We start from the raw sequence: 72,089 nt of genomic DNA on the forward strand, positions 1-72,089 counted from the left end.
GAGGCAGCGACGATGGCTTGATCTGCTGAAAGATTTTGATTGCGAGATCAAGTACCATCCAGGAAAGTCGAATGCAGCGGCAGACGCCTTGAGTCGAAAGGTATGTGCTCTTTCCTTGTCGACTATAGGTGTATCGAGTTTAGTAGAAGATTGTTGCTTGTCTAGATTGACATTTGATACAGAGAGTAGACCGCTGCGACTTGCTACGATTCAGATTGAGCCAGATCTGATTTCGAGGATCAAAGAAGCACAAAGAACTGATCCGAGCGTGCAGAGATCGATTGATATGGTCAGAGCTGGTCATATATCAGAATATCAGGTCAGAGATTCTGTTCTGTATGTGAATAACCGCTTAGTAGTGCCAGAGATTTCAGATTTGAGACGACAGATCATGTCGGAGGCACACTGTAGTCGGTTCAGCATTCATCCTGGTGGCAGAAAGATGTACAATGACTTGAAGACACAATTCTGGTGGAAGCAGATGAAGACAGACATTGCAGAATTTGTGTCTAAATGCCTGAATTGCCAGCAGGTGAAGGCAGAAAGAAAGAAGCCCGGTGGTTTACTTCAGAGTTTGTCTGTTCCTGAATGGAAATGGGACCACATTTCCATGGATTTTGTGACGAAATTACCTCGATCTTCGCGGGGCTGTGACGCGATTTGGGTTGTGATAGACAGACTGACCAAATCAGCGTGTTTTATTCCGTACAGAATGACATATCGACACGATCAAATGGCCGAGTTGTATGTCAGAGAGGTCGTCAGATTGCATGGTGTGCCGAAGTCGATCGTATCAGATCGTGATCCACGATTCACTTCTCACTTTTGGCACAGTTTGCAGCAAGCTTTGGGTACGACTTTACACCTGAGCACTGCTTATCATCCCCAGACGGACGGACAGTCAGAGCGGACTATCCAGACTTTAGAAAACATGCTGAGAGCTGTAGTACTAGACTTTGGTACTAGTTGGCAGGATTCATTGCCGTTGTGTGAGTTTTCATACAACAACAGCTATCAGACGAGCATAGAGATGGCACCGTTCGAAGCTTTATACGGAAAGAAGTGCAGATCTCCGTTGTACTGGGATGATATTTCTGAGGTACCAGAGTTGGGGCCTGATATGATTCGTGCGATGACTGAGAAAGTGAAGATCATTCAGAAGAGAATGAAGATGGCACAGGATAGGCAAGCGAAGTACGCCAATATCAGACGCAGACCGTTAGTATTCGAACAGGGAGACAGAGTATTTCTGAAGATTTCACCTTTCAGAGGCGTTGTCAAATTTGGCAAGCGAGGAAAGTTGTCTCCTAGATACGTCGGTCCGTATGAAATCCTTGAGAAGATTGGCGATCGAGCTTACAGACTTGCTCTTCCTCCTTCATTGTCCGGTATACATGATGTTTTTCATGTATCGATGTTGCGCAAATATATGCCGGATGATTCTCATGTCATTCAACCTGACGAAGCCGAATTAGATCAGACTTTGAGCTACGTCGAGCAACCGATACAGATTTTGGATCGGAAGGAAAAGAAGCTTAGAACCAAGACCATTCCGCTCGTGAAGATTCAGTGGAGTCGTCATGGCATCGAGGAAGCAACTTGGGAGACAGAGTCTGAGATGAGACAGAGGCATCCCGAGCTATTTGTATGATGTGAGCTTTCTTTCAGTTCTAATGTCATTTCTTCCTTTACTATAATTGATTAAGTTGTTTGCGAGTTCGAGGACGAACTCCTGTCTAAGAGGGGGAGAAATGTAAGGCTCGAGAATTATCGATACTATTGATGTTGGAATTGTAGAGATAAGAATGCACAATTATGAGATTTTGAGCAGCAGGGCCGAAGCCACACCGCACCCGCGGTGCTAAGACTACCGCACCCGCGGTGTAGGTGACAGAAATTGGGGAATTTGTGCGAACAGACACCGCACCCGCGGTATTAGTGCAACCGCACCCGCGGTGTGAGACCGCACCCGCGGTCATGTAAAGACCGCACCCGCGGTCATTGAATTTCAGGAAATAAAATGTCGCCGTGAGCATAGCGCACCCGCGCTCTTGAGACACCGCACCCGCGGTCTGCATGCGAGATTGCCACCTTTGATTTTCGTAGTGACACATGGCATGGGATATATATACTTTGGATTGACACTTCATTTGCATGTTTTCAGAGTGAGAGCACCGAGAGCTTGCAAGGAGAGTTTCCATTTCCTTCAACCTAGAACTTGTGGTTTTGAATGATTTAGCCATCCGATTTATATTCCGAGTTAAGATTTGTGATCCTTGCATCGTTGGCTACGAAAGGATGTAAGTTTTATATAATTCCAGCATGATTCGAAATTCATATGTTGGGGAAATTATGTTTTGAGTTGAGAAATGTGTCCTTGATATTATGAGCATCGTAGAAACGTTACCGGATTGATTTTCAGATACCGTATGCTATTGTTTCGAATTTCAGCATGTGTTATGTTATGATTGTACAGATTCAGCCTATGTATTGAGGTGTTGATGAGATCATGAGTTGTTGGGATTGATTATGATATTGTTGTAGTGAGATGTTATTATCGGTATCGAAGAAATACGTCGTTATACCGTCGATTTTATACCGAATGTGATTCTTGAGTTGTACAAGATGGTTGAATTGTGTTTTGATATATATAGCACATTCATTATCCCATTTCAGATTAATCTTGACAGAGTTGACATTCCGACTTTGAGACTTCGACCAACGATTCGACAAGAAAGGTATAATTCATGTGGTCACGGGATTCCACAACTCGATTCAGATTTGATACGAGTTTCCCTAAATCACATACTAGATTGTTATTACATTGATTATGTAATGCCTTGTTTATTGATTTATATTCGAGTCCTGAGATAGGAGAGATTGGCAGACTTGCCAAAACTAGACGTTTCGGTGTATCGACGCATAGGAGCAGATTTGCTATATGTGTAGACCCTCGATACAGAGTTGACCGAAGTCTAGGAATAAGACGTACCGTTGCCCCGAGTGGTTGGGTAGGTAACAGACCGTCTTATTCACACCGGGATCCCTAAATTAGAAAAGAGTCGAGTCAAGATGTGAATTGTCGAATACAGATTTGTATTCTACTACATGTTTAGATGTATATTCATGTTACTTGATTTATGTTATGCATTTGTACATGATTTATTACATTGCATGCATCCATGTTTTATACTGGGATATGTTCTCACCGGAGTTATCCGGCTGTTGTCGTGTCTGTATATGTGCATGGCAACAGGTGGGGCAGGATCGGGGTCACGAGCTAGATGAGAGATGATGATAGCGTGGAGATCTCGGGCATTGCAGATTACTAGTGTTTCCTTATGAAACTTGTACTACTTATGTTTGTAGTTGTCATTTGAACACTAGTGAATGTTTGTACGAACAGACATGTATGTACATTATGTTGTTTATTTCAGTTAACGACATGTTATGCTTTATCTATACAATTGAATTAAAGTTAAAAGCAAAATTTTGACCCACATTTTCGAACAAAGATCCAATTAAATCCCAAAAGAATAGAGTTAGAGCCCGGGTCCCCACAACAGGTCTCATCGAAGTCAACCCCTCAACCTGTATGTACCCTTGATCAACCAACCTTTCTTTGTTTCGAATGATGTTTCCCGACTCATCAGTTTTATTTTTGAAAATCCATTTTGTACCAATTATATTAATATGGTCAAGAGGTGGAACCAAGTACCACACATCATTTCGAACAAATTGTTCAAGCTCGTCATGCATTGCATTAATCCAAAATTCGTCTTTTAAAGCCTCATCAACATTTTTGGGTTCGTAATTGGATATAAAACATGAAAATCTGACCTGTGAGTCCATAGAGCTCATGCAGTCCAGCCATTTTGCGGTAATCCACTTTTTCTTTCTTTCGAGTTTGAAAATCTCCACGCATATTTCCAATTATTTGAGATGAAAAATGGTGTTTCCGAATTTTACTTGTCACGTCTTGTTCTAGGTGTTGCAACATCTGGGGCAACACCTGCACTCTCCAGTGATATAGGAATTTCCAGAAGGTCTTCCACATCATCTTCAGCTGTTTTCTTTTTGAGATCTGCACAGTCATCAAAAACAACATTTGTAGACTCCATAATAGTCCTAGTTCGTAAATTAAATATACGATAAGCTCAAATATTAGTGGCATATCCCAAAAACAAGCACTTATCATTCTTTGAATCAAATTTTGCAAATCGATCCCTGCCATTTTAAGTATAACAAACACAATCAAAAACTTGAAAATATTTAAGATTAGGCTTCTTTCCCATGATTATTTCATAAGAGTTCATGGTTGAACCACTTCTCAAATACACCATATTCTGTCCAAAAATGCTTTGAAATATTCTTCGAAGCTAGCATCACCCTAGCCATTTCTTACAGCATCATGTTCTTGCGTTCAGCAATGCCATTTTTCTGTGGGGGTTTTTGGTGCTGAAAATTCATGTGAAATTCCTTTCCTGTCACAAAAAAATGAGAATGAAGAGTTTTCAAATTCTTTACCATGATTAGTCTCGATCCTTCTCATCTTCAAATTATGGAAATTTGTGATTCTTGTGACTAACTGTTTAAACACATCGAAAGTGTCTGATTTTTCCCTAATGAAACTTACCCATGAAATCCGCGAGAAATCATCGACACATACAAAAGAATACCTCCAAAGCTTTCTACTTCCATAAGATCCATGTATAACATTTCAAGACAACGTGTTGTCCCAAATTGGGGCAACATGTGATGTGGCACGCGCGTTTCCTTACCCTTTTGACAATCGCCACATACATATGGTACACCAGCTGAAATATTAGGCATACCTCGTACTGCATCGTACTTACATAAATTTTTCAGGGTTTTTAAATTCATATGTTCAAGCTTTTGATGTCATAGGTCGAGTTCACTAACTTGTGTATGTTTGCATGAAATTTCTTCACCTATTTGGTAGCAGTTGTCCGAAGACCTTGTACCTGTCATAGTAAGCATGTTAGTTTCATCAAAAACTTCACAAGTATGTTTATCAAACTTGACATGCAAATTATCATCACACAATTAACTTATGCTTATCCAATTTGAATTTAATCCTTCAACATGAAGCACATTGTGGAGCTTTGGTAGTCCTTCAACACTCAATGTTCCCTTTCCAACAATCCTTCATATTGCTCCCCCTCCATAGGTTCCTCTACCACCTTTTTGTTCAACATAATCAATGAGATTTTCTCGTGACCATGTCATATGGCGTGAGCTTCCACTATCAAAGTACCAATGACCTGCAGTGTTAGTTTTTAATAAAGTATAGACAACATTACAGTGAGTTGTTACTTTTGGTACCCAAATTTGTCTTATTGTAGGTCGATGGTTGGAGCTGTTGCGGGAAGTGTTAGACAACATTTGGGGCAGCATTCGGTTCGACTTTCGATTCATGCAGTCATCCATGAGTTTAAAACATTAGGTCCTGATATGTCCAAGCTTAAAGCATTAATGACATACATACCTGAGTTTTCTTTTCTTAGGAATAGATGCAGTAGGTTACCTTTTGGTGGAGAACTTTTGATTGAGGGCGTGGGTTGTGATTGTATGGATGTATCAACTTTTCCTTTCACAAAGACCGTTAAATTTGAATATTCATCAATTTCAAACACACTGTCTTTGAAACATAAGCCCTTCTTGTCATCTCTTCCCATAAACCTAAGCTCTTCTTGTCATCTCTTCCCATTATATTTATGGATTCAAGCTTATATGTACTCGAATTGAACTTGGATAAGGTCTCAGTTGCCTTTTGAAGCTCATCCTTGATATTGCATAGTTCCAAGTCATTTTTGCTCAGAATAACTTCAAGTTTTGCAACCATAGACTACAGTTCAGTGCTATCCTTCATGAGCGTTATGTTCAACTTGTTTCTTTTGGTCCAATCATCATACAACACCTCATACAGCTTTTCTACATTATCAGGTTCAGAATCATCATCTACACTCACGTTTCCAGAAGATGTAGATTTTAGACATACTGATTTTACGCACGTGTTTAGGTGTGGCAACACCTAGGACAACACCAAAAGGGTTTACTTGCAGTCAGCGTTTTTCTGTCAATAGTGCAGTCAAAGAGGTGTGATTACCTTCATAATTGGATTTCTCGTCCTCATTAGGTTCTTCATCGCTTACAGAAACATTATAGCCTTTGTTATTTCGTAATTTGTTAGCACATTTGGTGGCATAGCAGCCAAATCTATTTCATTCTCTACATTGCACCGATTCTTCGAATGAAACTGACATTTGCCTTCATTCCTTGATCGAAACTGTTGTTGGACAGGAAGCTTCTGTGGTCTTTCAGGTGCTGGTAGACTTGGAAGCTTTAATGGTTGTTCGGTCTTTTTTTTTTGTCTCTGATCATTTTAAGATAGTCCCCGAACTTCTTCGTAATATATAAGATATAATCTTCATAAAGGTATGAGTCATTTACCTTTTGGGACAGTTGAAGAAAATCACTATACGAGTCATTCGAAACTTGGAATGCAATAGTCTTCCCTTTGTCCTTTTTCTGCATTTCCAAGTTCATCTCGAAGGTGCGGAGGGAGCTTATCAAATCCTCAAGTGAAATTAAATTTGTATCCTTTGATTCATCAATTGCACATATTTTGATGTTTCAACGTTCAGGCAGTGATCTGAGAACCTTGCTGAATAACCTTTCATTTGAGATTGGATCATCTAGGCTAAAAGCTTCATTGGCAATATCTTTAAGCCGTCCGTCATAGTCAATTATATATTCAGTTTCTTCCATTATCAGATTCTCGAATTTTGATGTAAGCATCCTCAAATTTGTTCTCCTCGCACTCTCAGAACCTTCACAATGCTTTTGAAGGATTTCCCAAGCATCCTTGGCAGATATACAGTTTGTAACTAAACTGAACATATTCCAGTCGACTGAAAAAAAGATGGCATTCAATGCCTTTGGGTTGTAATTGAAAACCTAAACTTCATCGGCAGTCCAATCAATTTCTGGTTTTATCAGGCTGTCACCATTTTCGTCTACCCTCCTTGGTAGAGTCTAACCACTGATAACACGCTGTCATGCCCTTTCATCTGTGGATTTTATATAAAACCTGATTTTGACCTTCCATAGGCTATAGTTAGAACCATCTAACACTGGTGGTCGTAGTGCTGCGTTTGCAAGTGATTTGTCCATTTAAATATTTCTGTCAAAACAAAAACAAAATCAGCAATTAGTATATCAAGATTATGCTCTGATACCACTTGTAAGGAATCTTGTTTGACATATGCGAGTTTATATGTGCCTCAGGACAAGAATAATCACTATAAAACAACTGTTACGTTTACAAAAACCAATCACTAGTGATCTTAATGAAAATCAATTTCCTCAACACGTTGAGAAAATAAATAACTTTCTAAAACAACTAAGAAAACTAAAACATAAATATGAAAGCAAAAAACGTGATGCCAAAAACTTGGAGCAACAAAACACGATCTTCAGCCAACACTTGCATGCGTGTTGTCTGAAATGTCTCCAATAGATATGGCAGCACGTGCAACAACACTCTTCAAAACAGCAATGTCCTTGAGAATGATTTTCTCCGAAAACCACGATGTGAAAAAGTGCGTGAATGATTAATCAAGAAGCCGCCACACTCGTATCCTATTTTCTCTTCTTTATAAGATATCTCCACAAGGAAATCTATTCCACAAGGAAAATAAGAGTTTAATTAGAAACAAAACTCTTTTTGAACATTGATACAATATCAAGATAATATTTGCATAATTATCTAGAAATGCAAAAACTTATTAAATATTATACTCAATCAAATCGACAAAGAAAAAATAATATTAGAGAAATTATTTAATTAAGAAATTATATTTCCCTTCAAGTACTATTTCTGAAAAGACTTACACTAGAGATTATGTGGCAGTGTCTATCCCAACATATTTTTATAAATATATTGGGTATGTTTAAATATAAAATGTTTGTTTATATTTATTTATTTATTTTATTAATTGGGTGGGTGTGTTTATTATTTGGTTGTTGTAAACAGGATGTTTAATCATATTATTTTTAGAATTTAAATTACAATCAATAAAGATTTTGGACTCATGTTAAATAAAAAATTAAACTGGTTGTTGTGATTAATTAACTAAATCAAATTGTATGATAATAACAATTAGGATTAAGGGCTATCATAAACTATATATTTTAATATTATTGAATTTGAGAATAAAAATCCTCCCTGCAAAATAATGACCTGTTCTCTTATTAACATTTATGAGCGTAAACAAACTAAAGAATGAAATTTCCTTTCTTTTCTAAATTTAATTACAAAAGTTGAATTTTAAAAAATATATTTCGCCAAGATGCATGATACCTTTCTCTTCTTTGACCACATAACGTATTTTATTTGCCTCTGTCCCTGATCGATCTATATTCCATGAATAAATATTCTCTTCCCATGAATTAAGATACGAACGATGTCTAACGGTTGTATCCTCTTTGCCAAGGCATCCGATCATAACCCAAGCTCGATTTTTCCCCAAACCATTTCCAAGTCAAGTCTTTCAAGCGATCATCGCGTAATTCGCAGAACATTTGAGGCCACCCTTCCGGCTCCACCGGCATAAACCCTAATCCAGGTGTCCGATCATTGGAATTGGGGTTCAACTTCTGCGTCCAATCCAAAACATAAGCGGACACGCGCCTCCTAAACTTGGCCTTAAACTCAGGCCATGCTTGATACTTGTAGTGATTCAGCACCATATAATCGGTACTCAATTTCTTGGACTTGAAGCCGAAACTTAAATTGAAATGGTGTATCACATTAAGCAAATAATCATCAATCGCTTCTAATAACACTATGGATTTGTGCCTATTCTCGTGCAACAGTCTGCAATCATATCCCTGTGTCACGCCCATTATGGGGTGGACCTCTTGATTCGAAGGCCCAAATTCGTAGCAACTGATTTCAAACTGTCCCAAACCCAAGCTGTTGGTCGAGACTAATGAAGATAACATGGATTCAGAGGGTCGTGAAGAGTTTTTCCACGACGGGGAGTACAAAAACTCGTCGACATCAATGTACATCATCCACTTGCAACAGTTACTAGCGTACAATGCAGCATGGGAGAAACCAGATTCTTGAGTTTTAGGCCACAACCATAAATATGTGGTAACATCAAAACCCTCTTGAACCAACTCTTCCACCACTTTCCCCAAATCATCATCGCTCCCATTATCGTATAATAAGAATTTTTCAACCCCGATTTTCGAATGGTAGAAGACCCATTCCTTCAAAAACTTGGCCACGTTATACACCATGGTGCTGGCGCAAAGCAGAAATTTCCCACCCTTGCTGGCTAACTTGCGCGGGGGCGTGTAGTACGCCACCGATGGAACAACCCGATTCTCCGCTACGATCTCTAATGAAACTTTTACCAGATCCGCTTGGGCGGTTAGCTTCGGCCGTTGGCAGCGGAAGACCTCTTGCATTGAGGTTTTGACGGCTGTTTTCACGTAGTCACCGAACACGCACATTAATTCCTTTGGGTCGCGGTTAATCCCTTGCCTCGTGTTCACACCTTTAACGAATAAGACGACGTCGTCTTCAGTTGTGAGGGAATCATACACCAGATAAGACCACCTCAGCAGCAATGGAGGCGATGAGTCTCTCTGAGGCCGAATCTCAGGAGACTTCAACAACGATGGTTGCCTGAAAGGAAGCATCCTTCGAGCTCGTAAAGGTAGCACGCAATTAAATAAGAAACGATCGGGAAAAGGCAAAACGCCGGTAAAAGTCGCCGCGGAAGCTTCATCTGTGTCGAATAAGCAGGAGTAACCGCTGTAATCTCCAGCCAGCTGCGGTGACGCAATTACCAAAACCTCCCAATCATGTAGGAGAACCGACGTGGTGGAGATTACAACTGGCGGCGGAGATGAAAGAGGTGACTGAACGACGAATGAGGTGGTGGTGGTGGTGGTGGTTGGGGAAGGCGGGATATGGTCGGAGGTGATGGTGCGGCGGAGGTAGTGGTGGTAGATGGAGGCGCAGAAGAGGATAGATGCGACGATGCATGGGAAGGTTGTCCGAATTTTACGGGCCATCATGTGATTTAAATTGGTGGCAAGGATAGATGGTTCCGTTTTATACTAAATAAATACAAATGAGGACGGTGATTTTATTTATTGCTCATTTATTTTCATCCGAAACTTGTTTTTATAAGTATAGTTTTCCGCTTCCCAGGATTTGTAGGTCAAATGCTCGGACCAAAAATAAACCATAGTTTTCCTATTTTACAACCTTTTCAAATCAACTGTCATCCAAATTAGAGTGTTTTTTTCTTGGATGGAATGAATTCATCTAGTTTTGGACTTTTATGCTTAATTATTCTGTAAATTTAATTTTTTGTCACAATTATTTTCATTAGTCGAGATTTTTCCAGTTTTTATGTTATCTTTATTAATTAGTTGCATATATATTGCTTAAACTTTTTGTATTGACTCAGTTGCAGATAATTTTAAACTTAAAAAAGAATTAAGTACAATATAGAATGGCTAAACACAATAAATAAGTTGATGAATAATAATATCTATTATAACTCTTAACTTTCATATATCTATTTTGATTGTAATGATCATAACATTATTATTTTCTTTTTGCCACCCCTTCATGTCCAAACTAAATTTTCTGGCAACATAAAATGTTTTGGCAGATCTAAAAGATATTTTGTGCCATATCATATTTTACGTTTATGTTTATATATATAAATAATTAAAATATTCAAACATATGTACATACACACAATTGAATATCAGTACCAGACATGCCTTTCTTTTTAAGAACCGTGGGTGGAAGGAATGCTTTTGACTAGTCACCAAGACGATACATGCAATCGCAACTAAACTTTTTGGCTGACTTATTGATTTATTATCTATTGGTTTTCTTGAATTAATGTCTGGATAACAAATAATAATTATTATAATATTAATAATAATAACCTGAATATTATTATTATGTTCAAGGTATCTGTTCAGCCTTACTCATCAACCGTAGCATGGAATTGGCTTTCCTTTGACCTCTTTCAGTGCCATTGTTGGCAACTTCAACCAAATATTCATACACACCATACTGCAATGCAGCCAGAATCAAATTTGTATTATTCGATCCCAACTCTACGAGAACCGCCGTTGCACATTCCTTATTTTTTGGCGTACCCTTCCGGATCAAACTCACCAAAGTTTCTATAAACGGGAGCTGTCCAAGTTCTTGTCTCCCTTCCTGATTTGATGCAAGAATCAGCAACAGGGAGAGTGTTTCATTCACCATGTCCAGCTTCTTGTCCTCCAGTACTTTAAGCAATGGTATCACGATTCCAGCTTCAACGGCTTTGGCCTTATTCGAATGGTTAAGACACAGATTGAATAGTGCAGTGATAGCATCCTTTTTCCCTCTAATAGTTCCGTCTCTTAGCAAATCCACCAATGGTGGAATCCCGTTCAAGCACCCTATTTTCACCTTGTTTTCATCCAGCATCGACAAGCTAAACAATGCTGCTGCAGAGTTTTCTTGGGCACTAACTCTTCCCTTTTGCAAGATCTCTACTATAGCAGGAATAGCATCCTCTTTTGATACAAGTTTCTTGTTTGATTCCTCAATCGACAGATTCAAAAGTGCTGTCACAGCATGTTCTTGGATTTTAGAATCTGGATAGGATAAAAGTTGAACGAGGGCAGGGATTCCTCCACTGTTCGCGATCAAGATTCTGTTCTCCTGGCTCTCTTTGGACAACATACGGATTTTCTTTACGGCATCTCGTTGATCGTTTAATTTACTAGAACACAAATTTTTAACCGATGACAAGATTTTGGCATCTGTAGCAGACGGATTCTGATCTGGATTCGCACTAGGTTTTATATCCTTTTCTGGAAGGCGAAAATTGTTGTTTTCACACCATTGAAAAATCATGTTCTTCAGAGCAAAGTTAGGGGCTAAAGAGAAGTGTGTCAAGATTTGGCCTGTTTTGGGGCAACTTTGATTATTGGAATCCAACCATTGTTGTATGCTTTCTCTTTCATATGTCTGCAACAGCCAACGACGTCATCAGTACACAGATTCTATAATTAACTATTTGTTTGATTTATTTCTATAGACAACTGACTCACATCAAAGAAAGACCAAATGCTGAAAAATCTTACTTGTCCTGTCGACACAATTACAGGATCTGTCATGATTCCTAGAGTGATGGGGCACAGAAACTCATGAGGAATATCGCCAGACGGGCGTTTCTCAAGATATTTAGGCATTCTATCTTCTGCAAGACCTGCTAATTCCTTGAATTTGTTCAAAAGAAATATGATCTGTTGCGTGTTCTCTGCACAATGGCCTCGTCTTTCTTTGACAAGTTTTTGTATGGCTAGAGTTTCCATGTCCAGCTCCTCAGTGGTGCGCAAATCAAGCTTATTCGCCAGCCTTTCTACACTTGCACTATCGGCATATCTTTCGTTGTTGGTCGATAAGGCCACCATCAAATCAATCGTTAGCTCCATGTCTTGAGTGTCCGTTCTTTTTTTGGCTCGTCTCAGCTGCACGCGCAGTAACTCAACCTGCATCAACCATCACACATATCCCTAAAAACCTGATTGTTTCTATTAATCAAATTGTGCATTTGGGAATCTATACTTGTTCTCTCTCTTCTTCTGAGACTCCAAGCTCATCGTACGGCACTCCTTTCACAGCTTGACTTATCTTCTCATAGACATCATGGAATTTAACCATCACTCCTTCACTTTCTAATGCCTGAGCATTGAGGGAAGAACACATTTACTAAAAACAGATACGAATGTAACTTTAGAGGTAAGATGAAATGAGAATTCAAACCAAGTAAATTTTGCTTCCGGCATGACACAGCTTCAACAATTTGTGGGCAGATTGAAAAGCCTTCTTCAACATATTCAAACAATCAATCCCGGCATCAGGAGGGTTCGTGTCCTGTATCTCCTCTAAAATGGGCGAGAAAAGTTTCAATCTTCTTACCAGATTTAGGCATTCTTTTCTTTGAGTCTTCCTGTATTCTCCAATGGCTTTCACGGATTCAATGATGGCAATGATTTTCCGAAGCAACTCATGGGAACGGGATCGTGGACTTATCTGATCCTCCTCCGACGCCTGATCTTCCCCTTCGTATTCATTATCCGTCTCCGTTTTGATTGACATTTATTTTCTCTCTTGATTTCCCCCTGTTTTCTTGGGAAAAATGGGTGTGATTAATTTGTGCTATGGTTTGCAGGTTTTTCGGGTTAGTTTTTTATCCAACTGAAATGATATGGGCACAAAAAGAGGCTGCCCATTAACAAATTGACAGTGTGTTGCATATGCAAATATAAGTATTGTCAACATGCTCTAACATAAAGTTTACAATCATATATCAAGCTTGCATAAGTTATCTAAACATACATCACGATTACTTAAACTACGAGCCCTTTAGAAATATAGTTATGATGCTTCGTACACATCGGGGTCACTCGACCACATCTTGTCTTGAAATCGGGATGGTTGCATTGGCGCGTCACAGTTTTCGATAGTCCAATTTGAAACTGTATGGCCATGGTATCACCTTTATTATTATCCATAAGATGTTCTTCTGCGGATCAGAGTACTATATGTTCCTTTCAGTATCCACTAGTCCTTGAACAATGTTTTGATCACTCTATGGTACATTTGTTTGATCCAATGAACTTACATCACATTTTATGCACATACACTACATGTTTAATTATACCACTAATCCTTAACATGCATTATATATTTGTTATTGTAAACATTTTCGGTATATTAAATTTTATGGTTTTTTTATAGTATATATTTTATATTCTAAGAGTGAGTGACTATTTAAAATTTAAAAAATAAAGATAAAAAGACAAGACCGGTTTGAGGGCGGGTAATAATATGGATCAAAAAGTTTGTTTTAGTTTTGCTTTTTTAAGTTTTCCATCATTGAAGTTTTAATTCAAGTTGTAAACGGTTCCACAAATTTTTATTATTTTTCAAAATTTATGCTATAAAGACAATGTTATTTTATGATTTTATAAATAAATTGGTTTTGATTTATATTGTACTACGAGACTTTTGTTTGAAGATTACATGATCATTGAACAACGTCGATGTCCATTAACTCTGGTCTCAGTGCTTGACCATGGATACCATCGCCTCATCCGTCAGCATGTAGACAACATCAAAAACAACTTGCAGAGTGTTACTGGTGAATGAAGACATTGTTGATAATTGAAATATGATATTAGAAAGTGTCGAACGATTAATGTGGGGATCCGGACGCTAATCAATTCTTAATCGTCATCAGGATCAATTTACTAATTAAGTAATTAAGATCATAAATTTTTAAATTTTACTTTTAATGCGGAATATAGTGAGATCAAACTAATATACAACTCAGTATAAAATAAAGTACAAGTCCTGTACAGTCTACAAACCAGTAAAAACTAATGTTCAACATCTAATTATCCAGTGTCAAAACCCTATATACATCAAAGTCCGAAGTCTCCACTCTATCACGATCTCTCCTCATCTCCTGGACCCTGATCCTGTCCCACCTGTTGTTAATATCGGTGAGAAAGATATCCCAGTATAAATCAATGGAACATGCAATCATATGATAAACATAAAAGCATGAACAGGTAACAGCAATATGTACCAAATTCTGAAACATAATCAATATAAAACTATCGACAATGCTCGTGACTCCACAACTCAGACTAGACTCAATCCTAGTCTAAGGATCCCGGTTTCCAGATGTTGGTATTCCTATATCGACTAACAGTAATAGAAGAGACTCCAATTCTATTCACGTCGATATAACCAAACATTCAGTGTCCTGACCTAACCGTCATAGACTGTGGCCCTATCGCCAATATCCTATCTTGTGACATCGTGCAACGTGCCCGTGGCGATCCCGCCACTATCAGGCACATCTGTCCCAAGATTTCTATACTATCTTGTGACATCGTGCAATGTGCCCGTGACGATCCCGCCACTATCAGGCACTTCTGTCACAAGATCACTCATCGAGACTCGTCTAACACATGCTCTCTATAAATCCATAGAACAAGCATATCAAATCAAGTCAATGCAAATAATAACAAATAGTATGTGATTTAGGGAAACTCAAGTCCAAACCGACTCAAGTCGATCTCCCAATACCGAAGCAATATCAGTTCTGAATTCAAGACTGTCTCTGTGAATCTGAAACGATATATCGAGAATCATAATATCAATATTCCATTCTCAATTCAACACTGAATCTGATTAATCTGGATTTAATTCAAATCACGACATAAAGGCACAATCTCAGTATCCCCGTCAATACCAAATCAACAGACATCAATTACAAATCATAACTCATATCCGATACAATCTGTAATTCATTCATAATCCAAATTTGTCCAATATCAATCAATATATTCTGAAAAATCATCACAATTTCATAATCCATCTGTTTCTCAATCTGACTTCAATTCTACGATGTCTAACATGCCAAGAACATCATATATGAAGTATATTCAATTCCAACAATGTCATAATTTCAAAACATGTCAGAATGTAACAAAAATTACGTCCATTTGTAGCCTGCGTTGATAGGAACACAATACCGAAGTCGGATTCAAATTCTAACGGACAGATTGTGCACAATCGCGATATATATATATATATATATATATATATATATATATATATATATATATATATATATATATATATATATATATATATACACGTAACATGAATGAAGGCAAATGGCGCATCCTACATGCAACACGTCTCGCACATATGCGCGACCCTCCTCAGCGCCTATGCGCGAGACAGTATGTCTCGGCGCGTACCCTCGCTCATATGCGCGGATTCATGTCGCGCATATGCGCGAGGTTCTCTGGACATTTCGCGCATATGCGCCCGGCTGGGTCGCGCATATGCGCGAGAGCTCATCCTCGCAACACATCTTTTCATGCTAAATTCAAACCGTGTACCGATTAATCCTTTCATAATAACCTCCACGAATTAACAAATCATTTCAGATTATTAACATAGCAAATTCCGGGCATTACAATTAAGGATTCAAACGTAAATGAAAAAATTAAATTCTAAAGTCATTAAGATACATGCATTATATATTTGTTATTGTAAACATTTTCTTTATATTAAATTTTATGGTTTTTTATAGTATATATTTTTTATTCTAGGAGTGAGTGACTATTTAAAAATTAAAAATAAAGATAAAAATTTAGAAGTGAAAGAGATTGTAATCATTGTTATGATATCGTCCCCTTAGAGCAATAAAACTTCAGGACTATATTAGTAAACTATAGAAAGTGGATGAATTTCAATGCTTACTATGTTTATGTTATGATATATGTTGTACGAAAAGTAATTTGTTATGATATGCTATTTTTGAAAGACTCCCACTTGGTGAGTGACAAGCATATCACCCACCTCTTATTTTACACTCCTCATATAAGTCTGAAGAGCAAATAGAAGAAGAAGAAGAAGAAGAAAAGAGCAATACAGTTTGAGGGCGGGTAATAATATGGATCAAGAAGTTTGTTTTAGTTTTGATTTTTTTAATTTTTCCATCATTGAAGTTTTAATTCATGTTGTAAACGTTTCCACAAATTTTATTTTTTTTCAAAATTTATGCCTTAAAAACAATGTTATTCTATGATTTTATAAAATAAATTGGTTTTGATTTATATTATACTGCGGACTTGTTGTTTGAAGATTACGTGATAATGGAATAACGTCGATATCCACTAACTTCAGTTTCGGTGCATGACAATGGATACCATCGCCTCATCTGTCAGCATGTAGACAACATCAAAAACAACTTGCAGAGTGGTACTGCTAAATGAAGACATTGTTGATAATTGAAATTTGAGATTAGAAAGTGTCGAAAGATTAAGGATTCAAACGTAAATGAAAATTAAATTCTAAAATTGTTAAGATACAAGCATTATATATTTGTTATTGTAAACATTTTTGTTATATTAAATTTTTGGTTTTTTTATATTATATATTGTTTATTCTAGGAGTGAGTGACTATTTAAAAATTTAAAAATAAAGATAAAAATAAAAAATTTTAAAAAATTAGAAGTGAATGAGATTTTAATAACTGTTATGATATTGTCTCCTTAGAGAAATAAAAATTGAGGACTATATTAGTAAACTATAGAAAGCGGATGAATTTCACTGCTTACTATGTTTGTTATGATATATGTTGCACGAAAAGTAATTTGTTAGGATATGATGTTTTCGAAAGACTCTCGTTTGCTGAGTGACAAACATATCACTCACCACTTACTCTACACTCTTTATATAAGTCTGAAGAGAAAATAGAAGAAGAAGAAGAATGAGAAAAACAAGATCAGTTTGAGGGCTGGTAATAATATGGATCAATAAGTTTGTTTTAGTTTTTATTTTTTTAAGTTTTCCATCATTGAAGTTTTAATTCATGTTGTAAACGTTTCCACAAATTTTTATTATTTTCAAAATTTATGTCGTAAAAACAATGTTATTTTATGATTTTATAAAATAAATTGTTCCGATTTATATTATACTACAAAATTTGTTGTTTGAAAATTACGTGATAATTGAATAACATCGATATCCACTAACCCCGGTTTTGGTGCTTGACAATGAATACCATCGCCTCATCTGTCAGCATGTAGACAACATCAAAAACAACTTGCAAAGTGTTACTGGTAAATAAAGACATTGTTGATAATTGAAATTTGAGATTAGAAATGTCGAACGATTATGGATTCAAACGTAAATGAAAATCAAATTCTAAAGTCGTTAAGACGAAACAGTGAAAAAAATTTAACATATATACAGTCATATTGGAATAAAAATTTTAGTCCACAAGTCAGTATGTTTGTGGAGAATTTTTTAAAATTTGAAAAGAATGTTACAAGACACAAACCGTAAATTTAAGGTCGTAAATAAATACATGCATAAAAGTAAATTAAAGTTAATTAGAAATAAATTTGCGAGAATAAAATATTGATCATTCGTAATCAGATTGATTTTTGCCAGTTGTCATCAGTTCAGAGTTATGTGATAAGATCAAACTGATCATAAACTTGAGCTAAATATCATCCTGAGTGTAGAAGTCTAACTATTGTATTGTCAGCTAGACTTGAATTCACCCTAAAAATGTGAACTAATGAACTTAAATTAAAAATGTCAAAAATATATCTAAAGAAATAAAGTTTAATCTCAAGTAAAGACTTTGTGAAGATATCAATCACTTTTTGTTGTCTTGACACATGCTCTAATTTGTTATCCTTCTCATGACATAATCTCTATTAAAATGGTATATGATGTCAACGTACTTTAATCTCTAGTGTAATACTGGGCTATAAGTGATTTTTATAACACTTATATTGTCACATAAATTTGAGATTCATTATCTCGAACACCACACTCTCTTAATTGTTGTTAGATTTGGAGAAGTTGAGCAAAACTGAAGGACCTTTTACTGAGCACCTTGATGTGCTTCAAACAAAATATTCTCCAAGAGCTACAATAGCTCATTTTCTAAGAATCTATACACTGATGAAATAGATTGAGTTTGGTATTAAACCAAGCGGAAAACACTCGAAATAATCATTCGTTAAGAAACACTATTATATTTTATATCATGTATAATTGAATAACTGAAAATAGCAGGAATCAATTGAGATATATATCAGTTCAGTTATGGTGAAAAACTGAACCGACGGATGCTCTTACTAATTAAATCAGTTTGAAAACAATAGTTAAACAATTAAATACACAAGATATATTTATTGATGTTCGGAGACTTAACTACTCCTACGTCACCCCTTATACCACATCAGGTAGAATCCACTAGAAGTTGATTAATTACAGCAAGTGTAATAACCCACTCAGCTTATGACTTACCCACTGCCTAACTGAACTCCTAAACTAGACTGAAGGCAGCACCTTCCAATCAACACTTGTTTAACGTATGTGTGTCAAATACTACATACAGAAGTTTATTGTCTTTGTGCAAAACTTTATTTGAGTGGTGGTGTGTGTGCGTGTGTGAGAACTGAACAATGAAAGAAACAATGAAAGAACCACGAAAGTTTTCTCACACACTGAGGAAAGTAAGCTTCTAAACTAAGCTGATATGACTGAGTATTCTCTCTGGGCAAAATGCTTCTTGTAAGCTAATAAGTAAATAAGCGTGTCATTTCTTTTTATTTTCACACACTCTTATATATTCAGCTGAACTAATCAGCGGACAAGATTTCAGTTGCAGTCTACCAGTCCAACTGATCAACAAACGAAACACAACTACCAGCTGAAAATTATGAGTTAAGTGGAACTTAATCATCAAAAAGCCGCCGCTTCATTGCCTTATCAGATCCGTATAGATGATCAATGCGGTTCAGCATCAGTTGACTCCAGTTTGAGTCAGCTACACCAGTTAGCCAGCACAGATCAAGACCAAGGCAAATTAGCTGATCCTCTGGCAAAAGAGACTCAAAATCTATGCAGCATTCAAAGCATTCAAGGCGACCAGTTGTTAGTATATTCAGTTCTATTATGTGTAAACTAACTGGTTTTTGATGTTAGTTAAAGTCTGCTAATGAAGTAGCAATTTCCCTTACAATTGTTGACTTGCGTAAATGTACAAAACAAGGGACGCTTATTTGATTAAATAAATATCTTGTTCATCCAGTTAGCCTTCACATAACTGAATTGCTATCTTAAGATTTGTTACCTAAAGTGTTTGATTGATACTAAAACTTCATTAATCGCGTAAATAATTACATTTTTAAAGGAGAGTTTTTAATTCAGTTTCTGAGGGGGAGTTTTGTCTAGAATTATCCCTCACTCTGAAAAACTGTTTTCAAGTCATTTCATTCAGTTCTTGAGGGGGAGCTTTTATTTATGTTATCCCTCAAGCTGAAAGATTTTGTTTCAATTGTTTTAACTGTTCAAGTTTTGTGATCATCAAAAATAGGGAGATTGTCGGAACATTTCATGTTCACAATCTTGATTTTAATGTTAACAAAACTTGCTATTTTGCTTCTAATGATTAACCTTACTACGCAGGAAACTGGAACTGATCAGTCTTCGAACTGATCAGTTAAACGAGATAAAACTGAAGCTATCAAGATGTTAACTGAAAAACCAACTGATCGACCAAACTGAATGAGTTCAATTGACATATTAAAGGACAGTTCAACTGATTTTCCAGCTGATAGGTGGTTCAGCAGAAGACCTTCATAAGCCCGACCAGCTGATGAATAGTTCAACTGATGAAGAGCCTAGCTAACCAGTTCAACTGAAAGAGTGAAATCAGTTCAACTGACGAGTCAACTGATTTCACCAAGCCCAACTGAAGATCAGCTCAGATGACCAGTTAGGAACATCAGTTAGGAATCAATCAGTTGAACTCCTTATCAGCTGGTCGGGCATTTGAAGGTCTTCTTCTGAACCACCTATCAGCTGTACAATTAGTTGAACTGTTTTGTCCTTTAATATACCAGTTGAATTGATTCAGTTTGGTCGATCAGTTGGTGTTTTCAGTTAACGTCTCATAGCTTCAGTTTTACCTCGTTTAACTGATCAGTTCGAATCCTTATCAGTTCCAGTTTCATGCGAACTAATGTAAATAATTAGAACCAAAATAGTAAATTTTGTTAAAATCAAAATCAAGATTGCGAACATGAAATTTTCCAACAAAAACAACTCCCAACAGCTAAGTATTTAGGTTATGTTGTTGATATTGCTATAGATGTCTGCTTCTTGATGAACAATGAGATCTTTATGCCTCCTATGGACTAACAAGTTCCACTTGTACTCTTTTTTCTATCTTACAGCAAACATAGTCAGCATCTAAAAATTCAATTAAATTGAAATTGGAATCTTTTGGATAACATTGTCCAACATTTTGAGTACCCTTAAAATATTTCAAAATTCTCTTTGCACCTTTAAAATACATGTCATGCATCTTGATACTAATTATATTTAATATAAATTAAAAAATATATATATAAAGTTAATAATTCAATATCTGAAATATGTATTATTAGTAAATGATAATAAACAAAGCACATATAAAATAATATTGATTGAAAAAAACTCAAAAAAATGTTTATCCTTCCACGCACCATACATTAGAAAAAGCAAAAAAAAAATAAAAAAAAAATCAACAATGTAGATGAAGTTGAAATGACATTCAGAATATTTAGATAATACAATATATATCAATTTAAATTTATAGTTTGATCTCAATATCTATTATCATTGCAATATTTCACTGAATATATATCATAGAAGTAAATAATAAGTACACTACTAAAAAAATGAATGACACGACACTCAAAAAATAAAAATAAAAAAAACGGCAACCAAACAAGTAAACTAAATTAATTTCCCTCTCTTCATTTTGCACTCACTCATGTGCAATTTTTTGGGAGAAAGTGAAGGTCAAAACTATTATCATAAATATAATTTTCAAGAAAATATCAAACTTTTTAATCTTAAGCCCTTAGCAATTAACAAATATTTCAAACAATAATTGCAATAAGATGTATCATTTCTGAGTATTCAAAGAAATTTAAGAGAAAAACAATGATTTTATAATTTAAATCGTGATTAATATTAGCTTTTAATTTGATATTCATAGTCATTGACCCATTGATCTAGTAATAAATTATTTTAGAAAATTAAATTTAATAAAAATAAGAATAATACAGAATACAATTTCCATATATGTGTTATGATATTAAATTTTTAAGTAAATATTCATATGGAGTATTTCGATTTATGTAGATGAGTTGAGAATTTCAAAGTTAGACAACTAAAGTTAGTTAAAACAACTATAAATATATTTAATTTTTCAGGAATAATATTTTTATCATAATGAAATGAAAATATAAATTTAATAATAACAAATATGAATTGAATAAATAACGTAAATTAAATAATAAACACGTATAATGCAAAGACAAGTGAAGAGATGAAGATAAATTTAATATTATCCAAATCATTACAAATCAATTCATTTAATTCACATTAACAATAGCAAATAATCATAAATATAAAAAAATTAATGCATATATTCTCCTTATTAACTAATAATCGTTTCATTATAAACCCATTAATTGATATATTAGTTAAATAAATATATGTACCGGATTATTCTATCTACATTCTTTCAACTCAAATTGCAGATATTTATTTGATTCAATCAATCAATATTTGGCTACATTTAAACAACAAAAGGACAAACAATACTACATAAGATAACTATATTCAACCTCTGTACATATGGAATTTTTTTAGTAATATATTCAATTTACTAAAGAAAAATAACATAACTGAATAAGCCCAAATTATATTATATTTTTTTGTTCAAATTAATTGTATTTGTTTGGTTTATGTTTGCAATATAATTATTATTATATATGTTGTGAGGATCGGGTTGAGTTTAGAAGGGGGGTTGAATAAACTCAACGGCAAACTTAATCGATTTTTCAGAATGATATGCTAGAATCATGTTAGAGATACTAGCAGATTGTTGTTCAAGTTTAAAGACCAGCAGATCACAAGATAATGTGCGGAAACGATCTGTTGGTTAGTGGGTGAAAAATAGTGAAACAGAAAAGCAGTAGATGGCACAGGGTTTGTTTCTGGAAGTTCTAAGATGAATCTTCTACGTCTCCCCTTCTTCTGTTTCCAGAAGGTATCACTAAAAAACTTTGGTGAATACAGTACAACAGTTGTACACACCCACTTCAACAGGACTTACCCTTCGCCTACTGAAACTCTTAGTTTTACAACTCAACTACTTGAAAGATCTTAAGTTCTGGAAAGAACTCTTTTCCAGTGACAAATTCTTCTATTTATGAAGTGAATAGCTTAAGAGAGATAAAGAAAATAACTAGCACAAAATAATCTCAAATGATCAAGTGTATGAAATGAAGCGTGTGCTGCTTTTTCAGTGTTGAGCTTTTTAGATAACTGAAGTTTCTAGCGATTCTCGAATGATATTCTTTCACTTAGATTCGTTCACTTCACCTTTTCTTGAAAAGTGCTTCGTCTCCATATATAGGCTTTTTCCAACGTTAAGATCTGAACGGCTCTTTTGACTTTTCAGTGGTTCAACTTTATTGCTAAAAATGGATCCTACAGAATACATTAAAGCAATCAGTCTCAGTTCATACCAAAAATGGTAAACCGTCTTAAATGTTCTCGTACAACATTTAATGGCATTTAATGAAGCAATAAATGCTATTGTCATGTTAATAGATCAACGGTAATATTTAAAGACTTTGAGATACGCAAACTTCTGTTAGTGTATATTTCGGGTTTTGTATCCCTTCTAGTTCTGGTTTTAGCTAAGAAGTCACTTGTTTAAACAGTACTTGATAAGTGCTGCTATTGGTTTTAGCTCGATACAAGTGCTTCTGGTTTTCTGCTATTTTACATCTACTGGTTTTGTACTAAGCCAGCATCTACTGGTTTTTACTAGCATCTCCACAAAAAATTTAAGTCTAACAATTTCTCCCTTTGTGGTGATGCCAAAACCTAGATGTTTCTTAGACGTTAAGATGAATAGATAAAACAGATTACGAAGTAGATAAAAACAATTATTATCTAGAAAAAAAATCACGTAACACACAAATTAGTTAAGATAAGAAAATAAAACTAATTTGTTCCAATATCTCTGAAAGCAGCTTCATTTGGATTTTGATCCCTTCCAGAAGAATGAGGTCTGCTGCTACTCGCTCCAGTTTTATCTCCAGTTCTATCTTCTTCCCCCTTTGGCATCATCGGCAATGACCCTAGCAATTAAGTCATCCATTCGCCCAGATAAGTTGTGAATGCCATTAGTCAACATCTCCAGATATGGAGCCTGATTAGAAACTCGATCATTTAGAGCGGTGAGAGATTGAGATTGAGAATCGATCTTGGCATCCATTAGGTCCATGGTGGTGGAGATGGAGCGAAAAAGGCCATCATGCTCGGTGAGCTGGGTAAGTATGTCAAATTGAGCAAGCGTGAGCTTACTGGAAGTTCTGGATATAGCTTGTCGAAAAAAAATGGTTTCAGCATACATTTTATGCATAGATTCCACCGTTTTATGTATTTCCTTGGACATACGGTCTTGGAAGAACTGCGCACCACTTATTTCTGCTACATTTTCACGAGATAGCCGCTTGACTATATCAGAAAGATTCTGTAGCTCCTTTTGTAGATTATCAATCTGAACCTCTAAATCAAATGGTTCCAAAACTAGTGAAGGAGTTCTTGCAAGCAATCGTTGTTTAATATCTTCCATTCTGGCGATGCGCTCAGGAGAATGCTGAGAAGAAACAATAAGAGCAGTAGAGTGTGCATCTTCTGCTTGAGTGATAAAAGCTGGTTCTGGTTCAGTAAAAGGACCTTCTGAAGCAGTAGATTGAACTGTTGGCCTTCTTATGGTTGCTGCAAATCAGCAGCAGGTTCAGGTATGGCTTGTGGCTCAACAGCACAAGGTGAAGTACGCAACAAAGTTGCCATTTCAGCTTGATGAGCTTCTGAAAAATGCTCAAGATCTGGAAGAGATGAAGAAGCAGTAGCAATGTCAGTAGCAGTAGAAGATTCTGGAATAGGTGGGACTGGAGGATGATCAGCAAAGGTAGAAATAATGGGCAGAGTGTCATCCTGTGATGCTTGAGTCTGCACAATCGATTCGATCACTTCATCAACCGATGCCAGATCATGAACATAGATAAGTGATGAATATTGGGTAGGAGCTTCTTGAGGTGCAGGAGTACTGGAGACCTTGACTTCAGAAGAAGCTTTGGCCGGTTCCTCAACTGACTGAGTCTTCAAAATGGTGGGGGACAATGGTGACACTAAATTTTGGAGGCTGAGAAAAAGCCTTTTCCTTAGTAACAATTTGGTCAGATAGAATTGTCAGCTGCTCCGACAAAATTTGAATAACATTTTGATCATGAAAAACAGTAGGACCAGTAGAGTCAAAATTTAACTTCAACGTTTTCAGAATAGTGTCCATCTTCTGCTGTTTGATTTTATCCAGAATGTAGTTTCGGCGATTGATGGCTTCTATCACATTTTGTGTATTGACAGCAGCAAAAATCTTTTTCTCATTTTCCACAGTTTGAGTATAAACACCAGTAGTTTTCAAAAAAGTGATTAGATGGTAGACTCTTACCTTGAGCCAATCGTCAAAGAATTTCATGTCTTCTCTGGTTGAAATTATCAATTTCTTCCAGATGAAGATCAATTATTGTTTGAATGGTTGATGTTGCCACCGGTGACTGAGACAACTCGGTAATCTTTTCTTTACCTTTTCCAGAAGTAGCAGGGACTACTGATTTAAAAGCAGAAGAACGAGTAGCAGATTCTCTAATGACCACACCAGAAGTTGGTCTGAAAAATTGAGCAGTAGACGGTACTGATTCAATGGCTTTTGCTTTGGTGGATGGGACAGATGGTGGAAAAACTTGTCGAAGAGGAACATCCTCTAATTGAGCCAGAGCTGCTGTTTTCTTGATGCGGATGGTGGTGCGAGGCTTCTTCTTGGATGGGGTGGGAGGCAGTGAGGCTTGTTGAGTGGGTGCTGCTGATTCTTCAGATTCCGTTTTGTCAGAATCAGTCAAAACTACACCTCTTTTTCTTTTGATTTTCTTCTGCCCCTCAGCTTGAGATTCCCCAATCTCCTTCTTTATGGCCACAAATTCACCAACTGTTGGATTTGGCCTTAAGGCAAGCACATTATCAGCATCAGTCATGGTGACCGAAGAGCCATCCTCTTCTGTTGTTCCAGGAAAACCAACATCTTTCAACATTTTACTAATTTGCACAGCAAATCCAGTATCTTTCCTGTAGTAGCCCGAATTCCAAATTGGGTAATTAACGGAGTAATGGTGATTAAGAAGGTTTAATGTGTAATTTTGACCGAGTCATGATCGGACGGACCGAAGATGGTTCGGAAGCACCGAAGAGTTCGTAAGGTCCGAAGTGAGTTCGGTGGATCCGATCATTAGGTGTCAAGAGTTGATCGACACGTGGGAGTTCGGAAGGTCCGAAGTGGGTTTGGTGGATCCGATCATGAGGTGTCAAGAGCAGCTGGACACGTGCATGTTCGGACGGTCCGAAGTGTATGATCGGAGGATCCGATCATGAGCTGTCAAGAGCTGATGGACACGTAAGAGTTCGGACGTTCCGAAGAGGGTTCGGACGATCCGAACATGGCCTATAAATAGTGGTCGGATTTCCTCATTTTGACTCGCCAATTCAGAGAATTCCATAGCATTTCAGTCGTTTCTGACAGGTTCTAGTCTTGTTCCGAGATTTGGGCACTAGCGGGGAGCTGCTGGTCTTGTAGCAGAGCTGTGCTCTAGTTGGGAGCTAGCGGCATCAGCGGGCTAGCGACGGACGAAGGTTTGGAATTTTATCAGTATTTATCTCAGGATTATCTAGTTAAGTCTGGTAGATAAGTTTAGTGATGGTTTTCACTTGATGAATAGGCTTGGATTAGACCTGTTGTCTGGTGGTTCCAGTGGATTAGGATTACTGTGATAGAGGTACGAAAGTACTATCCGAGATATCCTGGTTGAGTATACATTCTTATATGTGTTGCATGATTATGTGGTGCATTGATATATGTCATATGATGCATGCTATTATGTCACGTTTATTACTGCACGTTGCATTTCATGTTGAGCCGTATTCTCCTTCGAGATAGCCTTTACTGTTGAGCTGTATCTCTTTCGAGATAAGCTATATCTTGGGACCGCTCAGCCCTGTCTTGTGGACGCATGGACACCGAGAGTACACAGTGGCCGACGGGTCGGGAGGGCTTCGGTGGTCCGGGACATTTTAGGTCCACGTCTGTCTTGTAGTGGATGCAGTGACCCAGAGGTGTACCGCGCGGCACTATCCACTTGGCGCCTCTAGACTGAGCATTGTTGAGATCCTTTTGTGATTCCTGTTTCTTGACTACCCCGGTATCATGATCATAGCATGTGCATTTCATATAGGTCTGTATACTCATACTTTTGTACTGGGCGTTCTTATCGCTCACGTCCTCGGTTTTGTTTATTCTTGGACACCCCATTCCCACGGGGCAGGCCTCAGGTTGGACAGCTCAGGAGGAGCAGGAGGAGGACGTTGAGTAGCTGGTTGGTTTAGTTATCGGTATTGTTTTGATTCGATATGGTTGTATTGGATATTTTATTTTGAGTTATTCTAGACTTCGATTGGGTTGTATAACCATTATTTTGTTGACTTTTCCGCTGTTATCTCTGATTATTGTTAATTAGGTTGATTGCATGCTTAGTTCTTGATTAGTAGGTGATTCTGGAACGGGTCACTACATTTATGGTATCAGAGCATGCGTACGATTTTGGGATATAGATTTCTGTTTTGGGATTTCCGTTGACCAATTTACTAGTTTCCCTATTCTATGTTGTAGCAATGGCTGACCACTTTGGTGATGAGAGTAGTCAGGGAAGTGTAGGTCGTTGGGGTGACCAGGACGATTTGTTAAGCGTCATAAGTTACCGCATGTTTCTCTAGACGTCATTCTTTCTATTTCTACTCCGATGGGTCATTCGGTTTTAGCCAAGCGTCTAGTGATGGGTTGTCCTTTAGATTTTGAGGGTAACGATGTTGTTATTTTCGTTTTGTTCATTCTCTTGCCTAGATTTCGAGGACGAAATCGTTTTAAGGGGGGGAGAATGTAGTAGCCCGAATTCCAAATTGGGTAATTAACGGAGTAATGGTGATTAAGAAGGTTTAATGTGTAATTTTGACCGAGTCATGATCGGACGGACCGAAGATGGTTCGGAAGCACCGAAGAGTTCGTAAGGTCCGAAGTGAGTTCGGTGGATCCGATCATTAGGTGTCAAGAGTTGATCGACACGTGGGAGTTCGGAAGGTCCGAAGTGGGTTCGGTGGATCCGATCATGAGGTGTCAAGAGCAGCTGGACACGTGCATGTTCGGACGGTCCGAAGTGTATGATCGGAGGATCCGATCATGAGCTGTCAAGAGCTGATGGACACGTAAGAGTTCGGACGTTCCGAAGAGGGTTCGGACGATCCGAACATGGCCTATAAATAGTGGTCGGATTTCCTCATTTTGACTCGCCAATTCAGAGAATTCCATAGCATTTCAGTCGTTTCTGACAGGTTCTAGTCTTGTTCCGAGATTTGGGCACTAGCGGGGAGCTGCTGGTCTTGTAGCAGAGCTGTGCTCTAGTTGGGAGCTAGCGGCATCAGCGGGCTAGCGACGGACGAAGGTTTGGAATTTTATCAGTATTTATCTCAGGATTATCTAGTTAAGTCTGGTAGATAAGTTTAGTGATGGTTTTCACTTGATGAATAGGCTTGGATTAGACCTGTTGTCTGGTGGTTCCAGTGGATTAGGATTACTGTGATAGAGGTACGAAAGTACTATCCGAGATATCCTGGTTGAGTATACATTCTTATATGTGTTGCATGATTATGTGGTGCATTGATATATGTCATATGATGCATGCTATTATGTCACGTTTATTACTGCACGTTGCATTTCATGTTGAGCCGTATTCTCCTTCGAGATAGCCTTTACTGTTGAGCTGTATCTCTTTCGAGATAAGCTATATCTTGGGACCGCTCAGCCCTGTCTTGTGGACGCATGGACACCGAGAGTACACAGTGGCCGACGGGTCGGGAGGGCTTCGGTGGTCCGGGACATTTTAGGTCCACGTCTGTCTTGTAGTGGATGCAGTGACCCAGAGGTGTACCGCGCGGCACTATCCACTTGGCGCCTCTAGACTGAGCATTGTTGAGATCCTTTTGTGATTCCTGTTTCTTGACTACCCCGGTATCATGATCATAGCATGTGCATTTCATATAGGTCTGTATACTCATACTTTTGTACTGGGCGTTCTTATCGCTCACGTCCTCGGTTTTGTTTATTCTTGGACACCCCATTCCCACGGGGCAGGCCTCAGGTTGGACAGCTCAGGAGGAGCAGGAGGAGGACGTTGAGTAGCTGGTTGGTTTAGTTATCGGTATTGTTTTGATTCGATATGGTTGTATTGGATATTTTATTTTGAGTTATTCTAGACTTCGATTGGGTTGTATAACCATTATTTTGTTGACTTTTCCGCTGTTATCTCTGATTATTGTTAATTAGGTTGATTGCATGCTTAGTTCTTGATTAGTAGGTGATTCTGGAACGGGTCACTACATTTCCTTAGAATCATATCCTTCATAATTCGAAACAGAAAACGACCCCAATCCACTTTCTTTTCTAAAGTGATGGCCACCATCACTTGAACCTTCTCTTTGGTCAGTTTGTCGAATGTTCAAACCTTAACCAACAAGTCTTTTGCCACGATATCAGCGAGTACCTGGTACTCAATTTTTAGTAGCTTCTTGAAGCAGGAAGGTGAGAGCTCTTCACCAGTAGCTGAAAAGATTGTTAAAACAGTAGACATCTCTTCCTTTGTGATATCCGAAAGCTCGGAAGGTCCATAAATAGGTAGGAAGAAGGTGGAACCGAGAAATGTAGCATCAATGGAGATTGATGCATCTCCCTGTGTGATAGGGGGTGTTTTTACGTGTTTATTGCATTAGTTTTAATTGTGTTTACATTGTGCATGCATGCATTTCATTTACTTTTTGTTCATTTTAGAGTAATTAATTGCTTTTGATTATGTCTCACTTGTGTGTGATGAATTTGTAGGGAAAATGACCGGAAGAACTAAAATCGGAGCCAAGTGCCAAGACAAGAGAATGAAGTGCAGCAAGGCCCGCGCTCGAGCGGTAGTTTTCTACCGCCCGAGCGCAGGAGGTGAATGTCCGAACAGAAAGCTCGGCGCTCGAGCGGTAGTTTTCTACCGCCCGAGCGCGAATGTCACTCAACTCAAGAGCTTCGACAGAAAGGTAGGCGCTCGAGCGGTAGTTTTCTACCGCCCGAGCGCGAATGATACACATGCCGAGGAGAATTACAGAGAGTGTGGCGCTCGAGCGGTACTTTTCTACCGCCCGAGCGCCATCTATTTTTGGCAAGATGTGGTGTGCGATTCCTTACCTTTTTTTGAGAGGAGAATGATATGGAAAGCTTCTTGGCCGACTTTGGAGGGAGGGAGACATAATTTTGAGAGCACAAAGGATTTTGGGAGAGCTTTTGCACTTGGATTGAAGATTCAACGGTTTCCGGGCATCGTTCTTCGCAGATTTCGTCACGCCTAGTATTTCTAGTTTAATTTCCTTTGTTTAAACATTGTTTTGCTTATTTTAATTATGAATTCTAGTAGCTAACTTCAATTATTTGTTGGGATTAAAGGGGATCCTACCCCGAACTTTTAGTTGGTTAATTTATATGTCGGTTTGTGATTTATTCTTGATTATTCTACGATTTTCATTGTGTCGTTGAGCGTAGCTAACTTTAACGACTATTTTATATCACGAGTGAGTTCGAGAGAAAAACTAGTGATAGGATCGAGTGGTGTAATTCGCGGATCTACAATTTGCATAGATATATGAAATTGGATACGTGCCGATAGTCATAGTCCTTAGGGTCGAAAACTAGGGGGTTTCATTAATCGAAATGCGATTCATTCTTGATAAATAATTAAAGACATTTAATTACTTCATTGAGTGAATTAGTTTGACATAGCTCGAGAGAGTGTGTTCAATTGAATAAGAAATCCTGTCGGAAGCGTAGAACACAACCGAACGAATTAATAAATTAATAAGGGGTAGGTGAACCAGAATTCCCAACAAATTCTTTTATCATTTGAAATTTAATCCATTGATTTAGCATTCATATTTCATCAATTAATCTTTGATCTTGTTTAATTAAATTTTCTTGAATTTTATTAGTCATAAAACAAACAATCAAATTTCGTCGCTAAAGTTTTAATAACTAAAATAATAATTGTTAAATACAGTCTCCAGTGGAACGATACTCGTATTCATATACACTATACTATTACTTGACATCGTGCACTTGCGATTACATTTTGAGCATACAAAATCATATTTTCTTGGGGAATTCATAGTGCAAGTTTTGCTCGATCACTGTGTATAGTTAATCTTTCCTTCGACAACTTCTGCTTTGGCATAAAAATCTAGAAGAGCAGACTTGTAGATAATACCAGATGATTCCAAGAATTTTCGAAGTCCTGATTTTTCAAGGGCTTGGAACATTTTGACAAGGTTCTCTCTTTGATATTGAGAACTGAAGCAAAGTTGACTTGATAGGCATTAAGAGTATATGCTCCGGCCATTTTTGTAAGTAGAAATGAAACAGATAGATTTTGCAGTAGAGAGAAAATGTTTAAAAGAAAGCAGTAGCTGAGTAGTAAAGATTTTTGGAACGGTAACAGTGAAGAGTAAGAAACTTGATATTTTAAAAACAAATGTACAGCCGTCAAGTAAACACAAGGACACATGTCAGTATGTTTACGGTTGAGTATTTGAAAAGATATCTAGATCGTGTCAGACTAGACTAATGATTTTGGAAATTTGAATATTGGTGAAAAGAGCGGGCTGTCCAAGCGCTTACTAATAAAAATCAGAAGAGATTTTGTCGTTTTATAATAACGTCTACTTCTAAAACCAGAGACTTGTTGTTTTATCAAAAAGATAGACATTCTATTTGTTTTCAAAAAAAAATAAGAAAATCTTAGTCTGACTCAGATAATGTTCCCCCTCGATAAATGCAAATAATAAATGCAGGGATGTGATATCTGAGGACAGGATGGATGAATCTTGGAATACGTGTAGTCAGATCGCTGTCTCTTTAGTTTCCTCGAAACTCTATATAAATGCCTGCACATTCACAAACTAAGTCATTCATTTACTAAATTAATTCAAATGATAGGTGTAGATGATCTCTCGGAGTCTTCTCCAGAGTCAGAATCAGCAGAGGAATTCCAAAGACAACTTGAAGTCTTTTGTAGGCTGATGTTTGAAGACATCCTTTTCCAATACATTAGTGCTGGCAAGACCCAATCTTGCTGGATTCTTTTTGAAGAAGATCATCCTTTTCCAAGTTATGAGGATTAGGAAGAAAATCCTCAGTTTAGAAGTCCTTAAAATATTTAGATAGGTTTCTGCTGAAGTACTTTGCAACAAGAAAAGTAATTCAAGCTGCTGATATCCACAAATGTATTAGATAAACTCAATGTAATGCTTCTGGTTTTATGAAAGAATGTTCTTATTTTTGATATATTTTGTTTATCTACTGCTTTTAATGAATGTTAGACAATAATAATGAGAATAATAAAGGATAAGAAAAACTTTGTCTGTTTAAATCAGAAGACGTTTCGATCGAAGTTGAAGTACTTGGTGTTCCTTTATTCCTTTCTGCAAATAACTCAATTTTAACTGAATAAAATAAATAACTGATAGATAATGAAATAAATTCAGAAGGAAGTTGTTCGTCTTATGATAGCTTCTACTAGAAGATAAAGAATGCCTTGTTTTGTTAAAGACACAAATCACCTTCTGCATCTGACAAAAAAATCACATATAATCAGAATAAAGTTCCCCCTAAATTAATGTAATTATTAAATGTCACATCTTGGTAAGTGAATCGTCGATGGCTTGATTCAGAACGCTTCGCATTTCACGCTGAAGTTATGATTACCTCGATCTCTGGAACCTGGTTTATCATCTATAATTACAGGCATAGAGGTTAGCCATACAGTCATATTTAAACAAAATGGCAAAACAAAAATAGTCCTGATTTGGCCGAGGAGTTCATGAAAGAGGTGACCGCTGCAAGGAAACAAGCGATTCAAGACAAGGTGCTGGAAAAAGCACTTGCCACCTGGACTAAGGTCCAGGAGCTTCAGTCCGCCTTTGAAGATGGGTTGTTGGCTACTACCAAACAGCTGGTAGCAATGGAGAAGTATTATTGACGTCTCCATAGTACTGACAGCGCAAACGTCTTCTCTGATGATTACGTCTACCTCCTCATGCTCTTAAAGGAGCAGAGGACTCTGAAAAAGATTGTTTTTTCAGAGGAGTTTCTACGCACATCTACCGGAAGTTGACCACTTGGTTGGCTACCTGGAAAGCGTACGTTAAAAAAGAAGTAAAGAGTGTACGCCCCCACCTTTATCATTAATGAAATTTTATATTTTGTCTACTGATTGTCTCTTTCGCTCAGCTTTTATTTTCTGCAAACTAAAACTGAACAACCACAAAAGAGAATAAAGCCACAATATATAAATGAGATGAAGATCACAAATGATTAAGTTAAATCTATCAATCCAAGTGTATTTCGAAAATAAAAAAACTTATTCTCAGGCAGAGGTTTCGTAAATATATCTGCTGCTTGCTGATCAGTAGAAATGTATTCCAGACGAATGTTCTTCTTTTTCACATGATGTCTGATATCAATGTGCTTAGTTCTGGAATGGAGTACTGGATTATGCGATATAGCAATTGCACTGGTATTGTCACAAAATATAGGTGATTCAGAGGCTTGAACTCCATAGTCTTTAAGTTGTTGTTGTATCCAAAGTATTTGAGAACAACAGGTTCCACCAGCAAGATATTATACTTCTGCATTAGACGTGGCTATAGAAGTCTGCTTTTTGCTAAACCAGGAGATCAACCTATCACCAAGAAATTGACAAAAACCACTTGTGCTTTTCTTATCCAGTTTACATCCTGCATAATCAGCATCTGAGTATCCAATAAGATTAAACGACGAGTCCTTGTGATACCAGAGGCCCACATTTTGAGTACCCTTAAGATATTTTAAAATATTTTTACCAGCAATGAAATGAGTTTGTTTAGGATTTGATTGAAATTTAGCACCAATGCAAACAACAAATATAATATCGGGTCTACTGGCGGTAAGATATAACAATGAACCAATAAGACCACGATATTGAGTTACCTCTACTGGAGTTCCCCCTTCATCCTTATCAAGTTTGGTAGATGAACTCATAAGAGTGGAAGCAGCAGAACATGCTTCCATCCCAAACTTTTTCAGTAGTTCCTTTGTATACTTAGCTTGATTTATGAAGATTCCAGTATCAAGTTGCTTGATTTGAAGTCCTAAGAAAAATGTTAATTCTCCCATCATGCTCATCTCGAACTGTTCCTGCATTAACTTAGCAAACTTTGCACATAATTTGGGGTTAGTTGACCCAAATATGATATCATCAACATAAATCTGAACTAATAATATGTGCTTGTTTTTTACTAGGGTAAACAAAGTCTTATCTACGGTACCAACGGTGAAATCATTATTAATAAGAAATTGTGAAACTGTGTCGTACCAAGCCCTAGGTGCTTGTTTCAGACCATACAAAGCTTTGTGTAATTTAAAAACATGATTCGGTAATAGATGATCAGGAAAACCTGGAGGCTGTTCAACATAGACTTCCTCTTGTAGTAAACCACTGAGGAACGCACTCTTCACATCCATCTGATATACTTTGAAATTTTTGAAAGTAGCTTCGAGCCTAGCTACTGGTGCAAAGGTTTCATCATAGTCTATTCCTTCTTTTTATCTGAATCCTTGTGCAACTAGTCATGCTTTGTTTCTTACAACTGTTCCTTCCTCATTTAGTTTGTTTCTGAATACCCACCGAGTTCCAATGACAGCTTGGTGAAAAGGTCTAGGTACTAGAAACCAAACTTTATTCCTCTCAAATTGATTCAGATCTTCTTGCATAGCTTCTATCCAACTGGGATCCAGAAGAGCTTCTTCAATCTTCTTTGGTTCATCTTGAGAGGTAAAAGCAGCATGCAGGTATTCATTTATCATCTGCCTTCTGGTCCTTAACGGAGCTGTTGGATTTCCAATCACCAAAGATGGAGAATGAGATTTTTCTCCAAATAAGAGGATTTAGATTAGCAGTAGATTGTTTTGGAACATCAGTTGCTGGTTCTGGAACATCAGTTGCCGGTTCTGGAATGTCAGCTGCTGGTTCTGGATTGTGAATGTCTGGTTCTGGATCTTGAATATCCTTGACACTTGCTTCTGCATCATCTTCACTGTCTAATTTCAGATGAACCCTGTCTAACCTTTTACTTAGATTAGATATGTTAGAAATCTTGGGAGCACTGCTGTCTTCATCAAAGACAACATGAATAGATTCTTCAAAATTGAGTGTTTTATTATTGAAAATTCTAAATGCCTTACTAACTGCTGAATATCCAAGAAATAATCCAGCGTCAGATTTTGAATCAAATGCAGCTAAATGACTTTTAACATTGTTATGCACAAAGCATCTACAACCAAAAACATGAAAGTAAGATACATTCGGTTTACTTCCTTTCCATATTTCGTAAGGAGTCTGATTATTCCTCTTGTTGATCATTGTTCTGTTTTGTGTGTAGCAAGCAGTATTAATAGCTTCTGCCTAGAAGCGCTGAGAGATGTCTGCATCTGCTAGCATTGTTCTAGCAGCTTCTTTAAGTGTTCTGTTTTTCCTCTCAGCTACTCCATTTTGTTGAAGCGTCCTGGCAGCTGAATATTCATGATGGATGCCCTGTTCATCTAGATATATCTCAAGAGTCTTGTTAGTAAATTCAGTACCTCGATCACTTCTGATTCTAATGACAGAAACTGATTTCTCATTTTGAATCTTTTTCAGAAGTTTGATCAGAAGGCTACTGGTTTGATCTTTTCCAGCAAGAAATATTACCCAAGTAAATCTAGAGAAATCATCAACAACATCAAGGGTGTATCTCATTCCCCCTAAACTCATGATAGGAATTGGACCAAATAATTCCATATGCAATAATTCTAAACATCTTGAGGATGATTTGCTGCCTTTATTTTTGAAACTAGATCTTACTTGCTTACCAAGTTGACATGCAGAACATACATGATTCTTAACAAATTTTATGTCCGGCAATCCAACGACTAAGTTCTGCTTTTTGAGATTGTTGATAGAATTGAAATTCAGTTGATTCAATCTCTTGTGCCACAACCAGTGTTTATCACTTAGAGATGCAACTAAACATGTAGGAGCAATGATATGATCTATGTTCCATGAAATTTTATAGGTGTTGCCTTTTCTAACTCCGATTAGAACAGTAAAGTCATCAGTATTTTTGACTGTGCAAGTGTGCTTCTGGAATGCTACTGAAAAACCATTATCACATAATTGACTAATAATGATCAAGTTATAGCAAAGATTTTAAACTAAGAGCACATCCTTAATAGTGATGTTACCATGGATAATCTTACCCTTACCCACGGTTCTACCTTTTGAGTTGTCCCCAATGGTTATTTCTGGACCAGTACAACTCATTATCTCGGAAAGTAGATTTTTCTGTCCAGTCATGTGTCTGGAACATCCACTGTCCAGATACCATGTAGAGTTACTGATTTCTGTTTTCTTCTCTTGTACCTGCAAACACAAATTTTAGTATCTGGTACCCAATCTATTTGGGTCCAAACCTTATTAGTCCCTTTGGAACCCACATTTGTACAATTCTTGTACTTCGGGTATTCATGGAGGTGTGTGCAACGAAGGGTCTGTTATTTCTCACATTATGCATCTTAAAAAGTTGTTCTTCCCTTCTGTTTCTATTGTCTGTCCTGTATCTCTTTTTAACAGGTCTAGAGTTGTAGTACTGGTAATTGTTAACCTTCATAGCTGTAAATTCTTCAGAGTCAAAGTCAAATACCTCTCCGGATGTCGAGGTTGATTCCGTATTTGCCATGAGACATTTGATCTCATCTTCATCACTGTCACTTGAATGGCTTTCAGAACCAGAAGATTCAGAACTTGAGTCTGCCCATTTGGACTTACTTTCTTCTGCAATCTTTGCCTTTCTGTCTCTTCTGGTCTTTTTATCATTGAGTTTGACACCCTTCTTCTTCTGGTCATCCTTCTTTGGTTTTGGACAATCAGCAATGAAGTGTCCAACTTTTCCACAGTTAAAGCATGTCATATCACTAGATGGTGATTCCTTTTGAAATTGCGGTTGGGACTTTGAAATGTTCTGTGATTTTTTCTCATGAATCTGGAAAACTTCTTAACAAAAAATGACATTGCTTCATTTCTTATCTGTTCAGCACTTCTCTCAGAAGTATTTTCTATAGCAGCAACAGAAGATGAACTTGGGGCCACTGTAGTAGTAGAGTTAACCGTAGCTGCGAGAGCTTTGGTTGGTGGAATTGCTAAGGGCTCTTTTCCATTTCGAACTTCAAGTTCAAACTCATATGCCTTCAGATCTGAGAACAAGTCATGCAGTTCCAACTTGTTTAGATCCCTGGAAGCTCTCATTGCCATCGTTTTGACGTCTCATTCTCTGGGTAGGGCTCTCATTAACTTTAATGCAACTTCCCTGTTGCCAAAATCTTTCCCAAGAGCTGTGAGTTCATTGACAAGGCTGCTGAAGCGTTCATCAAACTCATTCATAGTTTCTCCAGCCTTCATCTTCATATTCTCAAACTTCTGCATGGCTACAGAAAGTTTGTTTTCCTTAGTTTCTTCGTTTCCTTCACAGATCTGAATCAATTTTTCCCAGATTTCCTTTGCAGTAGGACACATCTTGATTTTGCTGAAGGTATTTTTGTCGAGTGTCTTGTACAGAATGTCCTTCGCAACGTTGTCAAGATTGGCTTTCTTCTTGTCCTCACTTGTCCATTCATATCTTTGTTTTTCCAGCATCTGAGGTGCACCTTCGGCGATAGCAATAGCTGGATTTGGCTTTAAGATCTTTAATGGACCATCTGTAATGACATACCACATGTCATCATCTTGAGCTGCATGATGAGCTTGCATTCAGATTTTCCACTCATCAAAGTCTTCTTTTGAGAACATTGGAATTTTGCTGAAGTGAGCCATGTCTGTTAAATATTTTAAGAATAACCTGCTCTGATACCACTTGTTGAGGATCGGGTTGAGTTTAGAAAGGGGGGTTGAATAAACTCAACGGCAAACTTAATCGATTTTTCAGAATGATGTGCTAAAATCCTGTTAGAGATACTAGCATATTCTTGTTCAATTTTAAAGACCAGCAGAACACAAGATAATATGCGGAAACGATCTGTTGGTTAGTGGGTGAAAAATAGTGAAACAAAAAAGCAGTAGATGGCACAGAGTTTGTTTCTGAAAGTTCGAAGATGAATCTTCTACGTCTCCCCTTCTTCTGTTTCCAGAAGGTATCCCTAAAAGACTTTGGTGAATACAGTACAACAGTTGTATACACCCACTTCAACAGGACTTACCCTTCGCCTACTGAAACTCTTAGTTTTACAACTCAACTACGTGAAAGATCTTAAGTTCTGGAAAGAACTCTTTTCCAGTTACAAATTCTTCTATTTATGAAGTGAATAGCTTAAGAGAGATAAAGAAAATAGCTAGCACAAAATGATCTCAAATGATCAAGTGTATGCAATGAAGCTTGTGCTGCTTTTTCAGTGTTGATCTTTTTAGATAACTGAAGTTTCTAGCGATGCTCGAATGATATTCTTTCACTTAGATTCGTTCACTTCACCTTTTATTGAAAAGTGCTTCGTCTCCATATATAGGCTTTTTCCAACGTTAAGATCTGGACGGCTCTTTTGACTTTTCAGTGGTTCAGCTTTATTGCTGAAAATGGACCCTGCAGAATACATTAAAGCAATCAGTCTCAGTTCATACCAAAAATGATAAACCGTCTTAAATGTTCTCGTACAACATTTAATGGCATTTAATGAAGCAATAAATGCTAGTATCACGTTAATAGATCAACGGTAATATTTAAAGACTTTGAGATATGCAAACTTCTGTTAGTGTATATTTCAAGTTTTGTATCCCTTCTAGTTCTAATTTTAGCTAAGAAGTCACTTGTTTAAACAGTACTTGATAAGTGCTGCTACTGGTTTTAGCTCGATACAAGTGCTTCTGGTTTTCTGCTATTTTACATCTATTGGTTTTGTACTAAGCCAGCATCTACTGGTTTTTACTAGCATCTCCACAACAAATGTAAGTCTAACATATGTGTATACATTAACTTTATAAATGCAAACAAATTGTCATGTTGTTGGAACATTTCATGTATACAATCCTTATTTTGATGTTAACAAAATTTGTTATTGTGTTTCTAACATATTTACTCAAGTGTGAAGTTAATAACACAAGAAGAAATCTGAAACTGAGTTAAGTCAAACTGAATTTCTGAAAAACTTCGGTGTTTTGATGATATCTCTCAACTAGATAATTCAAATAACAATCCTCCACTTTGACTGATCAGAAAACTAAATTTGTAGCAAGTCGTATTTCACATCAGTTGGACAAAATCGAACGGTATCTAGTTCAAAGCGGTTGCTGAATGACCGAACAGATTGCACAAAAACACCAATCAATTGGGTATGAGCAGTTGTGGTATTGTGGCCATATATATCAGCTCGCTTATTAGAATGAAGCAATTTAGTATGCATTGGAAAGATAAGACGATCATCTACAAATCATCTTCAGGAGTAAAAGTTTAAATCGAAGCTTAAGATGCTGATAAATAACAATGAAACTACTGATTCTGCACAACACCCCAGTTGAGCTGCAGTTGAGATGCTGACCAGATTGAATTGCTGACCAGTTGAACCGCTGATCAGTTCAACCGCTGGCCAGTTTTCAACCGCTGGCCAGTTTCAATTGCTGAACAATTCAACTGCTGACCATTTTCAACTGCTGAACGACCAATTTAAGCTCGGAAAAATGTCCAGCAAGACGAATTTGACCGCTGCAATTTCAGAAATTGTAGAAACTTTCCAAACGGTCATATTCTTGTATCTAACGTATATATCATTGTTAGGGCCTATAAATAAAACATCTTGAAGATCAAACAAGAGCTTTTTAATGAGATTCAAAGCATGGGCTAGCATGAATAAATCTACTATTTGAGAGCACAAACCCTTATATAAGGATACATTTGAGATATACACAGTAAATGATAAATTCTTTATACACAATTACTTACGCATATACAAGAGAGTTGAACTTCAAAGATTAGTTGAGTTGGTATTCACACAAAGACATTAAAGATTGTATTTGTAGTTTTGACATAAGAGACATTAAACATTATGCGGATTGAGGTTGCGGCCTACAATCAAAAGTTTGCTAGGGGCTTCAATTAGGCAAGGGATAAGTCCTAAGTTGAAATATGTTTGTACAAGGTGTTGTATAAGTCAAAGTCTTCTAGTGGATCCTTCTCAAGGGGAAGAAGGGGTAACGTAGGAGTTGTTAATATCTGAACATTCATAAACAAATTCATGTCTATTTATTTATTGCATTTACTTATCTTCTCTATTGTTTTTAAATATGAATTGTTGAAGTATTTTATTTTTTCTTCAAATGTCAATATTGCATACTAAGTGTTAGATAAAATGCTTCAACAAAAATATTTTTACTCATTCAACTTGCATATATTTTAAATTCTTTACAAAATTATTTAATCGGTTTCTACGAAGGATTATTTTGATTGTCTTTCACTTGGTTTAAAAATCAAACTCGATTTAATTAATCAGTATTCAGTATTTCAAGAATCGAGCTATTATAACTCAACGATGATCTCCTTAATCGATCATATCACATGTTATTATTGTTAGATTAAGTACTATTTGATAATATATAATTATGGAGATACTCAAATAAAATAGAAGTTATGGGAGGAATTAAATCAACTAATCATTTATTTTATTGTATTTATTATTAGAATTAGTGGAGAAAACTAATGAAAAAAATTGATTTGATTTTTCACATAACTCTTTCTCATTTATCAGTTTTACAAAAATATCTTTTAGTATAATAATATTTATTGTATGTAGATGATTTTATAGATACTTGTGATTTACGTTTAGTTATTTTCTTGATTATTATTATTTAAATGCACAATTATATTTTGAGTTATAAAATATTATATTTATTCATGAAATTAGAAATTAGAAATTAGTAATTTTATAAATAAATTTTAAAAAATTTGATTAATTTTTTTTTTCAATTCAATCCATTTATTTAATTTAAAAGTAACAATGGTGATTTTAATTTTTTTTTCATTTTCCAATATATTTAATTTAGAATTTATTTAGATGACTCTCAATTCAAAACATTGAAATATTTTATCTAGGTCCTTCATATATAAAAGTTTTTGAAGTATTTTTTAATTTAATTACATTATAATTATTTTTAATATTTCATTGACTTTATTCAAATGATAGTGAAGCTCACCCATAAATAACATAATTAATTTAATTTATAATTTAAAGAAAAGTCTAAAAAAATTATTAAAATGAGAAAATAATTAATGCTAACTCAAACATGTAAGATAATGAACACGACTTACTTTACTATATAGAAACTAAAATATAAAAATAACCCAATATTATTTTTCTCATGTCCGTTTATAATTGGAAAATTTTTCCATCATCTACAATTTTATAGGTATATAGAATAAAATAAAATATTTTCAAAAAAGAATGAGAATGCAATATATTATGTTTCATGATATACACATAAAAAGTGTGTATATAAAGTTAATTTTGTCGATTCACAATTAGAAAACAATGATATTTATCCACATTTTTATAGATACTGCATAAAATACGTGCAATGCACGTTTACACCAATTAGATATAATATAAATTAAAAAATACATCTACAGTTAAAATTCAATGTACAAAACTTGTGTTATTAACAAATGATAATAAGTATAACACATAAAAAACAATATGGATTGAAAAATTGAATTGAATTGACAAAATAATTTTTTTAAAAATTGATTAAATAAAAAATTTCTTTTGGTTCATTTCATTTATTTAATCTAAAAGTAATAATAGTGATTTTACATTTTTTTTTCATCTGCCTATATATTTAATTTAGAATTTATTTAGATGACTCTCTATTTAAAGCATTCAGATACTTTATCTGGCTCTTTATATATATATATATATATATATATATATATATATATATATATATATAAAGATTTTGAAGTAATTTTTAATTAAATTATAATTGTTTTTAATAATTCATTGATTTTATTCAAATAATAATTAAATAGACCAATAATAACATAAATAATTTTATTAGAATTTAAATGAAAGTTCAAGAAAATTGTTAAAGAGAGAAAAATAACTAATGCTATTATTAAGTAAATTTAATAGTGATTTTTTTTAATTAGCTCTAACATTTAAGGACATGAACATTACTTACTAAAAGAAAAGAAAAATAACTAATGCTAATATGAAGTAATTTTAATAGTGACTTTTTTAATTAGCTTAAACATTTAAGGACATGAACATGACTTATTTTACTACATACAAATAAAAATATAAATATAATTCAATCTTATTTTTCTCATGTAAATATAAATATAAAATGTTTTTGAAACAAAGAATGAAGTAGAATAAATACAATTCAACCTTATATAAAATGTTTTTCAAACAAGAGTGAAGTAGAATGCAATATATTGTGTTTCATGATGTACACATAAAAAATGTGTTTAGAAAGTTAATTTTGTCGTTTCACATTTGAAAAACAATACTTTTTATCAACACTTATATATAGATATAGATAGAAGATTTCTCATCACGAAAAAGAATTCTATTCGAACGGATCCGAGAAAATATAAGTAACCATGATTCAATAGATTCCTTATAGATGTGGAATCCATAACTGATTTGACAAGTAAATCAAATTTATGTTTATCATTTAAGTAGCAAGAATTCCTAAAAAAACCATCTCACGAAAACTTGGTAGAAATATCCTGGTCATGTACCTTTACCAATGTGATTCGATTTTTCTTTAAGACGATTCGATTTTATAGATATTGTATGTTGCACGTCAAACACCAAAAAATAATAGAAGAAGTCACAACATCCAAAGGCTAGCTAAATCAGGAACTATCACTGAAACATTGCAGACGAAGTTTTGCTAGCTACACGAGAAGTTATTGCCATACAATTTATACAATTTTTTCACTTATAAATTTTAACTCGTAAATTGAAATGTAGAGGTATTTGGCCTAGTGCCCAACAATTTAGGTGGTTCCATTCATTAAAACCATCAGAGAAATATACCAAATAAAAATAAATCTTGGTGGATTATTGGTCAAAATTAGCAAAATCCGTTGTCCAAATCAACTTTCGACCCGTTGTGACAAAATGAGGGGTCCAGCCATCCCTCATTCTCTGCTCGCTTCACTAAATTCTGAAACTGTTTCTTCGCATCTGGCACATCCAAAGCCAAATCATCCAGAGATTCCGCCATTCTCCCGAACCCATTTGTCATTTGATGCGTCGTTATAAGCCCGATACTGTAACACTCACGCAGTAAACTCCACACCCTTTCATTCTTGTTCTCCATAAGGGTCACCAAACATTTCTTCACGACCTCATGATGAAAGAATGGCATTCCAAGTTCCTTTACACATCGACATGCCTCTCTCATATCACCTCCACACTCAAACTCTTCTAGTAATCTTTCGATTTTGTCCTTTACGTCTTCGATAGTCCATCCGTTCTTATAGCTCCCTCCACCACCCCAGCACCTTAGAATACGTTCCCCAGAAAGCCGAACCTTTAACATGGACGATGCCATTGAAATAACCTTATTTCCCACTGAATTTGGTTCAAAAAACTGGTTTCCAATCTCTTCCAAGTGCTTTGGGGTCAAGACCTCATCCACCTCTGCCCTTGCCAGAAACATGGCTAGATCTTCAACTACGACAGGGATGTCTAAGGAAGTATCTTCAGCCGATTCTATCAGCATGGTGAAGCCGGTCACAACATCATCAGATGGAAAACATAATGAAGTTAACAGAACCGAAGCCATTTCTTTCTCTCTATTCTTCCTATCCATAGCTAATGTGATTAGTTTCTTCACGAAAATAGCATTTAGTGCACTCAAGAACGACCTGTTTTCGGACTCCAAACAGCGAATAACCTCAGAAACATCACCAGACAGAAAATACTCATGGATAATCGAGCCTACCTTCTTCTTGAATGCCTCAACTTTATCATCTTCAACTGACTGTCTATCCGTATTAGATGAAAGGGATTTCAAAGACGAGGCACATAACCAACCCTCTGACGCTGCTTTTGAGATCAAAGACTGCAGCAACAATTTTGCATTCGGTATATCTAACGTCAAATCGTCAACTAAGTCAATCGTACGACCAAAGCCCTTCGATATCTGGCTTGAATTGATCAGCCCTTCTTCAGCAGCCCTTCTGAGCAATTCAAGCAAACAGCTCTCAGCTTGTCTATTCTCCATAACCATTATAAGCACCCTCTTAACTGCCTCATGGTTGAAATGTGGAACGTTCAAATCCTTTATACATCTCAAAGCCTCTTTAATATCACCGCTAGCAACATATTCCTTCAACAAGTCATCAATTTTAATCTTCAAATCTTGGACTGTTTTGTTCTTGTTTCCACCCCATCTGCGTTCGATCGTTTCAGAATGTAAAGGGGCCGACAGATATCCTTTTTCGGCCCTTTTGATCACATCAAATCCTATAGAATTTTTACTGAGATTATTCACGGTCTTTGTCAAGAACGAGGGTGGGAGTATGTCATCCACTATTGCACGAGCAATGAACAAAGCTAATACATCGATTGTGTCTGGTATATCAACTATGAAGTCGTCCGCTGATTCAACGAGCTTTTGGAAACCCTTGTAAAGTTGTGGGGAATCAACGACATCACCGTAGAGCTTAGATAATAAAATGGAAGCCATCTCTTTTTCTTTGTCATGGCGATCCATGGCCATGGAGATGAGCTTTTTGACGAAATAATAATTGTAGCTTGGCATTTCTAGTTCTCTTAATTCATCGGCAGTTGAGATAACATCATCATTGTCGAAATATTCCTCTACTATAACCGTAGCCTTCTTTTTGAATTCCTCAAACTTTGGATTTGTTCTAGGGATCGATTTGTCTTCTTCCTGAAATCATAAGTTATTGTGATAGAAATGTGAAATTACTATATTAATGAAACAAGGAAACATGAAACAATTACCTCATGGCTTGTGTAATTTGGATCATCAGGGTCGATTACATGGCCATCCTCTGTGTCAAGCAGACCTCCCCAAGTTCCTTTTCCCCCGCATCCGCCTGCACAAGCATTGTAAACAAAAATATGATTTTACATGAATCTAAGCGCACATCAATGGTTTACCCTTTTTAGGACGACCATCTCTTCCAGAAAAGGAATGCCTTGAATTCTTGCGCAGACTCCCAGGGGATCTAGGGGACCTCAGAGATCTTGGTGACCCTGGGGAGGGAGTATGTATTCCTTTTGGAGATCTAGGTGAGGTTGATAGTGTATCCACGCTAGTTTGCATTTCTTTCGGAGACCTTGGCGACTTTACATCTTTAATATGATCATTGGACATTTCTTTGAAATTCATTGTTGATTTCTGAAACATTTTACGGACTAAAGATGGGAACACAATTCTTTAGAAAATCGTTTTCATCATTTACCTTTGATGTAATGTAAGTGCGTGTATAGAGAGAAATCCACTGAAGCAAACTTGGATGGTGGAACTGAAGGCTAGGAATGCAGTTGGCAGAGGTTTTTAATTTGGAGAGTTTTTTTTTTTTAATTAAGTAGGTTCGTTTGGATTGAAGGATCAACGGCGACGCCGAAGGTAAAGGGTCGGTCTTTAATTTGGATTGGTTGCTTCCTTCTGAAATGGGCAAAGCCCCGGAAATACGGTTAACACCAACAACTGCATGCCACCACCTCAAAATACATTTACAAGTCAAATAATTTATATTTTTTAAAATATTTACCCTAAAAAAACCAAAAACGTCAAAGTGCCATGTATTTACTCAACAGCAAAATGCTTCGTGATAAAAATTTCTTGGCAAATTTGACATAGGATTTCCTATGGATTTGAGCCACATATCACACGTGCTGAAATGCTCCACAACAGATCCGTTCCATTAGATGCAGCAAGGCGTTTGCCCTTCTTCCCCGCCTTCCCTATCCCATACGCCACCAGCCACTGCAACGCCGTCAATCTTATCATTATCCCAAACGTTTTTGCTTCATGAACTTCTCGCTTTCGGCCCCCCAACCTGCACGCTCGTCAATTTGAACTTCTTCTCCGCATTATGACGAGGAAAACTTTTCAGAGACACATGTTGCATGAATCAATGCTATCATATAAGGCCTACTACTGCCTCGCACAGCATTAATGGATCCCGGAGTTGAACCACTGCAGCTACAGTTTCTGTGTATCCCAACTGTACACGTCTCTCTGTTTCATCCACTCCTCTACTGGGATTGCCGAAGCCAATAGGTAATCCGTAACACCCCGTTTGGTTCGAGGGATTAGGAGTGTGACACCCTGACCCGATACAATTAAAATACAGCGGAATTTAAAATTTTCTTTCAAACATGGAAGGAGTTTCAAAATACATTTTATAAAAGTGTTTACAAAATAACAACATGATCATTCCAATGACATAACAAAATACAAAATATCATTAGTGTGATCATGTTACAAAATGGTACAAAATAATCATCCTTCCAATCTTCGTATGCATATGACCCCCATCCACAGTCAACGTCCCGGTCCGTCGCTCTTATCTGCATCACATGAAAATAACTGAAATGAGAATAAATCTCAGCAAGTGGAACTCTTACATAGCAATGATACATAGTATACACTGTAAAACATGGCTTTTAAATCATAAATACCATCGACTCTGAAACATGAATACTGTAGCAATAACTGTAGCAATAGCATAGCAATAGATAGCAATATGATGGTATTCTCTTTCTATGGTTGGATTGATATCAATAGTATCTGTGACTGTGGTTGCCAATATCCCATCGATATAAATCGATAACTGTGAGGGGATAAAAGCCTATGGTCGATGATCATCTAATTGCATGCAATTCTCTTGCTATATATTTATCAATCCAATAAAACATTTGAATTCTCAATAGCATTTAAGGCCGTCGTTTCGCAATCTCATAATATCTCTTGTATTCCCTTTTTAACAATAGTGAGACATCAATGCCTCCAATAGATAATCAATGAAATCAATACATAACAATGGATCAATGGAAGGGAATAACACTTTGAAACCTTTAAAACACAATACATATAATATCATGTGAGCAAAAAGGATGAAATTCCACTTACAAACCAATAGAACACCTCCAACTATACTCTTGGTACACCACCTACAACAATAATCCATAAATAACACCAATATCAAGACTAAATCCAAGAGTCCATGCTAAATAATCCATAGAACCATCAAAACATCAAATCCAAAATAACCCTTAACTCGAAACCTCATTAGAATTGCACCAAAAACTTACCTAAGCTTCCTTATACCACGGAGAACGTTGATCTCAAGTCGGAAATCCAAATAACTCCAAGAAACAAAGATAGAAAGCAAAAGAAATGGATGAAAACCCTTGCCAAAAGAGAGAAAATTGGAAATGGAGGAAAGAAGATAAGGTAGGTATGGCCAACAACTCCCAAAAAGTCACTTAAAATCTCGCCCATACTTACACCGCGGGTGCGGTCACACAAGCACCGCGGGTGCGCTAAGCTCACGGCAACCAAAATAAATCCCATGCACGAACACCGCGGGTGCGGTGCTACAATTACCGCGGGTGCGGTCTCACCGCGGGTGCGGTCCTTGCACTGCCGCGGGTGCGGTGATGCCACGGCCCTCCAAAACCAAAATCATGAATAGTACACCGCGGGGCACTCATCTAAGAGCGCGGGTGCACTCTACTCACGGCAATGAACAGTAACAAAACAACTAAAAATCGATTCGAAACGCTGAAACGAACAATCAACACCAACTAACACCTCAAATAAATAATAGCCAATAATACTATAGCCCAAAACACAACTATAATCATCTAATCACATAACCCAATTAGCACAATAAAGCTTAAACCGTACCGTACACCGGGCTCGGCTATTACAATCTCCCCTCCTTAGAGGAATTTCGTCCTCGAAATTGACGTCACGGCACGAACAACTCAGGATACCTCTCTCTCATCTCAGTCTCTGGTTCCCACGTATCCTCCTCAATCAAATGGTTCCTCCAAAGGACTTTAACGATGCCGATCTCTTTGTTCCTCAGAACTCTAACTGTGCGATCCAGAATCTGAATCGGAATCTCATGGTAAGTCAGACTCGGCGTCAAGTCCAATGGCTCATGGCGAAGGACATGGGAAGGATCTGCAATATACTTCCTGAGCATCGATACGTGAAACACATTATGGACTCTGTCAAGATCGGGCGGTAGGGCTAATCTGTAGGCTCGGTCACCCACTCTGTCCAATATCTCGAATGGACCAATGAATCTAGGGCTCAACTTGCCCTTCTTGCCAAATCGCATCACACCCTTGAGAGGTGCTATCTTCAGAAAAACATGATCGCCAACCTCGAACTGCAAAGGTCTACGACGAACGTCTGCATAGCTCTTCTGTCTGGACTGAGCAGTCTTCATCCTCTCTCTGATAACTGCAACAACATCGGCAGTCTGTTGGACCAACTCGGGACCCAACATCTTCCTCTCTCCAACCTCATCCCAAAACAAAGGGGATCTGCACTTCCTGCCATAAAGTGCCTCATACGGTGCCATGCCAATCGTCGCCTGGTAGCTATTGTTGTACGTGAACTCCACAAGAGGCAACTTGGAATCCCAGCTACCAGAATAGTCAATAGTACAAGCTCTGAGCATATCCTCCAGAATCTGAATGACTCTCTCTGACTGACCGTCGCTCTGAGGATGATAAGCTGTACTGAAAGCTAATCGAGAACCCATAGCTCTGTGCAAACTCTTCCAGAACTCTGAGGTAAATCTAGGGTCACGATCAGACACAATCGACACGGGCACACCATGAAGTCTAACAATCTCTGCAATGTAATCCTCGGCATACTGAGACATCGAATACGTCGTCTTGACTGGGAGAAAGTGCGCTGACTTGGTCAATCTATCAACAATAACCCAAATGGAATTGAAACCCTTCTGCGTCCTGGGTAAACCAGTCACGAAATCCATAGTGATATGCTCCCACTTCCACTGAGGAATCGGCAAAGAAAGCAATGTCCCAGCAGGTCTCTGGTGCTCAATCTTTACCTGCTGACAAGTAAGGCACTGAGAAATGAACAAAGCAATATCTCTCTTCATACCTGGCCACCAGTAGAGTCGACGAAGATCCTGATACATCTTCGTACTGCCTGGATGAATCGAATAAGGTGCGGTATGAGCCTCTGTCAAGACGTCTCTACGAATATCGTCGCCAGAAGGAACACAAATGCGGCCTCTGAAAGTTACCAAATCATCACCATTCAGACTAAACTCTGAATTCCCTCTAGCCTCGGCTCTAGCTCTCAACTCTGCCAACTGAACATCAGTCGACTGCTCTCTACGGATCCTGTCCGTCAATGTAGATCGAATGACCAACGCTGAAAAACGAGCAATGGTCCCTGGAATCACCAGATCAATCTCCTCTCTCTGCAAATCCATCAACAATGGTCTCTGAATCAAAGAACTCAATGAAGCACTCGACTTGCGGCTCAAAGCATCAGCCACCACGTTCGCCTTCCCTGGGTGATAACTGATCGTCACATCGTAATCCTTGACAAGCTCTAACCACCTCCTCTGTCGCATATTGAGCTCTTTCTGCGAGAACAGATACTTCAAACTCTTGTGGTCTGTGAAGATCTCACACTTTTCGCCATACAAATAATGTCTCCAAATCTTAAGGGCGAAAACCACAGCTGCAAGCTCCAAATCGTGCGTCGGATAATTCTTCTCATAATCCTTCAACTGGCGAGACGCATAGGCAATGACCTTACCTCGCTGCATCAACACTGCACCAAGGCCTCTCTTCGACGCATCGGTATAGACCACAAAATCCTCTGAACCACTGGGCAAAGAAAGAACAGGAGCTGTCGTCAATCTGTCTTTCAACTCTTGAAATGCACTCTGGCAATCGATAGACCACTCGAACTTCACAGTCTTCCTCGTCAGATTGGACAATGGCAGGGCAATCTTGGAGAAACCTGAAATGAAACGACGATAGTAACCCGCCAAACCGAGGAAACTGCGTACCTCAGAAACAGTGGTAGGAATAGGCCAACTCCGAATCGCCTCTATCTTCAACGGATCAACAGCAATGCCATCTCTCGAAACCACATGGCCTAGAAAAGAAATCTGATCTAGCCAAAACTCACACTTCTTCAACTTGGCAAACAACCTCTTCTCTCGCAACAACTGAAGCACCACTCTGAGATGCTCTGCATGAAGCTCTCTGGATTTGGAATAGATCAGGATATCGTCGATGAAAACAATAACGAAGCTATCCAGATAAGGCTTGAACACACGGTTCATCAGATCCATGAAGACTGAAGGGGCATTGGTCAACCCAAAAGACATGACAAGAAACTCATAGTGACCGTACCTGGTCCGGAAAGCTGTCTTAGGGATATCAGACTCCCTAACCTTCAACTGATAGTAACCAGACCGAAGATCAATCTTCGAGAACACAGTAGCGCCATGGAGCTGATCAAACAAATCATCTATCCGAGGCAACGGATACTTGTTCTTGACAGTTACTTTGTTAAGCTCCCTGTAGTCGATACACAGTCGCAAAGAACCATCCTTCTTCTTGACAAATAGAACCGGAGCTCCCCAAGGCGAAGAACTCGGACGAATAAAGCCCTTGTCTAAAAGATCCTGCAACTGAGTCTTCAACTCCTTCATCTCGGTAGGGGCCATCCGGTACGGAGCCTTAGAAATAGGAACCGTACCTGGAGCTAAATCAATCACAAACTCAACATCTCTATCCGGCGGCAAACCCGGAACATCATCCTCAAACACATCAGCAAACTCTCTCACCACATCAATATCATCTACATTCAACTTAATCAATCTATCAACATCCACAATAGAAGCAAGAAACCCATCGCAACCTCTACACAACAATCTCTCAGCCTCAAAGCAAGAAATAAAAGGAAGGACCAGTGAAGTACCTGTGCTGGCGAGCGCTCCTCCCTGGCCATCATCTGCAAAAGTCACCTTCTTAGCAACACAATCGATAACTGCACGGTAAGTCGAAAGCCAATCCATGCCAAGAATAACATCGAAGGCAACCATAGGGATAACAATCAAATCAGCGAATACAACTCGCTCCTCAATACGAACAGGGCACGCAAAGACAATTGATGTCGGGCACAAGACATCCCCCGAAGGTAAAACAACATTAAGCTGAATGGGAAGAACAGAAGGAACTATACCCAAAGATCTCAAAAATAATTCAGACATAAAAGAATGAGTAGCACCAGTATCAATCAAAGTAGTAGCTACTCTGCCTGAAATCAAAATAGTACTAGAGATCAATGAAGAATCACGATTAATACCTTCCTTGGTCATCGCAAAGATACGACCCTGCACCTTCCCTTGGCTATCTCCCCTCGGGCAATTCCTAGCAACGTGACCCGCCGCGCCACAACGAAAACAAGTATGAGTGCCCAATCTGCACTCTCCTCGATGATGCTTACCACACTTTGGACACAGTGGCTTCTCGGGATCAAATGGAACTGGCGGTGGTCTAGAACTCGGCTCCATCTTGCCCTTGCCCTTGAAACGATCCCTGCCCCTCTGATTCGAACCCTGACCTCTCTGAGCAATGGCCTGGTGCCTCTCTTGCCTCTCCCTGGCGATGTCCTTCTCGTCCTGCTCGGCCAACAGTGCCTTGGACACAATCTCCTTGAAAGTAACAGCTTTGGACATGTTGATATCACGACGAATCTCCGCTCTAAGGCCTCGAATGAAATGAGCGCCCTTGTCCTTGTCGTTCGAAGCAATATACGGAGCAAATAGGCAACCCTCCTCGAACTTCAGAATATACTGGCCAACATCCAAGCTCCCCTGTCTAAGTTCCAAGAACTCCGTAACCTTCCTCGCTCGAAGTGCGTCGGGGAAATACTTGTCGTAGAACAAGTCAGTGAACTCTGACCACTTCAGTGTCGCAACATCAACTCCAACTTTCGTAGCATTCCACCAGATACGGGCAGCCTTAACCAACATGAACACTGCACAGCTAATCCTGTCTTTGTCCTCATACTGGAGATGATCGAAGATAGCTTCAAGCGCCTTGACCCACTCGACAGCAACTAGAGGATCAGTGCTACCTGCGAATTCCGGTGGATCCATTCTCTTAAAAGAAGAAAAGACGGCATCAGAGCCAACAGCCTGAGCAACTTGACCTCTCACTTGGCCTCGACCCTGTCCTGCTCCTTGCAATCGGAGCAACTGCTGAATCTGATCGCTATGCACCTTAGCCTGCTCCTTAAGCAACTTGCCGAACTCGTCGACAACTCTCGAGGAAGAACTATCCTCACCCTCTGCCGCCTTACGCTTAGGAGGCATACTCTACAATTGCTCACAAGACACCAATCAATATATAACAATGGATAGAAGCAAGAAAACATACCCGGACAGTTGAAAGTAGACGAAGTCATATGCATTGGTCCGAAGAACACCGCTCTGATACCACTAAATGTGACACCCTGACCCGATACAATTAAAATACAGCGGAATTTAAAATTTTCTTTCAAACATGGAAGGAGTTTCAAAATACATTTTATAAAAGTGTTTACAAAATAACAACATGATCATTCCAATGACATAACAAAATACAAAATATCATTAGTGTGATCATGTTACAAAATGGTACAAAATAATCATCCTTCCAATCTTCGTATGCATATGACCCCCATCCACAGTCAACGTCCCGGTCCGTCGCTCTTATCTGCATCACATGAAAATAACTGAAATGAGAATAAATCTCAGCAAGTGGAACTCTTACATAGCAATGATACATAGTATACACTGTAAAACATGGCTTTTAAATCATAAATACCATCGACTCTGAAACATGAATACTGTAGCAATAACTGTAGCAATAGCATAGCAATAGATAGCAATACGATGGTATTCTCTTTTCTATGGTTGGATTGATATCAATAGTATCTGTGACTGTGGTTGCCAATATCCCATCGATATAAATCGATAACTGTGAGGGGATAAAAGCCTATGGTCGATGATCATCTAATTGCATGCAATTCTCTTGCTATATATTTATCAATCCAATAAAACATTTGAATTCTCAATAGCATTTAAGGCCGTCGTTTCGCAATCTCATAATATCTCTTGTATTCCCTTTTTAACAATAGTGAGACATCAATGCCTCCAATAGATAATCAATGAAATCAATACATAACAATGGATCAATGGAAGGGAATAACACTTTGAAACCTTTAAAACACAATACATATAATATCATGTGAGCAAAAAGGATGAAATTCCACTTACAAACCAATAGAACACCTCCAACTATACTCTTGGTACACCACCTACAACAATAATCCATAAATAACACCAATATCAAGACTAAATCCAAGAGTCCATGCTAAATAATCCATAGAACCATCAAAACATCAAATCCAAAATAACCCTTAACTCGAAACCTCATTAGAATTGCACCAAAAACTTACCTAAGCTTCCTTATACCACGGAGAACGTTGATCTCAAGTCGGAAATCCAAATAACTCCAAGAAACAAAGATAGAAAGCAAAAGAAATGGATGAAAACCCTTGCCAAAAGAGAGAAAATCGGAAATGGAGGAAAGAAGATAAGGTAGGTATGGCCAACAACTCCCAAAAAGTCACTTAAAATCTCGCCCATACTTACACCGTGGGTGCGGTCACACAAGCACCGCGGGTGCGCTAAGCTCACGGCAACCAAAATAAATCCCATGCACGAACACCGCGGGTGCGGTGCTACAATTACCGTGGGTGCGGTCTCACCGCGGGTGCGGTCCTTGCACTGCCGCGGGTGCGGTGATGCCACGGCCCTCCAAAACCAAAATCATGAATAGTACACCGCGGGGCACTCATCTAAGAGCGCGGGTGCACTCTACTCACGGCAATGAACAGTAACAAAACAACTAAAAATCGATTCGAAACGCTGAAACGAACAATCAACACCAACTAACACCTCAAATAAATAATAGCCAATAATACTATAGCCCAAAACACAACTATAATCATCTAATCACATAACCCAATTAACACAATAAAGCTTAAACCGTACCGTACACCGGGCTCGGCTATTACAAGGAGTGATAGACTAATTTATCCGGCCCAATCAAGTGTTTGGTTCAATTTTAAATAAACCTACCTTATCCCTCCTAGGTATGATTAGGTTATATTAGGTAGGTTAAAATAATACCTCCTCACCCCATAGGATTATTTATCCCACTCTTAATACCTCCTATTTTTCCGATTTTACCCTTCTCCTAAATTCAAACTCACCACCATTTCCCGCCACCGACCGCCGCCGGCCAACCACAGACGGACCGCCGACCGCGGCGAGCACCGGCCGACCAGCGACGAACTGCCGACCACCGGCCGAACACCGGCCGACAGCGGTTAGCGACGGTTTGTGTAGAAAGGTTTGTCAAAACACCGTTGCTATTAGCGACGGTTTGTTTATAAAACGTCGCAATTAGCGACGGTGTGTTTAAAAAACGTCGCTAAATGTCTAATTTTTAGTAATTAAAATAATTCAAAACAAGATCGGCGACGGTTTCTCAAAACCGTCGCTATTAGCGACGGATTGTTTTCTCAAAAACCGTCGCTATGAGCGACGGTTTTTGAGAATCCATCGGTAAGTTTCCGGCAGCCGTTTCCGGCCGTCTCACCTGCTGACCTTTTCCGATCGACCATTTCCGCCGGCCGCCGGCCGCCACTGTCGCCGTCGCGAAGGGGAAGGACAATTTCGTCTTTTCATCAAAAAATTCAAAATTATCCTACACTTAAAAATCTTACCAAACATAATATTATTTTACATCATATATTACAATTCTATCACAATCATTTTCTTTATCATTTACATACTAATCATTAGTTTATCCTATCCTTCCAACCAAATGCAGCCTAATTGTATAGTTTATCTCTCGCTGAAATGGTTTTTGGATCAAGAGGCGAGACATCAAAAGCATCTTCTTCACAGACACGGTCATGTTCTCAATCTTCTGCATTGAGAATGCCAAGATTTCTTCCACCATTAATGGGTTTTCGCTTACATTCGATATCCTCGTTGAAACTCTTCCTTTTTTTGCAATAATATTCATTGCAGGTACCATGTAATACTCCGGGACGTGCCCGGTTCATCGTAGTGTAAGAAATTATGACACATATGAAAATTCAAAAGGAAAATTAAAAATGTGGACGGCTATTTTTTGACAAAACTTGCGTACACGCATCAACTTTGGAAAAATTGAGATACGTAAACAATTTTTCTTTTTGAATCTCATGCTCCCAAATAAACTCATTGATGGTATGAGTTGCCTATAAATACCGAAGGTATTGAGGTCCCTAAATATATAATCTCATAGGAGTGTTGGAGTGTTTAGAAGGCTTCAAGGGAAAGGAAATCAGAAAGCTTCAACAAATTTTCAATGGCCGGAGGTAATTCTCGATTAAGCTTCCGCATATTATATCATGTTCATGTATACGTGCAAAACATGATTTATGAGAAAATTTCTAACATTTGGTATCAGAGCCAAATGTTAGAAATTATTCTCATAAATTCATGTTTTTACGTATACATGAACACGATAAACAAATATGCGGAAGCTTAATGAATCATGGCGATAGGTCATTTAGAAGCGAGTATTATCTTCCATGTATCACAATGCATTATGTTTCTCAAATCTGTATAACTTAATGAATAAACTCAATGTTTATTCGAGGTCCAACTTTATTGTTATTTTTCTCAAGATAACTGAATATGTACATAACTGAATATGAGAAATATCATAACTGAATATGTTTCATTATTAAAACCAAATGTATATAACATAAATTTAGTATGGAATCAAATCCATCAGTAATTACTATATGATCCTTAATTATAAGAAATTATGCATTAAGTCAGTTAAGGATCACATAAAGTACATTTATCTAGTGATCTGTATAATTTTAAGTAATTAAGGTTTAGCCACAGCACCCTTAATTATGAGAAATTATACAGTAAGTCGGTTAAAGATCACATAGAGGACATTTATAAAATCAAAATTTATGTCTAGTGAACCGTCTAATTTTAAATAATTAAGGTTTGGCCACAGCATCCTTAATTATGCAAAATTATACATTAAGTGGGCTGGGGATCACATGAAAGACATATATTAAGAGCATAAATATTTAAAAATTTTGTAATTTAATGTCTTAGTGATTCGTATAATTTTAATTTATTAAAGAATATCTATAGAATCTTTAATTGAATTAAAATTGTACATTAGTTTTTAATCACATTTAGTTATAACAGACATAAATTACATAAAATTATTCATCATTATGATAATACTTTGAGATGAATAATTATGAAGAATAAATATTTTATGCATAAAGAATTTAATATCCCAGTGATTCGTATGATTTTAATTAATTGAAGAGTAGCCACAACATCTTTGATTGAATTAAAATTATACATAAATTATGAGGATCACATTTGGTTATAAGGGATATAAATTGTAATTAATTATATTTGAACATTGAAATTTATCCCACAGGAAATTTCGTTATGTTAAATATAATTAATTAGGATACAATATTGATTTATTTTCTTAATTTATTCACATAGATTAAGAATTGAATATAATTCAATAGTTATATCATTAAGTTATATGAATCAAATTGAATTAAAAATTCAGTCCACAGACAATTTTTATGTGATTCATATGTCGATCATGATTTACATGGGTAAAACATGATATATGGTTTATTGCTTCATTTAATAACATTAGCATGTATTCATTAATTTTGCAGCATATTGCTATTACTCTGATATTAATTTCTTGAGAATGACTTGATTAGTGGGAGCGATCAAATTCAGAATATTGATCATTATAATGCTCATTCATCCACACAAGTTATATATATTGATTGCTATTCACAATATACTCCAATTAATAGGTGTATTGTGAAACCAATCATATAAATTCCATAGAAAGTTGGTTCAATTGCTATTCATTTTTTAAAATGAGTCTTTGAAACAAATAAAGTCTCATTAGGCAATATCGAACAACATAAAGAATTCTTATTTCAAGATTAAGAAAATGATATGGATTGAAACATGTCTCACATTAATGGTATTTCAAGTTTTACAATGTTATCTCTTCATTAAGTTTTGTTGAGAATATTGTGAGCTATTATGAATACCAGAAGGTTAGTGGGAGCTTAATTATTATCAGAGTAATATAAATATTTGACCACTAAAAAGCTGCAAAATGTTTTGGGATACCTTTATGGTATTAAAGTTTTACATGCTTATGTGAGACGAATTGACAATTTGGAAAGTGATTTGCTACTTCCACTGTTGAGTCAAAATTCGTCATTGAAGCAATATTGTGTGGTGTATTTTAAGGAGTTTCATTATGGGCTTAGAATTATGGATTCTATGTCTAAGCCATTAAGATTATATTACTGCAATTCAGTTATGGTCTTTGTGACTAAAGCGGTGGTCGAATTAAGTATATCGACATAATGTATTTTAAACCGTTGGAGACGTGTTAATAAAGTGGTCATTAAACACGTTAGCACTGAATTGATGATCTTTTAACCTAAAGGCATGCAAATTTCAGATGTTAAAGGATCATATAGTAATTACTGATGGATTTGATTCCATACTAAATTTATGTTATATACATTTGGTTTTAATAATGAAACATATTCAGTTATGATATTTCTCATATTCAGTTATGTACATATTCAGTTATCTTGAGAAAAATATCAATAAAGTTGGACCTCGAATAAACATTGGGTTTATTCATTAAGTTATACAGATTTGAGAAACATAATGCATTGTGATACATGGAAGATAATACTCGCTTCTAGATGACCTATCGCCATGATTCCTGTATTTGTTTTCTCCTATGGTAAATGAGATATATGTGTCAAGTGGGAGAATGTAAGAAATTATGACACATATGAAAATTCAAAAGGAAAATTAAAAACGTGGACGGCTATTTTTTGACAAAACTTGCGTACACGCCTCAACTTTGGAAAAATTGAGATACGTAAACAATTTTTCTTTTTGAATCTCATGCTCCCAAATAAACTCATTGATGGTATGAGTTGCCTATAAATACCGAAGGTATTGAGGTTCCTAAATATACAATCTCATACAGAAAATACACCATCTAAAGGAGTGTTGGAGTGTTTAGAAGGCTTCAAGGGAAAGGAAATCAGAAAGCTTCAACAAATTTTCAATGGCCGGAGGTAATTCTCGATCAAGCTTCCGCATATTATATCATGTTCATGTATACGTGCAAAACATGATTTATGAGAAAATTTCTAACACGTAGAACTCGGGCCGGGGATAGATAGGAAAGATAGAGAAAGCTGGGATAACACCAATCATGGTAAAGAACTATTTAGTAAACCTTCCCTGGATGATCGAACCAGCGCATGCCCCAATAAGCCCAAATTCTCGGCATAGCCTGAGCAATGTAGGAATACTTAACAAATCAGGAGGCATGTCTATGTTCTCGCATTAGGATCACTACTCGAGCATATTGGACAACCGAAGTTTCCGAGCCCGCATGTGTGAGAAGCCATGCTTCGAAATCATTATCATGTCATTTAACGCATGTAGTGGTGATGTGACAAGATCAAAAGCAATAGAGGTTGTCAATTGTGATAGTGTCTGTGGCCACGGTATGGGCATCCATCCTGCTATGAGGAATGACAGGACACCGAAAACAAAGACCTCATTGAATTTTCTCTTATAAGAGTACCGAGGTTTCACTACAACAAATATGGGTTTTCGCGGCGCGTATATATGCTATTCGTAGCGTGCAATGCGACCTGCACAATAATAAGCTGTCAAAAGTTTGAAGATATCAACGGCGTGTAACGAGCGCTGCAATTAATATTTTTGGCGGCGTGCAATGCGCGCTGCAAATGAAATTATTTGCAACGTTCTATGCACGTTTTCGTTATTAGTATTCTCGACGTGCGCGGCGCGCTGCAATTTATATTTACCACGGCGTGCAATGCACGCCACAATTAGTATTATTCACGGCGGGCAATGTGCGCTGTTATTGGTGTTTATATTCAGATCATTCACAGCGTGCAAGGTGCGCGCTGCAGTTAAGGTTATTCACGGAAAACAGTAAGCACTGCTATGAGGTGTTTTTATTAAGATTTTTCACGATATACGAGATGCGTTTTATTGAGGTGTTTGTATTAAGATTATTCACGATGAATGCTACACGTTTCGTTAAGGTTTATTCACGACTTGAAAATTGTTTTGTTAATGATGTATTAATATCATGAAATAAAAGTGAAACACAAACAATTATCATAACATGATCTTCCTAGAGGAATGTCTATTATTCATTTTCTAATAAGAGATAATTTTTTTTTAAAACATAACACGAGTTCACTTAATAACATGATTTTTATCCAACACAAATGTATATATTTCAAATAAGTAGAATCTATATAAATTACACAAAACTATAAGTTTAGACATCAATGCGATCGTGCTACCTACTGCATCGTCGAAATAAAGCATTTCATCATTGGTCGTGTCAAGTCTACCTTCTCCACCAAAACTTTATCAACCCAAAATTTCCGACAAGATCCTCCAAGAGGAATGTGATGCACTTTTTCTTTTGGATTTGTTGATGCAACTCGACCTTTTGCAACAACTTAATAACGACACCAATGAAGTAACTTACATTTAGTATTATCATGGATATCTTCATCATTCACATTCTTCAATTTTGTCGGCATATAATTAAACATTAAAAATTTATTAACTCTATCATTTTTACTTAAACAAAAAATTTGGTTTAGAAGTCATACAATCTAAAGGTAGTTACCTGAACTATTGCTACATTTTGCATAACATTATCAACATTACCAATTTTTTTTGCATCACTAATATCACTAATACTGCCAATATCATTCCTCTCTTTAGTTTTGCTGGTCACACTGTGTACACAAGAGGAGAAATCATGCTCCCCATGGCAGTTGGGACATAGGATCTGAGGAAGTCAGTCATGACCACCTTCATAGTGGCCAGTGCACCTTCCTCCTACAACATCAACTTGGGAAGGCCGGCCATGAACACCCTCATGGCCGTTGCCTCAACGTACGATCAAATTATAAGTTCCTCGTTGGAAATATATTGAGAGAACTTGGGAGATTTCAGTCGTTCTCTCAAAAGTGTTATGCAAAAACTGATCGGGCAAACAAAAAGAGAGCGAGGAGGGAGGGAGATGAGAGAAGAGAGGGCGAAAGAGGAAAAGTATACTCGATCAAGGAAGTAGAGGTCGTGATGGAGAAAGATCAAGAGGAAGTAAGTTTGGTACCCGGTCATTCCGAGAAAATTACGAAAGTAGCCTGGGACCTTGAACCCTTTATTCGGACCAAGTTTTTTGTTTGTTTGCAAAAAGATGTTGACATATTTACGTGGTCCTTTTTATAGCTGGTATAAATCCCGGTACATATCGCTGAGAACCAATTGAATGTTACTCCAGGTTCCCTACGTCTGATGCAATAGAGGAGGGCCTTTTGGCACGAGAAAGAAGGGATCATTGCAAAGCATGTGCAAGAATTAATTAAAGTCAAGCACATCCAAGAAGTACAATTCCCTACTTGGATTTCAAACGTGATCCTGGTCCAAAAGGTCACTGTCAAGTGGAGAATGTGCGTCGACTTCAGGGACTTGAACAAAGTTTGCACTAGAGATTGCTACCTTTTGCCCCAGATTGATCAACTGGTGGACTTCACCTTGGGTATAAGTTGTTGTATTTCATGAATGCATATCAGGAGTACCACCAAATCCCTTTGTCCCGGGAGGATCAGGACAAGGTCAGTATCACCACATCATGCTGTACATTCAGTTATACAGTCTTGCCGCCTGGTTTGAAAAATGCTAGAGCAACTTACAACGTTTGATCGAAAAGTGATAAGTACAATTTATTGTACTTTTATTACTTATTTTTAACTTGGAATTTTGTGATTCTTGAGCAGGTTTTATTTGATTTGTTGTTGTTTTTTTTATTGTAGTATGGAAGCTTAGAAATGAGAATTTGGATTAGTATAGTGATGAATTAGAAGGTGCAAAGGATTTTTCTGCCGAAGCAGCACCGCACCCGCGGTCCCTCATAACACCGCACCCGCGGTCATGCATAGACAGAGTCCGGAAATTCTGAAACTTTGGTGTGCTGCGCATGGGAGTTGCTGACTTTCATGTTTTGCGTATAAGATTTGTCTAGGACTATAAAAGGCTTCTATTATTCATCATCTAGGTTAGAGAGGAGCAAAGGAAAAGGGTGGAGGCTACAAAGAAGAGATTGAAGATCTTGGGAAAGTTCTTGCACAATTTTGGACAGAAATTTCATTACACTCCAAAACTCTTGTTCTAAGTTCTTCTTTCCTTATTTTTTCTCTTATTTGATATGTTTTGTTTAATATTCATGTATTGTTGTGTTATTTTTATTATGAACTAATTTTTATTTCTAGAGGAATGATGGAACAAAACTAGAAACCATGTGTTGGGATTTATGATTTATGCTATATAAGTTTTCTTATTGTTCATTTGTGTTTTTCCAATCTTAATGCTTTCAATTTATTGGCTATATCTTGAATGATTCTTATGTTTATAAATTATCACTTGGAAAAGGGAATTTATAAACAAGAAAGGGAAAAATACATCAATGGTATTTATATAGTTCGGGAGGACATCTATTGCTATTGAAGCCATAAAAAGAAGTTAGTGCTTATTGTGTTATTTAATTATAGATTGTTGATGGGGACGTTACAATCCTTTGTTAGATAATTAGTATCTTGTAACGACCCATTACAGGCCCAGTGGACCGCCCGTACGGACCACTGCCCGATCGACCCAAGGCTATCCCGATCTTGGGCTCCCTCTATGGGGCCTTTTCCCTCACGGGATTTCCATAGGCGTCGTACGGGTTACTCATAGAACTCCTCCGTCCTATGAACTGGAGTCTGTGCCTTCCCAGGATCGAACCTAAGACCACATGGATATATAGGTACTTAGCACAATCCTGGTACCAATTGAGCTAATTGTAATAGCCGAGCCCGGTGTACGGTACGATTTAAGTTTCGTATGTTTATTTGGTTTATGTGATTAGATGTTTAGAGTTGTGTTTTGGGCCATAGTATTATTGGTTATTATTGTCTTGAGGTATTATTTGTTGTTGGTTGTTCGTTTCAGAGCTTCGGATCTATTTTAATTGGTTGAGTGTTGATCATTTCCGTGACCAGAGTGCACCCGCGCTCTTAGAGGAGTGCCCCCGCGGTGTACTATTCTTGATTTTGGAGTTGGGAAGCCGTAGCAGGACCGCACCCGCGGTAGTGTAGAGACCGCACCCGCGGTGATGACCGCACCCGCGGTGGTTGCAGCGCCACACCCGCGGTGGTTGTGTTCCAGGAAATGATGGTTTGGTCGAAGGCATAGCGCACCCGCGGTGCTTGTGTGAGCGCACCCGCGGTCATGAGTTATTGAGGTATGGGCGAGATATTTAGTAACTTTTTGGAGTGGTTGGCTTCATTTCCTCCTTTCCTTTCCCCTTCAAACTCGATTTTCTCTCTTCTAGCAAGGGTTTTCCTCCATTTCTTTCACTTCCCATCTTTGATTCTTGGATCTAGTTCGATTTTCGACTTGAGATCGAGATTCTCCTTGGTGCTAGGAAGCTAAGGTAAGCTTTTGGTGGTGTTATCTCTTGGTTTTGGAGAAGAGATGTTTTAGGTTTGATGTATTTGTTAGTTTAATGGATTTATTGGCTTAAGTTCTTGGATATGGAGTTGATGTTGGTGTTATTTATGGATTATTGTTGTAGGTGGTGTATCAAGAGCATAGATTGAGGTGTTCTTGTGGTTTGTAAGTGGAATTTCATCCCTTGTGCTCACATGATAGTATATGTATTGTGTTTCAAAGATTTTAATGTGTTATTCCCTTCATTGGCTTCATAACTATGTATTGATTCAATTGTATATATATTGGAGACATTGTATGTCTCAATTGTATTGAAAAGGGAATACAAAGAGTATAGACTTCAAAGTGATTGATTAAATGCCAAGAGAAAGAGTTTAAATGTTTTATTGGATTGATAGATACATAGTCAGAGATTGCATGCAATTAGTTGATCAACGACCATAGGCTTATATCCCTCAGAGTTATCGGTTTATATCGATTGGGATACGAACACCACAGACAGAGTTACTATTGATATCAATCCAACCAGAGTAAAGAGAAATACCATCTTATTGCTAGGCTATTGCTATGATATTTATTTCAGAGTTGATGGTATTTATGTTTCAAAGCTATGTTTTACAGAGTATGATATGTTCATTGCTATGTAAGAGTTCCCCTTGCTGAGTTTTATACTCATTTCAGTTATTTTCATGTGATGCAGATAAGAGCGACGGACCGGGACGTTGACTGTGGACAGGGGGTCATATGCATGCCATGTTGGAAGGAAGATTTTTGGACATGATCATAGAAATGATGTTTTGTATTTTTTTATATCATTTGAATGATCATGTATTTATTTTGATGAAAATATTTTAATGAAATGTATTTTGAAACTCCTTCCATTTGCAAGAAAATTTTAAATTCCGCTGTATTTTAATTGTAACGGGTCAAGGTGTCACATATCTACTTAGCACTCGGGAGAGGGAGTAGATGATTATAGAATTCTTGGTTAATGAATAAGAAGGACAATTATAATATAGCTACACAAAATAGCACATGGTGGATAGTTGCGTGAAGTCAGACCTCTAGATCTTTATTTCATTGTTGTTCAACTTTGTTTGGTAATACAATTAAATTTATTTTCAATCTAGTTATTGAGGTGAACAAATCTGTTAATTGAATATTCTAAATAAAATCGAGACTATTTTAATTACAAGAATTAATATAAATTTAGAAATACATTCCTCGTGGGATCGACACTTGTACTCAAAATTATGTTTTACTATAACTTTACGTCGTGCGCTTACGAGTAATCAAGAAAACACGCAACAAGTTTTTGGCGCCGTTGCCGGGGATTGTTAAATTTGAATTTATATTAGTATTGTTACCAATTAGTCTATATTTTAATTTAGAGCTGGTTTTATTGTACTACATTGAACATTGATTTGTTTATTGTCTTTGTTTGACAGTGCATGCGAAGATCGCAAAATCCCGACTTGCTTATCTTTGATCCTGAAATCGAAAGAACCGCAAGAAGATTAAGAAAGGCAAGAAGAGAAGAGATTCGAGCAATGGCCGAGAACAGAGATAATGAAAATCCACCCCCTGCAATTCCCATCAGAGATCATTTTAGGCCAGTATTGAATGTTCATTATTCGGGCATAGCACGAGGAACTATTAATGCAAACAACTTTGAGCTCAAGCCTGCATTGATAAACATGGTTCAACAGAATCAGTTTGGGGGAGCCGCTACTGCAGATCCTCATTTACATCTCAAAACATCCTTGAAATTACTGACACAGTAAAAATAAATGGTGTTTCTGATTATATAATTCGATTGCGTTTGTTTCCTTTTTCTCTTAGGGACCAAGCAAGAGGATGACTCCAATCGCTTCCTTTGGGTTGTATTACTACATGGCAGGATTTAGCAACCAAGTTTCTTGCAAAATATTTCCCACCTGCAAAGTCTGCACAGTTGAAAATTGAGATCAGTACTTTTAGGCAGACTGATTTTGAGCAATTATATGAGGCATGGGAACGGTATAAGGAGTTTTTGAGGAGATGTCCAAACCATGGTTTTGAAGATTGGGTACAGATTGAATTATTTTACAATGGTTTGAATGGACAAACAAGAGGCACTGTTGATGCAGCAGTTGGTGGCACGATATTTTCCAAATCACCCGATCAAGCATATGATTTGCTTGAACAGATGACCATTAACAGTTATCAGTGGCCGTCTGAAAGGTCAGGAGTAAAGAAGCAAGCTGGAATTTATGCCATAGATCCTATTACATCACTCACCGCTCAAGTTTCAGCTTTGACAACTCAAATTGCAGCAATGAATAAGGCTAGTACATCAGAGTTTGAAAATGCATCGGTTGTTACTGAAGAACCACATATTCCTGATGAGGCTCATTATATCAACAATAGGAATTTTGGTGGCTACGGAGGATATCGAGGTAACCCTCCCCCTAACACTTATCATCCTGGTTTGAGAAATCATGAAAATTTTTCATATGCCAATAATAAGAATGTGTTGAATCCTCCACCGGGGTTCAATGCATCAAAGAGGGAAGGAAAACCTTCACTTGAGGATCTTGTTGGAACATTTTTTGTTGAATCGAGTAGAAGGATGGCTAGGACTGAATCTCGTCTTGATGGCATGGAAACTCACATGGGAAATATGGGTGCCACAATGAAATCATTGGAGACACAGATTGGTCAATTGGCTAATGCATTGAAAGATCAAAATAAAGGTCAGTTCCCAAGTAACACTGAAGTGAATCCAAAGGAACAATGCAAAGCTGTAACTTTGAGAAGTGGAAGAGAACTTGAGGGTAAAAATTCCAATGAGAAGGATGAAAAAGAGATGACTGTTGAAGAAGTTGAAACTGAGGGATCCAAAGCTGAAGTTGTAGTTGAACAACCTCCGGTATTTAAGCCAATTCTTCCATATCCGCAGAGGTTCAAAAAAAAGAAATTGGATGATCAATTTGCCAAATTTTTGGAAATTTTCAAGAAGATTCACATCAACATTCCATTTGCTGATGCTTTAGAGCAAATGCCAAACTATGCAAAGTTCATCAAAGATGTGATGTCAAAGAAGAGGAAGTTGCATGAGTTTGAGACAGTGAAGCTGACAGAAGAGTGTAGCGCCATACTCCAAAGGAAACTACCACAGAAACTCAAAGATCCAGGGAGTTTTACTATTCCTTGTGTTATTGGTGGTTCTAGAATAAATAAAGCTTTATGTGATTTAGGTGCCAGTATTAATTTAATGCCTTTTTCTATTTACAGGACTTTAGAGCTTGGCGAGGTGAAGCCTAGCACTATTACCCTGCAGCTGGCGGACAGATCACTTACATATCCACGGGGTATAGTGGAGGATGTTCTGGTAAAGGTAGACAAATTTATATTTCCTGCTGATTTTGTCATTCTAGATATGGAAGAAGATCAGGACACTCCGCTTATCTTTGGAAGGCCATTCTTGGCCACCGGAAAAGCTTTGATTGATGTACACAAGGGTGAGCTTACATTGAGAGTAGGTGGAGAAGAAGTTATGTTCAACATCTACAACACAATCAAAGAACCAAATGAGGTAAGTACTTGTAATAGTATTTATGTAATTGATTCATGTGTATCTCATGTTGGTGCAGGTAGATTGACGAAAGATTCCTTGGAGAGATGCTTGTTGGAATCGACATCTACAGTGGATGAAGATGATTGGGACGTGCAAGAGGAGTTACTTGCTCTCGATACAATGCCTAAAGAAAAGAGTGATGTGCATCATGTATAATTACTTGAAGATGCAAGTAAAGAGGTACCAAAAGCATTTCCTGAATTGAAGGAATTGCCTAGCCACCTTTGTTATGCATTTTTAGGTGAAAATTCAACATATCCAGTAATCATCTCTTCCTTTCTTACTTGTACTGAAAAAGAAAAATTGTTGAGAGTGTTGAGAGAATTTAAATCTGCTTTGGGATGGACAATTGCTGATATAAATGGGATTAGCCCTACTGTTTGTATGCATAAAATTTTGATGCAGGAGTCATATTCACCCTATGTTGATCATCAGAGAAGGCTTAATCCAGCAATGAAAGAGGTTGTGAGGGCTGAGTTATTAAAATTGTTAAATGCTGGTGTTATTTATGCTATATCTGATAGCTCGTGGGTTTCACCAGTACAAGTAGTGCCTAAGAAGGGAGGAATAACTGTAGTGAGAAATGAGAGCAATGAATTGATTTCAACTCGTCCAGTGACTGGTTGGCGAGTATGCATAGACTACAGGAAATTGAATGATGCTACTAGGAAAGATCACTTCCCACTTCCATTTATTGACCAGATGCTTGATAGAGTAGGTGGTTATCATTATTATTGCTTTCTAGATGGTTATTCAGGTTACAATCAGATTGTCATAGCACCGGAGGATCAGGAGAAGACTACCTTCACTTGCCCTACGGTAAATTTTCTTTTAGGAGAATGCCATTTGGATTGTGCAATGCACCTGCTACGTTTCAGAGGTGTATGATGGCCATATTTTCTGACATGGTTGAGCAAAATAATGGATGTTTTTATGGATGATATTTCTGTGTTTGGTTCATCTTTTGATCACTGTTTGCAAAATCTGATGCTTGTTTTGCAGAGATGTCAGGCGAAGAATCTAGTTTTAAATTGGGAAAAATGTCACTTCATGGTTCCAGAAGGTATTGTGCTTGGCCATAAAATTTCGGCTAAAGGAATAGAAGTTGACAGGGCCAAAGTTTTGGCAATTGAAAATCTTCCACCACCAAAGAATGTTAAAGGGATCAGAAGCTTCTTGGGACATGCTGGGTTTTATCGTCGTTATATTAAAGATTTCTCTAAAATTACTAGACCTTTATGTAAATTGTTAGAGAAAGATTCGACATTTATTTTTGACGATGATTGTTTGCAGGCGTTTAACAGGATCAAGAAAGCACTGATTTCTGCTCCCATTATGATAGTACCTGATTGGAAGGAGCCTTTTGAGCTCATGTGCGATGCTAGCGACTATGCTGTGGGAGCAGCATTGGGACAGAGGCGAGATAAGATGTTCAAGGCTATATACTATGCAAGTCGTACACTTAATGCAGCCCAACAAAACTATACAACTACTGAAAAAGAGATGCTAGCAGTGGTGTTTGCATTTGACAAGTTCAGAACATATCTCATAGGCACCAAGGTAACTGTTTTCACTGACCATGCAGCTCTTCGCTATTTATTTGCCAAAAGGATGCCAAGCCCAGGTTAATGCGATGGATACTCCTACTTCAAGAATTTGACTTTGAGGTCAAAGACAAGAAAGGTTGTGAGAACCAGGTGGCTGATCACCTATCACGACTAGAGCTTGAAGAAAGAACTGAAGGTGGAGCTATCAACGAGTCATTCCCAGATGAACAAATTTTCAAGGTAAGTGTTACACATCCGTGGTTTGCAGATATAGCTAATTTCCTTGCTGCAGGAGAATTACCTTCAGATTTAACTTATCATCAAAAGAAGAAATTTCTTCATGATGCCAAGTTTTATCTGTGGGGCGATCCGTTCTTGTTCAAGAGATGCGCTGATCAGATAATCAGAAAATGTGTAGCAGAGGAAGAAGCGGGTATGATTCTAGAGCAGTGTCATTCCTCACCCTACGGTGGACACTTTGGAGCATCTAGAACAGCAGCTAAGGTATTACAGTCAGGTTTCTATTGGCCTAATTTATTTAAAGACAGTTATACTCTAGTCAAGTCATGTGATAAATGCCAAAGAGTTGGCAATATTTCTAGACGACATGAATTACCACTAACAAATATTTCGGAGGTGGAACTTTTTGATGTCTGGGGTATTGATTTTATGGGTCCATTCCCATCCTCTTTTGGTCAATCTTACATTTTACTTGCTGTTGATTATGTGTCAAAGTGGGTGGAAGCAGTCGCCACCAGTACTAATGATGCTCGAGTTGTTGTTAAGTTTGTCCACAGGAACATCTTCACAAGATTCGGAACGCCTAGAGCTATTATCAGTGATGAAGGTACGTATTTCTGTAACAAAATTTTTAACTCACTATTGGACAAGTATGATGTGAAGCACAGGGTGACACTGGCATACCACCCGCAAGCTAATGGGCAAGCGGAGATATCCAACCGGGAGATCAAGCAAATACTAGAAAAGACAGTGAAGACAAACCGGAAGGATTGGGCGATCAAGCTAGATGATGCATTATGGGCGTACAGGACTGCATACAAGACCCTTGTTGGGATGTCACCGTATAGGTTGGTCTTTGGGAAAGCTTGCCATCTACCTTTGGAACTGGAGCACAAAGCATTTTGGGCTGTCAAAAAGCTCAATTTTGATATGGGAGCATCGGGAGAGCAACGACTGTTGCAGTTGAATGAGATGGAAGAATTCAAAAATGATGCTTACAAAAATGCCAAGATATACAAGGAAAAGACCAAGAAATGGCATGACAAGCAGATTCTTCGACGAAACTTCAAACCAGGACAACAGGTGTTACTATTCAATTCTCGACTGAGATTGTTTCCTGGTAAGTTGAAATCGCGTTGGTCAGGTCCATTTTTGGTGGAGACAGTGTATCCTCATGGAGCGATCGAGCTAAAATGCAGTGATGGGAGGACTTTCAAGGTGAACGGGCAAAGAGTTAAGCCATACTATGGAAATGAAGTAACGCACCTTGACAACATTCCTTTGGGCGGATCAACTTGATATAGACTGATGGTAGTCAGACTGATGACGTTAAACCAAGCGCTTATTGGGAGGCAACCCAAATTTTTGTTTTTCATTTGCATTTTGATTTCGGTGTTGATTTTATTTTTGTATCATGTTATTTTTGTAGTGTATTTTTGATATAATGTGTGCTTATATCTTCCCAAATTTAATGAATCCCAATTGTTTTCTTTTCAGGACTGAAAATTTGAGAAGAAAATTCGAAGCAGGAGTGCACCCGCGGTACAAAGACACCGCCCCTACGCTAGGAGTGCCGAAGCACCACCGCACCCGCGGTGCTAACACAACCGCACCCGCGGTCTTGCAATGTTGAACAAATGCATGAAATGCCGAACATGCACCGCACCCGCGGTACGCCTAACACCGCACCCGCGGTCAATTAAAATGAAAAATGCGCTGAAGCCCCGAAGAGGTACCGCACCCGCGGTCGTGCAATGCAGGATTATCAAACACAGTCGAAACCATACCGCACCCGCGGTCTCCCATATACCGCACCCGCGGTCGTGCTTTTTAAAGATAGAATCGGGCAGAAACACACACAAACGAAGAACACTTCTCACAATTCCCTCTTCCATTTCGAAATCCCTACTCAAAAACACTCTTCTCACACTTAATTTTTGTCATTTCTTCAACAAATTCACCACTACAACCTACATAGCTTCACTCATTCCATAAAAAATCATATTCCTTTCCACCAAAATCAACATCCAACCTAGGGTTGAAAAGGGGCTCGAAAATTTCTTCAAGAATTTGAACAAAACTTTGTTTTTGTTCTTTAAGAAACAATTCAACACACCCAAGGTGAGCAAATTCATTGCAAATTTGTTGATATATTCGAAATTTGTTGGTGATAGTTGTTTTGGAAGGAAAAATTCATTTGGTGAAGCACATTCTTGATTTTGGGGATATTGTTGATTGATTGTTGAATAAATTGTTGAGGTGTGGATATTGTGAGTAGTAGTTTGGGGGAGTGCAAGAATCCTTGTATTTTGAGAAGTGGGTTGAAGTGAAGTTGTCGTTTGAAAGGTGTTTGATATAATGCCTCCAAGAAGAAAACAATCTAAGGGTGCATCATCCTCATCAACTGTGAATTACGATGCAAGTCGGTTTTATGATGAAAAGGCGGAGGAGCAATATGGCAAGATTTTGAATAGAAGCATTATAAAAGAAAGGCGATTTGATCTTAGTGCCCCTCATGCTGAAATTGGACAAATGCTTAGGGCTCGGCAGTGGGAAGAATTTGGCAGGCAGCCACAAGATGCTGTCATTTCATTGGTGAGAGAGTTCTATGCTAATGTAGTGACCCATTCCAGAATCACCTACTAATCAAAAACTAAGCATGCAAATAACCTAATTAACAATAATCAGAGATAACAGCGGAAAAGTCAACAACAATACCGATTATACAACCCAATCGAAGTCTAGAATAACTCAAAATAAAATATCCAATACAACCATATCGAATCAAAACAATACCGATAAACTAAACCAACCAGATACTCAACGTCCTCCTCCTGCTCCTCCTGAGCTGTCCAACCTGAGGCCTGCCCCGTGGGAATGGGGTGTCCAAGAATAAACAAAACCGAGGACGTGAGCGATAAGAACGCCCAGTACAAAAGTATGAGTATACAGACCTATATGAAATGCACATGCTATGATCATGATACCGGGGTAGTCAAGAAACAGGAATCACAAAAGGATCTCAACAATGCTCAGTCTAGAGGCGCCAAGTGGATAGTGCCGCGCGGTACACCTCTGGGTCACTGCATCCACTACAAGACAGACGTGGACCTAAAAATGTCCCGGACCACCGAAGCCCTCCCGACCCGTCGGCCACTGTGTACTCTCGGTGTCCATGCGTCCACAAGACAGGGCTGAGCGGCCCCAAGATATAGCTTATCTCGAAAGAGATACAGCTCAACAGCAAAGGCTATCTCGAAGAAGATACGGCTCAACATGAAATGCAACGTGCAGTAATAAACGTGACATAATAGCATGCATCATATGACATATATCAATGCACCACATAATCATGCAACACATATAAGAATGTATACTCAACCAGGATATCTCGGATAGTACTTTCGTACCTCTATCACAGCAAGCCTAGCCTTACGCAACACCGCTAATCAGGTCTAGAACAAGCCTACGCATCAAAAGCATACTCAATCAATACTACCATGCTCGACTAGCAAAACCAGTACTCCCTAGTACTACCAAAGGTTTAGGGTTTACCTTCGTCCGTCGACAGCCCTTTGATGTCGATTGCCTCGTAACTCAGGCGCCGCTACGCTACTACTCCTGGCAGCTCTTGGCTATCGCTCGACCAACTACTACCCTAGAACCTTCCAAATCTCTCACTAAAGACTCAATCTCAAGAAATGGCAAGTCAAAATGAGGAAATCCGAGCACTATTTATAGGCCATGTTCGGATCCTCCGAACAACACTTCGGAACGTCCGAACGCTACGTGTCCATTGGCTCTTGACAGCTCATGATCGGATCCTCCGATCATACACTTCGGAACGTCCGAACTC

At 37.6% G+C, this 72,089-nt stretch overlaps 4 protein-coding genes across 4 annotated transcripts; all 4 read right to left on the bottom strand.

The window, feature by feature from the left end:
• Positions 1–8,415: 8,415 nt before the first annotated feature.
• LOC140807691 (glycosyltransferase family 92 protein RCOM_0530710) lies at positions 8,416–10,311 on the bottom strand. Its single transcript, XM_073164651.1, has one exon. The coding sequence runs from the start codon at positions 10,117–10,119 to the stop codon at positions 8,494–8,496; it is 1,626 nt and encodes a 541-aa protein (XP_073020752.1). The 5' UTR covers positions 10,120–10,311; the 3' UTR covers positions 8,416–8,493.
• Positions 10,312–10,877: 566 nt separating this feature from the next.
• LOC140808436 (U-box domain-containing protein 15) lies at positions 10,878–13,396 on the bottom strand. Its single transcript, XM_073165576.1, has 4 exons — positions 12,890–13,396; positions 12,692–12,808; positions 12,208–12,615; positions 10,878–12,091 (listed from the first exon to the last, which is right to left on the bottom strand). Exons 1-4 carry the CDS (start codon positions 13,223–13,225, stop codon positions 11,030–11,032), a joined length of 1,923 nt encoding a protein of 640 aa, XP_073021677.1. The 5' UTR covers positions 13,226–13,396; the 3' UTR covers positions 10,878–11,029.
• Positions 13,397–37,332: 23,936 nt separating this feature from the next.
• On the bottom strand, positions 37,333–37,782 carry LOC140807806 (uncharacterized). The gene has a single exon (XM_073164768.1). It carries the CDS (start codon positions 37,780–37,782, stop codon positions 37,333–37,335), a length of 450 nt encoding a protein of 149 aa, XP_073020869.1.
• A 5,074-nt stretch (positions 37,783–42,856) lies between these two features.
• LOC140806540 (MA3 DOMAIN-CONTAINING TRANSLATION REGULATORY FACTOR 2) lies at positions 42,857–45,566 on the bottom strand. Its single transcript, XM_073163091.1, has 3 exons — positions 45,189–45,566; positions 45,030–45,124; positions 42,857–44,955 (listed from the first exon to the last, which is right to left on the bottom strand). Exons 1-3 carry the CDS (start codon positions 45,436–45,438, stop codon positions 43,126–43,128), a joined length of 2,175 nt encoding a protein of 724 aa, XP_073019192.1. The 5' UTR covers positions 45,439–45,566; the 3' UTR covers positions 42,857–43,125.
• Positions 45,567–72,089: the final 26,523 nt, after the last annotated feature.

The sequence above is a fragment of the Primulina eburnea genome, chromosome 12, assembly GCF_022965805.1.
Source record: "Primulina eburnea isolate SZY01 chromosome 12, ASM2296580v1, whole genome shotgun sequence".
Lineage (NCBI taxonomy): Eukaryota > Viridiplantae > Streptophyta > Magnoliopsida > Lamiales > Gesneriaceae > Primulina > Primulina eburnea.

Coding starts and splice junctions, on each gene's coding strand:
- LOC140807691 (XM_073164651.1), bottom strand. CDS start 10,119: ATGATGGCCCGTAAAATTCGGACAACCTTCCCATGCATCGTCGCATCT.
- LOC140808436 (XM_073165576.1), bottom strand. CDS start 13,225: ATGTCAATCAAAACGGAGACGGATAATGAATACGAAGGGGAAGATCAG. Junction 12,809..12,889: donor CCGGAAGCAAAATTTACTTG/GTTTGAATTCTC, acceptor CTCAATGCTCAG/GCATTAGAAAGTGAAGGAGT. Junction 12,616..12,691: donor CAGAAGAAGAGAGAGAACAA/GTATAGATTCCC, acceptor TGGTTGATGCAG/GTTGAGTTACTGCGCGTGCA.
- LOC140807806 (XM_073164768.1), bottom strand. CDS start 37,782: ATGTGGTATGTCATTACAGATGGTCCATTAAAGATCTTAAAGCCAAAT.
- LOC140806540 (XM_073163091.1), bottom strand. CDS start 45,438: ATGTTTCAGAAATCAACAATGAATTTCAAAGAAATGTCCAATGATCAT. Junction 45,125..45,188: donor AGATGGTCGTCCTAAAAAGG/GTAAACCATTGA, acceptor ATGCTTGTGCAG/GCGGATGCGGGGGAAAAGGA. Junction 44,956..45,029: donor CAAATTACACAAGCCATGAG/GTAATTGTTTCA, acceptor TTATGATTTCAG/GAAGAAGACAAATCGATCCC.